This window comes from Phragmites australis, chromosome 17 (genome assembly GCF_958298935.1).
Source record: "Phragmites australis chromosome 17, lpPhrAust1.1, whole genome shotgun sequence".
NCBI classification, from domain to species: Eukaryota; Viridiplantae; Streptophyta; class Magnoliopsida; order Poales; family Poaceae; genus Phragmites; species Phragmites australis.
In genome coordinates this window covers 11,096,048-11,167,371 of record NC_084937.1, presented here as the reverse complement: position 1 = coordinate 11,167,371, position 71,324 = coordinate 11,096,048, and the positions used below count along the sequence as shown (strand labels likewise).

General features: G+C 43.8%; 5 protein-coding genes across 18 annotated transcripts; 4 read left to right on the top strand and 1 right to left on the bottom strand.

Moving 5' to 3' along the window:
* The first annotated feature begins 21,959 nt into the window (after positions 1–21,959).
* On the top strand, positions 21,960–25,877 carry LOC133896698 (protein ENDOSPERM DEFECTIVE 1-like). Its single transcript, XM_062337291.1, has 6 exons — positions 21,960–23,031; positions 23,136–23,255; positions 24,001–24,117; positions 24,228–24,317; positions 25,237–25,344; positions 25,470–25,877. The coding sequence occupies exons 1-6, from the start codon at positions 22,042–22,044 to the stop codon at positions 25,530–25,532; spliced, it is 1,488 nt and encodes a 495-aa protein (XP_062193275.1). The 5' UTR covers positions 21,960–22,041; the 3' UTR covers positions 25,533–25,877.
* A 10,624-nt stretch (positions 25,878–36,501) lies between these two features.
* LOC133897836 (la protein 1-like) lies at positions 36,502–39,927 on the top strand. Of its 14 annotated transcripts, none has more exons than XM_062338664.1 (5): positions 36,502–36,782; positions 36,900–37,272; positions 37,937–38,077; positions 39,058–39,144; positions 39,440–39,927. In XM_062338664.1, the coding sequence occupies exons 2-5, from the start codon at positions 37,170–37,172 to the stop codon at positions 39,493–39,495; spliced, it is 387 nt and encodes a 128-aa protein (XP_062194648.1). In that variant the 5' UTR covers positions 36,502–36,782; positions 36,900–37,169; the 3' UTR covers positions 39,496–39,927. The 14 variants fall into 14 exon arrangements, 2 of the variants coding, with proteins under 2 accessions (XP_062194648.1, XP_062194647.1); XM_062338663.1 differs by having other exon boundaries at positions 36,502–36,787; XR_009905980.1 differs by adding an exon at positions 37,479–37,569 and having other exon boundaries at positions 36,504–37,387; positions 37,937–39,144; positions 39,440–39,521; positions 39,615–39,927.
* A 6,436-nt stretch (positions 39,928–46,363) lies between these two features.
* Positions 46,364–47,587, top strand: LOC133896863 (uncharacterized). Its single transcript, XM_062337506.1, has 4 exons — positions 46,364–46,496; positions 46,720–47,021; positions 47,121–47,304; positions 47,387–47,587. The coding sequence occupies exons 2-4, from the start codon at positions 46,777–46,779 to the stop codon at positions 47,585–47,587; spliced, it is 630 nt and encodes a 209-aa protein (XP_062193490.1). The 5' UTR covers positions 46,364–46,496; positions 46,720–46,776.
* Positions 47,588–47,675: 88 nt separating this feature from the next.
* LOC133896586 (uncharacterized) lies at positions 47,676–48,173 on the top strand. Its single transcript, XM_062337185.1, has 2 exons — positions 47,676–47,947; positions 48,027–48,173. The coding sequence occupies exons 1-2, from the start codon at positions 47,756–47,758 to the stop codon at positions 48,144–48,146; spliced, it is 312 nt and encodes a 103-aa protein (XP_062193169.1). The 5' UTR covers positions 47,676–47,755; the 3' UTR covers positions 48,147–48,173.
* A 2,689-nt stretch (positions 48,174–50,862) lies between these two features.
* On the bottom strand, positions 50,863–52,858 carry LOC133896862 (protein FAR1-RELATED SEQUENCE 5-like). The gene is made up of 5 exons (XM_062337504.1): positions 52,655–52,858; positions 51,828–52,339; positions 51,351–51,739; positions 51,000–51,264; positions 50,863–50,869 (listed from the first exon to the last, which is right to left on the bottom strand). Exons 1-5 carry the CDS (start codon positions 52,856–52,858, stop codon positions 50,863–50,865), a joined length of 1,377 nt encoding a protein of 458 aa, XP_062193488.1.
* Positions 52,859–71,324: the final 18,466 nt, after the last annotated feature.

Here is a 71,324-nt window from a genome sequence, read left to right as displayed (position 1 = left end):
TACTTTTGAAAGATTTAATTTAGATGCTAAGAAGTGTGCTGAATTTATTCTTATGTGTCATGAAACAACTAAAAAGAATATAGAGAGAATGACTGAAAAGTATAGGATTGCTGGAAGTAAGGTAGGAAGGAAATAAAATTTGAACTGGGTGATTTAGTGTGGTTGCATTTGAGGAAGGATAGGTTTCCAGAACTATGAAAATCAAAGTTGATGTCTAGAGCTGATGGACCATTTAAGATAATTGAGATAATCAATGACAATGTATACAAATTGGCCCTACCTGTAGATTTTGGGGTTAGTCCCACATTTAACATTTCAAATTTGAAGCCCTACTTGGGAGAAGAAGACGAGCTTGAGTCGAGGATGACTCCAATTCAAGAGGGGGAGGATGATGATCCCATGGCTCCTTCAGATATGATCAATACCACCAATAATCCTCAAATCATACAAGGTCCAATTACAAGAGCATGTGCACGACAATTAGACCATCAGGTGAACTCGTTTCTCACTGTTCTGTTTCCTTGGATGGATTACTACTAAATTATTATGATATTTTATTGCTTAGGAATGTGGGAGAAGCACTACTACCTTACCCAGATGTCACCCCTAGAAAGCTAAGTCTACTCGGACTTGAGGCTGAGCTCTAGTCGAAGTCGTGGTCATTGTCGAGTCTCAAGATAGCACGTCAGTAAAATGGGCATAACTCTCTCATACGAAGTCCGTTTCAGGCATTCTTGGACTTGATGGAAAGCTTATGTTGAGCCATTTCCAATGGATCTATGCTTGACCAAATATTCCTTATAGTTTAGTCAAAGTCAAAGGAATAAGGTGCTACATCACTGTTCTAGATCCTATCGGGTTTTGTAATCGTATCGAGCTCGGAGTCCAAGTTGTGCATGCCTCTTTCCATGGCTGCACAACTCTAGGTTGACCCCCTCATGCCCCCTTATAAATATACGGTAGCTGTCATAGTTTAGGCTCTGGTTTAGCTTAGATTATTCTATTTTAGATAGTTTCACCGTTTATCGATTTGTTGAACTCCAAACTCGAGTACTTCATTGGTAATTAGCAATATTCAGATTGCATCTACCTGTTATTGCTTGTGTTCTTGATTCTCTTGTAGGAAAAGCCTTATTGGTGAGATCAACCGCGTCTTGGCACGATTTATAACCACGGAGTAGTGGTGTAGTGGTTGTGAGTGTTCTCGATCTATTCTGGTCAGAGCCTTTGGATCATCAACATCAAAACTCCACCAATCGACTTATGAAATTACCTTCGAAAGATCGGGCAAACGAGCATCACCAAAGCAATAGACAGGTCAAAAGGGCAAATAGGATGATACTGCAAGGGAACAAAACCCAGGTCTTCGATCAGCTTGAGAGCTATTCAAGATGCTAGGTGGATGAGCTCCCCACAATACTTTGGTAGTTGCAAATGACCCCCAGTTGGGCCATGGTCAAAACTCCTTTTTTTCTTGGTCTTTGGTGTAGAAGCAATACTCCCCTCCTAAATCGTCGTTTAGTCTCCACGAGTGATGACCTACACGGATGATAACCAGGTGGCACGACGAGAGGATGACATAAACCTGATCGAAGAGTTCCGCGAGCATGATCTAATTCGAGCAGCCCGATATCAGCAAAGCCTCAGACGCTATCACAACCACAAGGTGCAGGAGTGGACACTGGTCATAGGCAACCACTTTCTTAGACAAATCCAAAATAAGCTGGTCGATATAAGCTCTCCCCCAAGTGGTAAGAGCCATACAAGGTGGTTGATGTTACCCGACTTGGTGTGGTCAAGTTAGCCAAGGAGGACAGCCGTGAATTGCATAACTCCTAAAACATAGCCCAGTTATGCAAGTTCTAGGTGTAGGGCTTCTCGAAGACAAGCCTATTTCTCAATTTTGTAGGATCTTCCAGACGAGCGTGGAACATGACTCGTAAGTTTTTCCGATTCAAAAACCAAACTCTCTATTTTGTAGGATTTTTAGGAAAGGAACAGTCTCCCACTAGCTTGTAAGTTTTTCGATTCAAAGGCTTGACCACCTGGTTGGCAGCTTTTTGCCACCCAGGCAGTTGAGGGCTAGAGTAGTTTAGATTATATAGTCCTTTTTCCTATTTTTTCATGCTACCAGTTACTTTGCCTATTTGCTCATATGGTGAGTATCAAATCGTTTGAGTGGGGATTCAAGTTGCTACTCGCGCATTTTCAAGGATATGGGCGGCAGGGGGTAACAACCATGAAGCCACAAGCCCTAACTCGGGTCAAGCGCTGGTCGCTACTGAAGGGCTTGTCATGCTAAGGGTTGCTCTAGGTGCCATGAACCTAACTAGCAAGTGGTACGAAAAGCCTTGGTTCCCCCCTAAATGTAACAAGCATTCAAAACCTACTCGCCACATGAACACAAGGAAATTTTACATAAAAGCATGTCCTTGCTTTACAAAATAACCACTCGGGTAATGCTCGGGTGGTGTTTCTAACAGTTTTTATTCAGTATCCCTAGGATTTGAAGACAGACCTCTTTGGGTCAAGCTGGACAGATTAAAGCAGAGACTGAGCCACAAAAAGAAATGACCCTGTAAGGTTGTGAAGCTCCTCTATGGTCTTTCGGACACTGGCGAATCCTTCAAAGATTGCCGGAACAAGGTCCAGGTCGGGGAAGTGCTCGCTGCCACAAGCGAAGGCAAGGCACGCATCATGTATTGCAGTCTTAAACAAATGGTCATTAATGTTCCTATGCAGCCTCTACTCAAGTGCACCCGCCTCCTCAGAGGTCGCCAAGAACCAGTCAACATGACTAGTTATGGTGTCTTTAGGAGTGGGGTGGATCTAAATGCCGGTGTCTCAGAGCAGTGAGTCAAAGGAGTTGAAGGCCAGACTGAGACAATCATATAAACATGCCCACCACTGGTCATCCTCCCTCATCACTCGCTCCAATTCTCCCTTCACCGCCAATAGCTCCTCCCGACAAGATGGTCACGGAAATAGGTCGCAAACCACGCAGGAGTCAACTAGTCGAGTCTCACTTGGATAGCCTAGGACTACACGTGGCTTAATGGTGGTAGGTCCAATGCACCATGAAGATCACTTTACAACATCTCTTGCTCGACCACAAACCTAAGCTCACACTCGGCCACTGCTTCCAAACTACGCTGGCCGTTGGCATTGTCAACAGACGTGGTTGGGGGCTCGGAGCGAGCAAGAGGACTGGTCAATTCTGGGACTCTACAATCATAGCTGTGGCACAAGCTTGTTAAAGAAATTAAAAGCTTCATTCATGCATAATACAAGGCTAAATTATAGTTTGAGGAATACTCTTCTTCTTCTACGGCCTCCTTGATGGTCTCCACCTGGAAGATAGGCTCTACGAAATCCATCAACACTTGACACTCCACCTCTAGCCTCTCCATGGCTACGGGACCGACAGTCAAGACCCACTCCCAGATGGTCACAAGGTTGAGGTTGAGGTCACAACAGTGGTAGCACTTGAGAATGTACGTCATCATAGCTTTCGACACCATCGTCACGTCCTCTGAGGTCCTTGCCACCAGGATAACCAGGAGCTAGGCAAACTTCCCTATTAGGACATGGATGGTGTAGGCCTATCCCTGAGTGGCCCTTTCATCCTTCGAGTCAGTGGTGTCCAACCTGACACTCCTCAGGGGTTGCCGGATTGCCTTAAAGGATTCCTCAAGAATGTTGTAGGTCTTTTGCTCATCTTCCTTGAGCTGAGAATGTTCAGTAGTGAGCGTGGCATTTTCCTATTGAAGCTTGGCATTTTCCCATTGAAGTAAGAACCTCACCTCCTTCTCTTAGGCCACCAGCCTCTTCAGCTCGACACACCTATTATCCGTTGCCTCCTTCTCGGTGATCAGTCTTTGGATGGAGGCGGGGAGGCTAGTAACAAAGCAAAGTAGGTCGGAGGCTGAAGCAGGCTCCACAATCGGCTCTGTAGACACGAAGTTCACAACCAATGCTCCCGGTGTTGGAGCAACTGGAGGCTGGGGGCTAGAAAATCTTGCTAAGGCACTAGGGGAGGAGTTATGACTGGGGCCTGTGGTAGGGTTAAGTACCTGTAGCGACAACAGACCACGGAGTCAAAAAGAAAAAGAAAACTTCCAATGCATTTACACCTAACCGCATTGGCGGAGGGGTGAGCATGAGCATCATCCTCATGAAGCCACCTCTGACTAGTGTCCCACTGGCGCATTTGGACACTTCTGTGAAAGCCAAGTCCTCTGCCGTTCTCTACCTCATTGGCGTGGAGCCTTGGCCAATAGCAGCCTGATCGATCCTAGCCTGGTCGGGGCGATGCTGGTTATAGCGAGTATGGTCAGTGCATGCCTAGTCGGTGTAGGTCTGGCTGGTGTGAGCCTGGTTAGGGCGACACTGGTCAGAGCAAGTCTAGTCGGTGCGGACCTAGTTGGAGCAGGTTTGGTTAGTGCTGGCCTGATCGAAGTGAGTTTGGTCGGGGAAGAGTTGGTCAACCTTCTGCTGACTGGCACCACTCGCAGAGCCTCCACCAGTGGTTGATATCTGGCTCCGAGCAGTTTGATCGTCACCACAACTAGATTGACTGTCGATCGGAGTGGTGTTGGGCGATGGAGGAGTCAGACGGACACCGGAGTTGATTTCCCGGACAACCCTCATGACCCCGTCGATCACCGGGCCCAGGACATGGACCTCAGAAAGACCCTATAGTGACGTGAACCATAACACCCTCACACAGGAGAAGGCTTGGTGGTGAAAATTCTGAGAAAATACTAAACATACCAGTATGATCCGAGCCCTCTCCGACGAAGGGAGATCACACAATAGAGGAGCACTGCGATCAGAGGGCCATTTTTCCTAGGGGCCGCCTCCATTAGGAGTTTGACCCATGAGTCAATGGCATCGTTAGGGAGATTTGGACAGTAAGGATACTTAAGATGTCACACGGTCAACAACAAGAGCCAAGGAAACGGCGGTAGGGTAACCACGTGGAAGATACAGGTACTTGGGAGCTAGAGGATCGAATCTTAGACCTATTTGTAAACTATGAGTATTGTTCCATTTTTGCGTATCTTAGACATCTTGCATGATCATAGTTTCGTCGCCTTGCTAATTGAGAAGTTCCCCATGGAACACACTTAGAAAAATCTCTATCGGAGGAAGAGACCCCTCCTGGTGGTCTAACCGTGCCCCTGCAAGAGGTGTGCAATATTGTTTTGGTCTCTGTTCAATTGGGCGATCTGACTGTCAATATCACGGTCTGACTGTGAGAGCCCACAAAGCCAAAATGCTCTCTATCCAAATACTAGTATAACCACCATGACTGCAGTCCAACCGCCGTTGTGCCACGGTCTGATCGAGTTTAACCACAGTCTAACCGCTAGCACATAGAGTTCATTTGGTTAACTATTTTTCTCATGAAATCAGTTCCACTTCGAATCAATCTCTTAGGACATCTCCTTATCAAATTTGTGACAATTTCTCGCTTTGTGACGATGTTTGACCCATCGCCCTCTCCCTTGAGTTTACCGAATCTAGGGACGAGATTCTTTAAAGGGGGGATGTTTGTCACACTCCAAATTGTGCACATTCATTTTACATAAATTTTATAATAATTTGGATGAATGTTGTGCAAATATGAATTAGTATGAATTCAAATTGAATTAAAAAGAGAAAACAAATGAAATGATAAAAATACAATTAACTGGAACATTACAAAGAAACTAACTTTTTGACCAGATAACCTAGGGCTGAATATAATTTTAGAAATTAGTACATCACATGATAGGAATATTAGTGAATTTGCCCAAATTTTTAGGAATTGTTTTGTGGCTGTGAAAATTACTAGAATTTCTAAAAGTAGCCCTATTTGAAGAATTTTAATCTAAAATTTACATGGGATATTGAGATGAATCCTTTTTAAATGGATTCATCATGAATTATAGGACCTACAGAAAAAATTATGAATTTTGGAGCAAGGCAACCCCATTGTCCGAATAGAGAAAGAAAGAAGGACAAAAATTGGAATCTGATGATTACTGTCCATCAGACATGTTAGCTCCCTCCCCCCTCACCATTTGTATAGGCTTTTTTCTGTCTTTTCACTGAAAAAAAAAACAAAAGCTATCCATGTAGCTGGCTTTTGGCCTCAATTTATGGTGGCTTTTAGCTGGCTGAGGAAGCAGCTGTGGCTAAAATAAACTAGAAGATGAGAATTAGACTGAGATGAGGTTTCATGGCTTTTGGTGTGATAAGAAGCTAAAAGCTTATTTTAAATCCCAACAACCAAAATTCAATAACTATAACCACTTACTCAGATAGCCAGAAGCTCTAAAATCACATCATATCCAAATAGGGCTCCATGGCAACCATGGAAGCCAGCTTCTTGCACACGCCGTTCAAATTGGCCCCCAGCCCTGATGTGTTGCTACTACACTCCCGAGCCTCCAAGATCCCCATTCCTCCAAATGTTTTACACATGCACGGTGGTATGCACGAGATCCAAGCAAAACACAACGCCTCTCATGGCCTCTCTCTGCTCTGCAGACTGCAGCTGCTATCGCTAGCTGTTACTTGGCAGCGACAGTAGTTTCCTGTTTCCTCTACTCCTTTCTCATCAGCTGTGCCAAGCAGCAGGGCTATTGCTCCTCCCTAGCCCAAGCAGCAGCTCCTCTCTCAGTTTCTTTCTCCTTCACTGCGCTCTCTCCAATCTTGGTTCCCCACTGAGTGCATGCCACTAAGTAGCAGCAGCCAAGCTCCCACACCACAGCAAGCCCCACTGCAGCTCCAGCCCACCCAGAGGTTGGAGGACCTCAGCAAGGGCCTCCTCCTCTGGTTCCCCGCCCAAGTTAGCCAGATTCATTCACCAATCGAGCTCTCCACCATCCTCTTCCCACGAACCGAGTCTCGTCAGATGTAATCTTGCCAGTATTGTTCGGCCAATATAAACACGCAGACCGTGGCCTCTATGGAGGTAGATACGTTTATACAGGTTAGACACTTTTTCATTGTAACAGAGCCACCCCTCTGAAACGCATCTAATGGCGGCCGAAACTTCTTCATCTACTCTCGCCGGCTTATCTGCCTTCGCTAGTGTTGCTTTGCCGGTGCTGCTCGAACATCCGATCACAGAAAAGCTTGCAAAGAAAAACTGCTCGCTATGGAAGGCCCAGGTTCTCCCGGTTGTTCATGGAGCACAGATTAGAGGGGTTCCTGGATGGTACCGAAGAGGCTCCCCACAAGGAGATGGAGATCAAGAAGGGCGACAGCTTCATCAAATGCAACACCCTAAATTTTAATTTTTTGTAATAGTTTAAAATTTTGCTAGAATTAAATAGGAGTCGTAGATTTTTTTTCTAATCGAAAGGAAATTATTTTCTAAATTTAAATTTGCCATAGGTTAAATTTGTGTTGATGCATTCATACCGCATTAGTTGTAATAGGTTTTATGTGTGGAAGAATGTTTGCAAAAATTCGCTAGAAGGCGCTTATTTGGAAACGCTTTGCGAAAATGGTTCAAAATTCAAAAGAAAAACATTTCCTAAATTCTTAAACCGATGCCTTAATGGCCATTGCCGCTGCCAGTCGTTTCTCCACATGCCCCAGTCGCTACACTCGCCCTCACACCCATATAAGCTGCCATCCACCTCCATGGTGAAGTTCCTCACGTTTTCTACCCTCTCACACCCTCTTTTCCCTCTCGGTTTTCTGTCGTCATCCGCTCCTTCTTGGTCTCCGGTGAGATTACGCCACCACCGCTTTTCTTCACAGTTGTGCCATCTCCGGCCTATTTGATCCGTTCTCTGGCTCTGCAGGACCCTCTAGAGTCAAACCCGGGGCATGTCATCATCATTCGACCACCAGAACCTATCCCCGACATCGCACCGTCCACCACCGCTATCATTCCTGTTGCCCAGCTTCCACTCCCTCACTCCGTCATCATTCCCTCTCGGGGAGAGCTCGCCGCCCTCCCCTCTCTCTTTTCTGCCACTCGTCGGAGCTCCCTGACAGCCAGAGCACCGTTCCGACCGTTCTCCGGCCGCCCATCGTCGTGCATAGCCCGCCGATGCCTCTGGTCCTCAGTGGACTCATGGACCGACCCCTCCCTTGATTCACAGACGCGTGGACTTGGTCCATGCGATTTTTCTTTAATAAAAATAATTCAAATTTGTTTTATGATGCCAGCATGCACAATAAATAGAATTTTCAGTATGAAATCAATTCGGTTTATTCTCGGAAATCAAGTAAAATTTGCATATTAGCCCTTGAAACTTCAAAAGCTCAATACTTTTTGCTCGTAGCTCCAATTTGGGTGATTGTCACGCTCAAATTCTAGTAGCGTCATGTAGAATCTTTTTATAGGGTTTTTACCTAGTTTTAATACTGTTTAGTGTATTGTTCTTAGTAGTTTCTCTTGTGTGCTTTCTTGGTGTGTCGTTAAGGAGGTGATTGGTTCGGAATTCTACAAGATCAAGTTTTTGAAGACTTCGAGCAACCTTCCGCTAAAGGCAAGTGTCCATGAACATTTTGCCCCTATTCTAGGAATCATGTGTAGCTATTTTATTCCTTCTATGCATGCTTGTCTAAATTGGAATCCTATGTTAGGGTTTACTAGCTTTGTATGATCATTCCATGTCACCGTTGTTTAACTATGGGTTAAATGGATAGTATATGCCAGTGCAGTCATAGTTGGGGAAAATGTTAATCTTGACTAATGCCTATGCAACATAAATCGGGAGTGGTAATCTTTTGTAAAAACGTAGTATAGGGATCCTAACAGGATGGTTGGTTTGAGGTGGTGCTATACATCAGGATTAAATTTGTTCCTGTGTGGGGTCCTAAGGACCGGTTCTTGAACATGTAACCAAGTGAATCCACACAACCACGAGGCCTATATGGATATGGCCTGGCCAACTAATTAGCCATCTCTCTAACTCTGTGGGCACAGTTGGATGGTTGAGTGGCACAAGAGGGGGCTTCTGCAATGATGTAATCGTCTATTAGCGGTGAAACCTCAGTGGGTGCCTGCAAGTTGGTGGGAGCTTTGTAAAGGCCTTGTAGTGAGACCCCGAATCCACACCCGAAAAGTGTGAAGCAGCACGGGAATCACGACTCATGGGGAAAGCTGTGGAAACTCTACAGGGTATCAATCTATTCGATCAGCCGTGCTCATAGACAAGAGCGGACTTGGATTTCTTCAGGATTAGGTGGTATCAGGATTGGTATGATCGGTTGCATAGCCGGGTAATGGAATTACCTAGTGAGTCATGGTGTTCAAGGCTTTCTTCGAACCAGGCCTAGGCTTTCCGTCGGCACCACTGCTCGAGGAGGTGCTCCACCACAACTATGTGGAGCTCCCGCAGCTCCATGGCAATGCCATCGCCCGCCTGGCCACCATCGAGTGGGCCATGCGGGCAGAGGGGTGCGAAGGGAGGGCGGACTTGTTCACGGCCCTCCACTTCGCCAGCTGTCAGCCAAAGATAGTCAAGGGCAAGGGGACGAAGAGGCCCCTAAGCTTCGGCAGCATTAATTTCCAGATACGGTTGCAGTACCGTGATGCCTTCCCGGCAAAGGTTATTAAAGGTCAGTGGTATAATGGCTGGTTACAGTGGTGGTTCTACTACAACATTGGCCTCGCATGCCCCCTTCGCTCCACCAACCAAGATATCGTGTATGTCCCAGAGCCGAAGATGGGCATCACAGATGACCAGTTCGCTTCGCAGTTGGCCCTTATCCGGAGGGTGGCTGAAAGGATGAGAATGCATGATCTCATGGAGGAGTTCACCATGTTGCGCATTGTAACACCCAATTTTAAAGGAACAAAACCGGGCACAACACATGTATGCCAGGATCAAGTTTCCATACATGTGCTACATGATCAGTGTATCATCATAGTGCCATTATTACAACGGTACTAACTTATTACCAAAAGGACCCGAGGGTCTAAAGAAAACATAGCGGAACAAAAGAGATCTTCAGCACCAGTGGGACTTCCAACAGCCATAGGCATCGACTAGGGGCACACCAGCCTAGAACAACAACTTCGGGTCGAAGTCGTCCTCTTCGAAGGTAGCAGCTTCATTGACAGCTTTTGATCAGCAAAGGGGAAATGCAAGAGAAGGGACTACGGGTGTGAGTACAAAAATGTACTCTGCAAGTGAAGGGAAAACATGCTATGGGGCTCAAATCAAGGAAATGATAGACACAGGTTAACTGCACTAAGCAACTATGACCTATGACTTCAACAACAGGCAACCTATTTACAAGGTGAGAAGACTCAACTAAAACAAAAGGATTGACTCATCGGATTCCATCTGACTACCAAGACTCACCAGGTAATTCCATTACTCGACTACCCGACCAACCATACCAAAACCTGATCCTATCTAATCTTGAAGAAGTCCAAGTTCGCTCTTGTCCGTGAGCACGGCTGATCGACCAAATATATACTCTGTACAGTCTGCACACTTTCCCCACGAGTCGTGATTCCCGTGTTGCTTCACACTTCTGGGGTATGGAGTCGGGGTCTCACTACAAGGCCTTTACAAAGCTCCACCAACTTGTAGGCACCTACTGAGATTTCACCGCTAACAGATGATTACATCGCTATAGAAGCCCCCTCTTATGCCACTTAACCGTTTGACGGTGCCCACAGAGTTAGAGGGGTGGCTAATTATTTCGCCAGGCCGTACCCATATAGGCCTCATGGTTGTGCGGATTCACTTGATACATGTTCAAGAACTGGTCCTTAGGACCCCACACAGGAACAATCACACACATGCTATAAAGCATCATCTCAAACCAACCAACCTGTAGGATCCCTACACCATGTTGCTACAAGATTGCCATTACCCAATTTTCTTGTTGCATAGTTCATTAGTCAACATTAACATTTCCCCAACTTATGACTGCACTGAAAACTACCCATTTTAACCCACGATCCGTTAACGACTACAAGGAAATTGCCATACAAAACTAGTAAACCCTAAAGTGGCATTTCATTTAGACAAGCATGCACTTGAAGGACAAAACTACACATGAAATCCTAAAACAGGGGCAAAATGTTCAAGGACACTTGCATTTAGTGGAGGGTTGCTCAAAGTCTTCAAAAGCTTGCTCTTGAAGATTCCCCAACTACGCACCTTCTAGACGACAGACTGGAAAAGCATACAAAAGAAACTTCTAAGGACAGTACACCAAATAGAACTAAATCTAGGTAAAAACCCTATAAAAGATTCTATATGTCGCTACAAACGTTTGAGCATGAAAAATTACCTAAATCAGAGCTACGAGCAAAAAGTATTAAGCTTTTAAAGTTCCAGGGGCTTTTCTACAAATTTTACTGGATTTCTGAGAATAAACCAAATTGATTTTATACTTAAAACTCTATTTATGATGTCATAAATCAAAACAGAATTATTTTTCCATTGAAAACTCATGGAATAGGTTTATGGGCCCATGGACCACGGCCTGGAGGCCGGTCCACGGTGGACCGAGTCGAAGGGGTATGCGCCCGTTTTAATCTGGGCGGTCCATCTGAGATCAACGGCCAGGGTTCAAAGGAGGCTCAGACCAGTGGCATGAACGCGGGCGACGGTCGGCTGACAACGGCGTGGGGCCAAGACTTTATCGGAGTTGCGTGAGAGTGCGCAACCAACCATGGAACTCAATGGGAGGGCTCGCAAAAAAGAGAGAAGCGCATGGGGAAGCTCACCATGGGCTTCACGATGGCGGAGGGGGTCTGAAGTTGGCCGGTGATGGAGAGGGGTGGGCGGCGGGCTTGGATCTCGGTGAGGGCATCGCTCCGGGGGTCTGGTGACGTCGAGAAGCAACCGGGAAGTCCACTGGTGTCCCTGCGAAGCCGAAGAGGGAAGAGAACAAGTCAAAGATGGCTCGAACGCGGAGAATTGTGGCAGCGGGGTGCTCTCACTAGTGATCAAGAAGATGATGGCATCGAGGTTGATTTCAAGCAAAAAATGAGGGGGAAGCGGGTGAAATGGGTGCAGAACGTCGCAAGGAAGGAGATGGGCGGCTTATATACTCGAGAGAGGGAGAGGATCGGACGGATTTGAGGGGATTTGGCTGGTGGCCTAAATGGAAATAACTCGGTGGTTTCCATCGCTAAGGGGGAGAAATGAAGGGGGGAAATGGCCGGGCACTTGATTGGGGAGGTGGGGATCGCGGCCACGGGATTTAATTGGCGATTTAAGGTGCGGGGCGGCTCGGATGGGACCCACATGATGGTGAGGCGGGGCGGGGAGAGGAGCGGCTCGAGCTGAGGCTGCCGGCTCGACCTAGCCGGCCGGTGCAGGGGAGAAAGAAAGGAGCAGCCTGCTCGGGGCACGGCCGAGCACGCGGAGAAAGAGGGCGGCCCACTCGGGAGGAGAAGAAAGAGAGGGGTGGAAGAATAAGTGGGCCGGAGGGAGATTCGGCCCATGAGAAATTTCCAATTTTGAATTTGCTTTTCTTTTTAGATTTTGAACAAATTTCAAAAGGAGTTTTAAACGAGCAAAAACTAGCGAATTTTTGCAAACTTTTTCCACGCATAAAACACTTTTCAAAAATTAAATTTAGACGGCATGAATGCATCAAACATATATAGCCTATGGCCAAATTAAATTTAGAAATTAATTTCTCTCTATTGAACAAAATTGCAACTCCTATTTAAATTCTAGGAAAATTTTAAACTATTTCAAAAATTTGAAATTTAGGGTGTTACAAACCTACCCACCTTAGGTTGAATCTCGCCCTTGAGATTCGGAAGGATTGGAGAAAAGATGAGGAAACTCTGCTTTCATATCATCTTCTCTTTCCCATGTTGCTTACTCTTCTGAATGATGCTTTCACTACACTTTGCACATTCGGACTCACCTATTCTAGGTAACCCATTCTGATATGTCAAGAACCTTAACTGGATATTCAGAGTACGAGAGATCTTCTCGCACATCTAGTTCTTCTACTGGTAGTTGCTCTTCGGGAACTCTCAGACACTTTTTCAGCTGTGACATATGGAAAACACCGTGTACTCCTGAGAGTTGAGGTGGTAACTCAAGCTGGTAAGCTACTTTTCTTTGTCTTCCCAATATCTTGTATGGACCAATAAACCTAGGTTAAAGCTTTCCTTTGACCTTGAATCTGCGAAAACCTCTAATTGGTGACACCTTGAGATACACGAAGTCTCCTACTTCAAAAGTTAGTTCTCGACGTCGATTATCTGCATAACTCTTTTGTCTTGATTGAGCAGTCTTCAGATTATCTCTGATCTCTTGCACTTGTCTTTCTGCTTCTCTCAGAACTTCTAAACCAAAAACTTGGCTTGCTCCGGTCTGGTTCCAGAACAACGGGGTTCTACACTTCCTTCCATATAAGGCTTCAAAAGGAGATATCTTGAGGCTAGCTTGATAACTGTTATTATACGAGAATTCTGTATACGGCAGATTTTTGTCCCAACTATTACCACTCCTTAATGCACATGCTCTCAACATGTCTTCAAGGATTTGATTTACTCTTTCTGTCTGTCCATCAGTTTTTGGGTAATACACTGAGCTAAAATTCAACCTTGTATCCACAGATTCATGTAGGCGTTGCCAGAATCGTGAGGTAAACTGACTACCACAATCAGATACAATTATCTTGGGTACTCCATGCAGACACACAATCCTGGACATATATAACTCAGATAGTTTTGGACCTCAATAGGATTCTTTAACTAGAATGAAGTGAGCTACTTTTGTCAACCGATCAACTATGATCCATATGGAATCATACCCTGACTGAGTTTGAGGTAGACCTACTATGAAGTCCATGCTGATTTCTTCCCACTTTCATTTAGGTACCATCAAGGGCTGTAGCAGACCTGCTGGTCTCTGATGCTCGATTTGACTCGCTGACAGATATCACACAAAGACACATATTCTGTTACTGCATGTTCCATTCCGTACCACCAATACTAATCTTTAAGATCCCGATACATCTTGGTACTCCCTGGGTGAATGGAATATGCCGAATCATGAGCTTCTTTTAAAATTATGTCCCGAATGGCCTTTATGTCCAGAACGCATATCCTGTGCTTGTACCACACTGTACCTTGCTCATCTTTAGTGAAATCTGGGGCTTTGCCAACTTTGAGGAGCTGCTTGATTTCCAATATCTTTTCATCCTCAAGCTGACCCTTCCTTATATCTTGTTCGAGCATCGAGTCAATTTCCATTACCCAGAACCAGCGTATGGCCACCCCATCCAAGGCAAGAAGAAAGCATTTAGCCATAGTGGCCGGACCGCCCCCGTTAGCTTCTATGGCGAGGGTGTAGGACCGGACGAACTCGCCAGGGTCTGAATCGCCCCTAAACTTAAGTAGCTTTGGGGTCCGAAAGCCCTCCAAGAAGGGTGTCCTCTATAGGTCAGCCTACAGGGGAGAGTCGTAGTCTTGCAGGGGATCCTCGCGACATCGGTTTCGGGGCTCCAGAGGCCGAACGTGCAGGGGCCTGGCATCGAAGGGTTCATTGGCCCATAGAGCTTGGGTCAGAACAGTGCCGGTCGTCATGGGGGCAGCAGCGGTCGTGCAGGTAGCTTGATGCTTGACCTGCAGGGCTATTTGTAATTCCTCCATACGAGTCAGGAGTGCCGCTGGGCGTGATTGACGCTCGGATGGAATGGTGTTTTTGGTGGTGGTGTTGGTCGCGGCCCCTAGGGGTGCAACGGGGACCCTGCCTTGCTACTTCTATTGTTGCTGGGTCTCCGGGGTAGGGAGCTCCTCGGTGCCGACCGCAACTGTGGTCATGGCTGGGTCGGCGGTGGTTGTAAGGCCCTCGCTCCCCCTGGTTGGGTGGTCGGCGGTGGCGTGGCCTGCGCCTGGTCGCCTGGACTGTCGTACAGGTGTGACCGGGGGGTCGGTTGCCGTCACCACGGCCTTGGTGGTCTTCTTCTTGGGTGGCATCCTACATCTCTTAGCACATCTGTGTTTGAGCTCCCCACGAACGGTGTGCTGTTGTAGCAAGAGATCTTCTTACCCCCAGCAAGTACGGCGAGGGTTTCTTCTAAGGAGGAGACTCAAGCTTGGTGATGAAGTTTGACAGAAAGGAACACCACAAATGTATTGATAGTAAAAATATAGACTGGGCTAGGACGAGGATCACAGGGAGACTCGTGATTGTGCTCCGCCATGCTGTGTTGAGCGTGTCTTTCTACTCAGACGACCGTGGCCCCTTATTTATAAGGTTGGGTGTAGCTTAGCGTACAAGTTACCTCTATGTGCAAAATATCCAGGATCAAGCCGAGTTACATGGTCTTATCCTAGATAACTACATTTTACCCTACATAGGAGATAAATATCTACCATGGTAACTATTGGGGTGCCTGTACCCAGAGTGTTGGGAAATGGGTAGGCTACACTAGCGCAAATCAAAATTTATCTACCATATTCAACCAGGAAACCATGCGAGTAGAGGATCATGGATCGTTACCACTCGACATGCAGTGCAGCGAAAGAAGAGTTGCAGTAGACCAATCCAACATCTGCACGTCAATGCTGTCGAGGCAGCTCTCCAACTAGCTATAAGCAAGTCTGTCACGCTCCTCGACCAGATCCGAGTAGTCCTCGACTAGCTCCGAGCAGCCTGCGACTAGCTCCGAGTGGTCACTATGTGATCCTCGACCACGTAGAAGAAGCAGTGACCATGATGGAGAGGCCTCGATCATGTCCCCGATCATTAAGAGGAAGTAGTCGATCACCTTATCGACCACAGAGCATGTATAGCGCAGCGATCTTCACGCCGAGAAGATTAGCGCCGCAATAGCAGCAGCGCCTCTATGGTATCCACATGTACAGGGATGGAACGTCGTACGCTGGTGTGCCAGCACCACGCACCCATCTAGGGATTCGCAGGGAGTTTGGGAAGAGGTGGCGTCCAGGGTTTTTTGTGGTGGGATCAACTCTTGCGCCCATGGCTCCTCCTCCTCTTATATAGAGTACGCTAATGGACCTTTAATTACATTAAAACCCATTATGACTCTAAACCCTAGTGGACCTTTAATCGTATTAAATCCCACATGCAGATCCAATCCACATATGTGATCGTCTCTAGGGCATATCACCTACAAACTCCCACTTGCACTAGAGTCGATTCATGCAAGTTTTAAATTCCATCCCCTTAAGTGTGTGACTCGTTAGGTTCATGTGTAAATAGCAGCTACCCAGATTTCCGAATTGCAAGTCAATAGCGGTACCTAGCAGCACATATTGACTCCCGAGCACACATAAAGATCATATCAACTGAACCTTGATATACTCATGCACCATCCCTTTGCCACACGATACCAGTCAAGCTCAAGGCGAGATTCGTGCCACCCTTGTGATAGCTTGACCATTCACTCGATTAAGTAGTGGATTCATCATGATTAAGTCTTTAATCATATTGGCATGGCCCTACACTTTCACAATCCAACTACCTCGAGGAGCCCAGAGATATCTCTCCCATTAAGTAGGAGGGGAAAATTCCATGTTAACCGCTCACACCCCATGACATGCTTTATAACATATCCGAAAGCAACATTTATAACTACCCTGTTACAGAGCAGCGTTTGGAAGCCTCTAAGTGTGTTACTACATATTCTGGGAATCAATGATGATCTCAGGTCTAAGGATTCTATAGGTACACCATTCGAGACTACTGATGGCACTTCACTTAACTATCCCAGCAATGTCTTAAGGTGGGTCTGTCCACATTATTGATTTGATATCTCTGTATCTATGATCCATGAAACATGATCATCAATCAATAGACGTGCTAGTTTATGAATCATCATTGTTCCTCATGATGATATGAAACCAGGGACCATTTAGAATGACATCAAACAATGAGTATCATGAGCAAGTCACGCACTTGCTGATCAATGTCTATAATGGTCATTCAAGGAACAGAGTAACAAATTACTCAAGAAAACACAAACATAGAAGTGATACAATATTGAACCTTTCTTGGAATCCTACATATTGAACCTTTTCAATATACCTTGTCAATGTGCGTTCTTCGGCTTAATCTCATTAGCCTTTTTCCGGGCATCATATTCAGGACATCATGCTCATCAGGTGTCACACTAAGTCTCGCAAGAGCCAACACAATATGACATTGGAATGAAACCATTCTTGAAATCATGCATGTTGAACCACTTCAATACCTTGTCAATATATGTACATAGGCCTCCTTTGATCTATCAATATAGATCTTTATGCCCTATTCCCACAATTTCATCTTGAAACCATTTCTCAATGAAGATTTGAGAAACTTAATGCATAGGATTGTTATTCCCGATCAATAATATGTCATACATATTTATGATATCAGGAAAAAATGTGCTCCCACTAGCCTTGTTGTAAACACAAGGTTCTTACTCACTCTTGATAGAGTCAAACTCTTTTGACCACCTCATCAAAGTGAAAATTTCAACTCTGATATGCTTGCCTCAATCCACAGATGGACTATCAAAGCTTGCATAGCTTCCTAGAAATTTTAGGATCATCAAAACCAGTTGGTTGTATCACACACAAGCCTTAACTTAGGTTTCCATAAAGGAAAGCCATTTTGATGTCCATTTGTCATATCACAATATGTAGCAATCACTAGGATGATCCCGGTAGACTTTTAGCTGCGATGGGTAATATGTTTCATCATAATCAACACTTTGAATTACCATGAAACTTCTCACCACCAATCGCACATGGATTCTAATTCGGATCTCAAGCCATCTCTCAGGCTCATCATTGTCCAACAACAATATGTCATGGCGCACATGAACCTTTCAAGTCCGTGACATGCCCTTTACGACTACCATGGGCTAGTGTCTCAAAAATGGGTTCTTACAACATTTTGTAAAACCTATTGAGGTTCAATAGGACCTAAAACACTTTCCGAAGTTCCCCGAATTGCTTCGAGTTGCATCGTGCTCCCACTAAATTTCTTCAGTAGAAACTCTTTTCTAGAAGAACACCATTTCAAGTGACAAACACTTTGCCTTCTTCCTGAGGATACCCCACAAGAAGCTTATTAGACGTCATACGTTTTACATAGGCCTAACAACCCCATATTTTAAGAAAAGACAACACGGGACACTTTCCGGTCCATATATCATATGACGTCTCGTCCATAGACATAGGTGGAAATCCTTCAACGTGAAAACAATAATTTCTAGAGCGTACCCCAGAAAGATAATGGAAGATCAGGTTGGCTCATCACACACCGAAATAATGCCCAACAAAGTACGGTTCGTCCATTTAGACACCCATTTCATGGCATATCATGCGGAGTCAACTGTGAAACACTTCCACGTTGCTTTAGATGACCATCATATCATGGCTCAAGTATTCAACACAACGATCCAATCATTGAATGTAATTATCTTGCTCGTATGATCTTATATCTCATTCTGAAACTCCTTGAACTTTTCTAAGGACTTAGATTTGTACCGAGAACCACTTTTAGCCAAATAAAAATGGGCAATCAATGTTATAGACTCATACGTCCTCAAAATCCATTCACCAATGGATCATGATTAGACCAAGTTGCTAGAAAGCTAAACAACATTTGTCCATAATCCTCTACTTCCAAAACAGATTTTATGGTCATAGTCAAGTTAAGATCGAAGCTACAGTGCCAATCGGCCAACAACCATTTGCTATATTGCCGATGCACATGTCAACTTCACCTCTTGCCAAAAACTCTAGTTTGATTCTAGTATCAACTATCCAAGAGTTATAAGAGAAAATGGCAAGATCCAAGTTTATATCATTGGTATTTATGGCTAGACATCACACTTCCTTTTCTCGAGATCTTCCAAGTATTCCCGGTTTCCCTTTGAACTATCATGACATGTTCACAGCCCTTTTAGTGCTATACTTGGCATCCAATGCCCCACTTTCTACACTTGTAAACAAGTGAGGCTTTCAAGATCAAGTATCTTTCGACTAACCTCAGTTGTCCACAATGCAATATACCATTCAATCATATTGAAGTCATATTCAATGTGAGACAATGGTCATAAAGTGAGCATCACAATGTTTCTCATAAACTCCGTGAGTTACAAGATAGCACCTTTGATCTAGTTCATCAGGACAAGAACCTCTAGAACACATCCTTTGCATCATTGAGTGAGAACAATTCCCAATTCAATTTCATATCAATCATCACAATTTAATCAAAAATTTTAAGGGGAACTACTTCTAAAATCTACAACAAAATATATGCAATGCTTCAACACTATGTTTGTGTGTATCCTCCGATAAATAATTTATCAGAAGATACTCTCACTGTATGTTTTAAAATCGTTTCCCTCAAACACAATACAATGGGACAAGATCCATATTCAACTAAGTTCTAGTGAGCTTTGGCATCACTGCTAGAAACCTAGGTGACATAGGTAAGCAACACATTGCTAATCACATCTTTATGTGACTCTTGTTGTTGGGTGGCATCGAATGCCCCGGCGCCAAACACCATGCCCCAAGGCCAAAATCATTTTGATAGCTTGTTAAGTAAATCAATACTATGCATGTAGATGTCCGACATCCACTCTAATTGGTATAAATGATGGCACCCTGCTTTAGGAGACCTACCACACAATGATCAAAACCTATGTAGGTGCAGCTATTAGAAGAGCATCAATTACTCTTAATTTTTCAGAGGAAAGCTATTCTATCATGGTAATCATATCCACCGCATATAAAACATGAAAGAATAGAATGACAGGAACATAAAAACATCACAGGCAATCATATTAATTGTGACATAGTATGGTCCCTTCACATGGTGATCTCCATCACCACGGTTCCTATCCTTCGGGTCATCATGCTTCGAGTCTCCATGAATATGTGCTAGTCTACTACACCTAATAGCACTAGACAATTTACATGAGATAAAGGAGCATCACAAGTTAGCACGCAGGCCCTTATACAATAACATGACAGCCTTGGGATGCAATTAACCATGACACTCTGGCCATGAAAATTACACACAAGCATCACATACATAACAAGGCCATATCAGTCACAACATTCTCCACAAAAATGAGTTCAGCGTAGAATAGAATTCTAATGTCACGACGTGAACATGTTATCCTTAAAAGCCCTAGGCTCGGACATCACGGGGTCCCGCTATGAAAATCTCATCGGATCGATCATATCAATCCGATGATATCAAGCTGATTTTGAGTCATTCACAATGCCTCAATTTCCACTAGATCAATCACATTGATCATCGCGTGAGGTTTTCAAGAAACAACGACAACACACACAACCTCGATCTGTTGTTCTTCCAACCATGAAGTTGCACGCGCTGTTAGCCTCGATGGTGATTCCAGTCGGTAGGGGCAAGTCGCACATGCGGCTAGATGGGAGATCAAGCTAATCTTTTGGTCATATGGTTTCATCGATTCGCACCTCATCTAATCCCATTAACACTGAATCGTGCATCAACCGACCCATCACATGAACCGATCACACGTACAAAATAGATCCAATCTATTTCTACCACATATCTCTTATATGTGATCGATCCAGATCAAAAACTACACAGGATGGCTCTGATACCATTGTTGGGAAATGGGTTGGCTACGCTAGCGCAAATCAAAATTTGTCTACCACGTTCAACCAGAGAACCATGCAAGTAGAAGATCATAGATCGTTACCACTCGATGTGCAGTGCAGCGGGGAAGAAGAGTTAGAGCAGACCAATCCGACATCGTGCGTGTCAATGTAGTCGAGGCAACTCTTCGACTAGCTATAAGCAAGTCTATCACGCTCCTTGACTAGATCCGAGTAGTCCTCGACCAGCTCCGAGTGGTCGTCGTGTGATCCTCGACCACGTAGAGGAAGCAGCGACCACGATGGAGAGGTCTCAATCAAGTCCCCGATCACGTCCACGATCACGAAGAGGAAGTAGTTGATCACCTTATCAACCACAGAGCATGTACAACACTGCGATCTTCACGCTGAGAAGATTAGCACCGCAATAGTAGCAATGTCTCTACAATATCAATACATACATGGATGGAACGCCGTACGCCAGTGTGCTAGCACCGCGCGCCCGTCTAGGGATTCGCAGGGAGTTCGGGAAGAGGTGGTAGCCAGGGTTTTTTTTTGTGGGATCAACTCTTGCGCCCATGGCTCTTCCTCCTCTTATATAGAGTACGCTAATAGACTTTTAATTACATTAAAGCTCATTATGACTCTAAAGCCTAATAGACTTTTAATCATATTAAATCTCACATGCAGATCCAATCCGCATATGTGATCGCATCTAGGGCATATCACCTACACAGAGGGATGAGCTGGTCGCCAATTACGCCTGGCGCTGTGATGTCAGGGGTGTCAGGACGGTGTCCACTAGCCTAGTTAATTAATGCCGGTCACTTCCTTGCAGGCAAAGTATGACCGGCGTTCGTCTCTTAATAGATCTTTCTTGGGACCCGATGGCCTACCCTGTAGCATTTGGGAAACCTACCCAAGCCTCGGAGACGGGGGCTCCAGGGGGAGGCATGACTCTGAGAGATGGAGGCTTCGGGAGATATGGCTCCGGAAGATAGAGGCTTCAGGAGGCATGACTCTAAGAGATGAAGTCTTTGAAAGGTATGGCTCCGAAAAATAGTTACTCCGAAGTCTGAAAGTTAGAAAGCGACCTTCGTGAGACATGACTCCGAAAGGTAGTTACTCCAAAATGTGAAAGTCAAAAAGTGACCTTCAGAAGACGTGGACCTATAAGCATAGACCAGCGAAACCATAGAAACGTTGGGTCCTTAACAACAACCCCAACAATAATTAATCTAGAAAATTCGAAAATGAGAGGAGCCGGCAACACAAAAAACAAACCGGACGGGCCCGCATGTCAGTGGTCTCAAACCGCCTTCCGTGCGTGCCGTTGCCCTCTTCTTGGCGGCCGTATTAATGCCTCCTCCTTTCCTCGAACTAGCCGTTGCGGCCGTCTCCCCTTGAAATCCATCCCACTTCTCCTCAACGGCTAATTCCGTTCCATCTCCTCCTCCGCTCCGATCCGATCCCCATCCATGGCCGCCGCCGCCCCGCCCTCTCCGCGCCCGGACATGCCGCCGCCTCCCGTTCCGCCGGCCACGGGGCGCCGGCCGCGGCCCCGCGCGCGCGAAGTCAGCTCCCGGTACCTCTCCACGCCCGTCCCCTCCACCCCGCGCCTCTCCACCGCCTCCTCCTCCTCCACGCGGTCCCGCTCCCCGACCCCGTCCCCGCGCGCCCGCACCCAGCGAGCCGGCACGCCCTTCGCCAACGAGAACCACCCCCCTCCACCTCCGCCTCCCACCGGCACGGTCGCGCGCAGGCGGGCCGTGCAGAAGCTGTTCAACGAAATGGGGACCAATAACCCGCGCGCGTCGTTCAGCTCTAACTCCTCCGCCGTCTCCGCCTCCGACTCCGTCCCCGCCGCGACTCCACGTCCGCTCCCGCGCTCGTCCAGCGGGCCGGCGGCGTCCACCGTGCGGAGGGGATACCCCCGCCTTCCGACGCCCGCGCGCGCCGGCTCTTGCCCTACCGCCACCCCCGCCTCCGCTGTGGTGGACTCCGACGCCGCATCGTGCTGCTCGTCGTCCGACACGGCGTCCACGGTGACCGACTTCTCCGTGGCCGACGGGCTTGGAGTGGTCCCCGCCGCGCCGTGCGAGAGCCCGCCGCTGCTCGGCCAGGCGTCCTGCCGCAGCGGGCGCCTGTCGTCGGAGCTACGGGCGTCGGTGCCGGAATCGGGCGGGTCCGCGCGGGCATCCAACCCGCTGTGCTACCGCTCGCTCAACTCGGCCCTATCGATCTCAACGGCGGCGGCGGGGAAGGCATCGGCAGCAGCAAGGCCACCGCAGCCGCAAGGGGCGAAGGCAGTAGAGTTGAAGAAGGCGGCGGTCGTGGGGGGCAGGAAGATCGTGGGGAAGCAGGAGGACGTGCACCAACTGCGCCTGCTGGACAACTGGTACTTCCAGTACAGGTTCCTGAACGCCCGGGCGGAGGCAGCGGCTAAGGCCATGACTGCCGCTGCGGAGGTAAGAGTTTGTTAGTGCGTCAGCGGTGACTTTCTCGTTGTGGTTGATGAAGTGTGAATTAAGATGCTGATGATTTGTTGTTTTTGGTTTTATTGGGTGTGAAGAAATCCCTCTGCGGGCTCGCCGGGGGGATCGCGGGACTGCAGGAATCTGTCGCCGAGAAGAGGGCGGAGGTGGAAAGGATTAGGAGAGAGCAGAGATTATGCTCAGTAGTTACTGCTCAGGTAAGGCAAAATTGGTCTACTTTTGCATTCTGAAAATTTCGAATTATTGTTGTATGCAATAATTGGTGCTAAGCAAAATGTGTGACTACAGAATCGGGTGTATCACATGAATGAATTTATTCTTTGATTCACGTGAGGGGGCTTGGAGTTGGACACACTTGTATTGCGGTTTGATAGAGGGCTTGGAGTTGTACACTTGTATTGTGGAGGACACCACACAGCATCACTAAGGAAGTGAAATATGGAGTATCTCACTAAATCAGCTGAATTTTGAGGCGAAAATGCTTCTATTTAAACTATTAGCAGGGCCCCAATTTCCTCAATTCAGTTGGTATACCTTCGGTTCCTCAATTTTGGGATATATATATTAAGAAACATAATTTATGTTGTACCTTCCATTTTGCTTCTCTGTATAGAATGTATGGATGAAGCTCTTCAAAGTCGTGTATATATGATTACTGTGTGAGGTTGCTTGTATGAAAGTGGGTATCATGCTTTGACTTCGATTGTTATACTGAGATGTATAGTACAAGTGATATATAGTCATTGTAAATTTTGCACATGTACCCACATTTCCGCTGTTTGATTCTGAAAGAGCTATGTTGCATGGTTGTCACTATGCAAACATTTGCTCCTTGGTCATTCTTCTTTTGTTGTCTTCCCTTCAAATTGCAGCCTTCTAGTGAAGAACCACTAACAATTAACTAACTTGATTTTTTTAAAATTGCTTTTGTGAAACTATCAGATTCTGTACTTGGATCAATGGGGTGAAATTGAGAGGGACCATTCAAGTTGTCTTAGAGGGGCAACAACAGCGCTGCATGATGTGTCACTGCGACTACCGATCATTGGGAATATTAGGGTAAGTTTTCAATTTAATTCAGTTCCATGCATGAGTTGCGTCAATCCTGCATTATGCATAATGCAGATCAAGTATCATGTTATAAAAGTATTTCTGAAAATGTTTTGCAGGCAAACTGTGGGGAGATCGCAGAAGTTCTTAACTCAGCAGTGCAACTGATTGAACCACTGTCACCTTGTGTCAGAAATTTCCTCCCAAAGGTGAGACCGTAGGATGATTGTGAAATGCATATCCATCAAACAACTGTCATGCCTAGCTATATAATTAAGATGCTTTTGAATTTTGCTTAATAACTCTCATTTTTAAATGTATCCACTAATTCAGTACGGTGTAGGAGAGCAAGTGAACCTTTTCAAATAATTTATTTTAATGATCATAAAATGACTAATAAAAAAATAGCAGGTGAGATTATCAAACTTTACCACCATGTAATTTCCAAGTCCGAGGTTCCAATTCTAAGAACGATGTGGGAAAGAATAGAAAAGACCAAATTTAATTCATAAACATTATAATTTCTTCTTATTGTTTATACTAATATTGATGAAGTTTGTGTTTGAAGATTTTCAAGATAGTAGATTGATAATGGTACATTTGAATACTGCATGCTCATTTGTTGAACAATTGAAAAGTTCAAAAGAGATGCATTGTACATCCCAACAGGGACATGCATCAAAACATTGATGACCCCTTGGCATATGTAATTATAAGAAATATTCATTTATCACAATCAGTTCTACCATGTCTACTGCCTCTTCCAGTGTTCACAACCTGGCTGATTTGTTCTCCATGGAAAGCCAGAACTTCTTGGTAGCTGAAGTATTCTCCACAAATTTGAGTAAACCTATGAATTGATAATAAATGGGGATTTGAGAAAGCAGAAGAAATAAGATTTGCAGGAAGAAAGAAACAGAAAGCTCCCTAACTATAGGCGTTATTCCAGAATCAATTTCAGTCTTGATTGCTAATTTCAAATAAAATAACCTTGATCTTTGTTAGTGCGACAGAAAGCTCCCTAACTACAGGAAGGAAATAGTTATCTGGAAACTTTGCTAATAGGACAAGCCTTGGGGTCATTCTTTTGTTATATTTATGCAACATATTTTTGATCTTTTCTTGTAGGTTGAAAACATTGATGACGTGGCCTCCAACCTCTCCCAAGTTGTCGCCACTGAAAGAGCGTTGATAGAAGAGTGTGGAAATCTCCTGTACCAAGCACAGAACCTCCAGGTATGGGTCTAAATTGACACTTGTAACTTTAGTAAGCATACATTCACTGTCCTTGTCTGGCATGTTATCCCTGACTTTGCCAAAAAAATATCCGACTGATGCATTGACAATTTCCAATGGCATAGATGAGAGAGTACAGTTTGAGGACTCAACTGGTGCAGCTGAAACAAGGAACTAACACAAAATAGAAGGAAGAGGAGAAATAAAAACACGATGCCAAATCTTTTGTTCGCTGAATGGAACTAACTATGCTCCACCATTGGGAATCTTCCAAAGTAAAAACGCAGGAGTATCACATATGTTTCCAAGTACATATCACATATGTTTTCTGTAGTTAGTTTCTGTTGTCGTGGAAGCATTTTGTTGTCTAGCAATGGCGATAAAACGTGGAAGCATTGAAATTTTACAGATCAAAATTTGTTGATTCGTTGATAGTACGTGCCTTGCTTACATTCTGCTGTATTTTGTTTGCTTCTGGAAAATAGATCCTAATATGTTTGTTTGAAAATAGACGTTACGCAGACGCAATGTTCGTGCACTACTGTACAATAAATATGCTTTTCATGATTCGGATGTGCCTCTTGCTCCCAAGCCTCCACATCTAGCACTAGCAGTGCTCATGCCTTTTTCCCCTCCAGTTTTTAAATATATGAAATCTTGGTAGTGAAACTACTGTACAATAAATAACATACGCGGAACCGAGTCTAGATGGAATCCACGATGAAGTGAGTCCAATTTGTTGATTAAAAGAATTCCTACTACTTCTGCAAAAGAGGAAAGGATAAACAATAGGGTTTCATTATGCTTTACTTGAATCCCAAATCAGAATGTCAGAAAGGGAGACTGACGATCAAAGTTCCCAATGAAGTATCACTCTCAATAGCGAAAATGCGCCGTAAAATTAGTACGTGAAGCTTAGGCATCATTATCAAGTCCATTGTCACGAAACTGTAATATCTACATGCTTTATGTTGTTCGGAAGAAAAGAAGAATGGTTAGTGGATTTGTGATATCATTACAGACTAATCAAGAGAGAAAATACATACTTGGAACGCAGAATGCCAACTGTTTAAGGCCAGATTGTATCCCAAAAAAGGGCCATAGATTGTATTATGTCACTCCGTGAAAATTCACCAACATGCTAATGTATATTGTCGAAGATTAAAAGGAACAACGGAGTATCGACTATTCAAGACCACTAGATTATAGCAACTAGTAAGACACACAGTTACTACAAAATCAATAAAAGAAACAATAGGGAAAGAGAAATCATCACAAATTTAGCATAAGCCAAATACATTAGGGACAACAGCTCCTCCTCTCTATAAGAAACATCAAGAAAAAAAACCGCACCTCTTGAAAACATAAACATATTTTTAAAACAAGAATGTTAATCTTATCCCAACATATTCTCACTCTGTTTTAAGTTATTGCCCTTTTTCATTGTCGTGCTCTATTAGGGTTCGTTTGACATAGTTCTAAATTCTTCAAGAAACATTTCCAATTCAATTTATCTCAAAAAATATTTCTATCATAAATTTCTACTACATAAAATATAAATTGATGGTACAGCTATCCACCTTGCTTCCAACTCCACCTAGTAAAAAAACCGTAAAAACTGTTGTTCGCTCCTCCCCTCCCACCCCTCGAACAAAACCGGCAAAAAACCGAAAAACTACGGTGTACTGATCAGCCAGAAAAAGCCACGCGCAAACAAACCCCACCCACCACTGGATCCGGATCCCTAACGTCGATGTCACGGTGACTTCGTCGCTAACACTTGGATCCGGCTCAAGTGTCAATGATGACACACTAGGTCAGGATCCTCATCCCCCACCACCCCCGACGATCCACCAAGAACCCGCCCCTCCACCGCCTCCTGATCCCATCGCTGATGTAGACCTCTGCAGTGGCCTCCGCGCAGCCCACCCTAGCCAACACGCCCTACTCGCACCTCGCCTCCGCACCGTCCTCTAGCCTCTTCGCCAGGCCACCGCACCCCACACGCCGCCGCCGCCTCCCGCACCGGTGACTTGCCGGAACCGTAGCCCTAGACACGTTCCTGCCGCCCTACCTCTCCCAGAGGATCCCCGATCCCCACCCGATGAAGCCTTTCTGCTTTCTTTTCTCCAGTCTTCGGTGCCTTCACTTCGTCGCCAGCGCGGCGATAGCAGCTTCATGTCGAGCTCGCTCCGCCTTGGGGGTGGCCGGTGCTTCGGTCGACCCCCCACCCATGCACCACCCGCCTGTTAGGAATTTGGACCGTAACGGTCCATCTGAGGATGTACGTGAGCTATCCAACGGCTCAAGATGACTCCACGCTTGCTTTGCCGCCTAATTCATGTGCCTGATGTTATCAGACGCTAAACCATGTTGTTTAGTTCTAATTAAACTTCATTTGTTGTAATCATGTTTAAGCCTTGGACCATAAAAGGCTGGTGGAGATTCTATAAGGGATAAGGATGAACAATCTAGACAATAGTTCTGTAGAGTAAAGTAGCTGTAGTTGTTGTTCCTCTTGGATCATCTTTTGGATCTTCCGGTCTAGTTTATCAATACAGCTACCAGAATTTCCACCTCAAAATTCTTCTGTTTCGATTTGTGTTCTAGTTCGTTCTTGCACCTCCTGTCAAAGGTACCAGAGCCCATCGATTCTCAGCAAAGTGAGCGGTGAAATCGATTGCAGAGAAGGTTTCAAGGTTCATCCTTGTGTAAAATCCCTAATCTGTTGTCGATTTGGATCCGTGGTGGCGACGGCGTGGATCGAGATTCAAACGAGGGTTGCAAGGCAAGTCCTTGTGTAAAATCTCCAGAGCCGATCTCTCGATCTTGGCGACAGTAGACTTATCTGTGGGTGCGATTGGGGAGGAAGGATCTCTGAACCAATTCCACAGATGGCGAGGGCAGCAGATGGTGGTGACGACGATGACAACACCTTTGCCACAGTGGTAGAGGTCGATGGATTGAGGAAGATTTTAGATCTGTTCATGAAGAAGCAAGAGGAGCACAACCACGCCATGCAGATGAACTTTGAGCAGATCATGGGATATTTGAATCGTGTGGCAGGGCACCCAAGAGCTCTCACACCATCTGATAGAGGATCTCATGTTCATGGTCCATCCCAAAAAAATTACCCACCTAACCCATCTCAAAAGTACCTAAACCTCCAAATGTTGATGCTGGTCCATCTAGATTTCAGAAGGAATTTACTACAAATCAGAACCTTGTGCTTACATATCATGCCTAAAATACTAGAGAAATCAACCACACTCAACAAAATTGGTCTGCTATGAGATTGAACACTGGAAAAGACAATAGAATAGTAGCTTTCCAGGAAAATAGCAATTGGGCAGTATATGATGATGATACACCACCTGATCCATCATAATTTGACAATTATTTAGAAGCAGATTATCCCTTTGAGTACAATAGGCCTCAACATGTTCAATATCCCCATGATTACCACCAACATATGTAATAGCAGCATAGGATAGTCACAAAAGGCCCAAAATTGTCATTTCTTGAATTTGAAGGAGAAGACCCAGATGGTTGGATTAGGAAAGCAGAGAAATATTTTCAAATGGTGGGTGTACCTAATGAAGATAGAGTCAAAATTGTTGTAATGTATGTAAAGGGCGGAGCTGAGTTCTGGTGGAGGGGAACCGGCTGTAATTCTCACACTTTGCCGTGGCATCATTTCTATAGAATGGTGGGGGGATAGATTCAATGAAATATCTGCATATGAAGTAATTGGCCAATTTCATCATTTAAAGCAAACTGGTTCTGTGTCAGCATACATAGACAAGTTTGAAGAAATTATGGGCTTGGTGAGAAGAAATAGCCCTTCTCTAGATGATGACTATTATATTTGCAGTTTTGTCTCGGGTCTGAAGGATTATATCCAGAACCACCTCCAATTCCATAGACCTCAGAATCTGAGTGAAGCTTATTGGATGGCAAAAAAGACTTGAACAAGCATCACCATTCAGCAAAAAGTTTCTAACAGTCAATGCACCCTCAAAACCTATCAAGACTTGGCCAAAGGAGAAAGAACAAAATGACACAAGCATTCCCAATATACAAGAATTGGGAGCAGCAGACAAGTGCTTCAAGTGCAGGGAACCTTGGGTCTGGTCATGCAAAAGTTTGTAAAGGGAAGCAACTTTACTTAGTCATACTAATGGAAAATGAAGATGGCAAAGAAGAGGTAGTAGTAGTAGAAGATACTCCTAAAACTGAAAGCACAGAAGAGATAACAACCTTACAGATATCTATGCATGCTCTCCAAGGAACAAGCTCAGCAGCTACTACATTCGCATGGAAAGTGAAATTGGGTACTAGAACTGCTATAGCATTAATAGACACTGGTAGTGATGCTTCCTTCATCAACGCAAAGTTAGTAGTCAAGGCCCATTGCAAAATTGTAAATGTCACTAAGGTGAAAATAGCAGCTACTAATGGAACTGATCTGTCCAGTGATATTGCCTGCTTGGGCTGCAAATATTCATGATTTTGTCTAATATTTTAGACTACTAGAAGTACAAGAATATGACATAATTTTAGGGGCAGATTGGATTTATACTCACAGTCCAATTGGATTTAATCTTCAGACAAGGGTATTCTCAATCACAAAGTATGAAAGGAAACTAGTTACTTTCATAGATGAAACACTGCCAGATAATAAACACTTGGTGGGAGCACAGAAATTATATAAGATGTTAAAGAAAAGGTCAGTGGGAGCAGTGGTGATCTTGAACAATGCTGAATCTAACACAGGGGAATCTACCTCAACTATTCCTCCAGAACTATCGTCAGTATTAGAACAATATGCAGATGTGTTTGCTGAATCCAAGTAGTTACCACCACCAAGAGAAATTGACCATACTATCCCACTCCTACCTGAGGCAAAAATTGTCAATCAAAGACCATACAGATTACCTCATCATCAAACGGATGCTATGGAACAACTGATTGCACAACTCTTAAAGTCAAAAATGATAAGACCGAGCATGAGTCCTTATTCTTCACCTGTGATTCTAGTTAAGAAAAAAGATGGCACTTGGAGAATGTGTGTTGATTATAGACAGCTCAACTCCAACACGGTAAAGAACAAGTATCCTATTCCAATCATAGAAGATATGTTGGATGAACTATTTGGAGCAAAGATATTTTCAAAGATCGATTTAAGATCTGGTTACCACCAGATAAGAATGAAAGAAGAGGACATATATAAGACTGTTTTCAGCACACATATGGGACATTATGAATTTGTAGTAATGCCATTTGGTCTCACAAATGCTCCAGCGACATTTCAAGACTTAATGAATAATATGTTGTCTGGAATTTTGAGGAAATTTGCACTTGTCTTCTTTGATGATATCCTCATATATAGTGCAACTATGGAGGATCATAAAATGCACTTGGAGATAGTATTTGGCATACTGAGACAGCACAATCTCTATGCAAAGCTTAGTAAATGCACTTTTAGCCAGACTCAAGTGGAATATTTGGGCCATGTCATAAGTATGGAAGGAGTGGCAACTGATCTAGTCTAGGTAGATGCAATCAAGAGCTGGCCAACACCTAGAAATATTTCAAAATTAGGGGGATTTTTGGGACTTGCTGGATACTACAGAAGATTCATAAAAGGGTATGGCATCATTTGCAGACCATTGTTTTATTCTTTGAAGAAGAATTCCTTTGAATGGGGTCAAAATCAAGAACTAGCTTTCTAGCAGCTGAAAACAATCATGACTACTGCTCCAGTAGTAGCACTACCAAATTTCAGCAAACCCTTCATTTTGGAGGCAGATGCAAGTGGTCATGGCATAGGAGCAGTTTTAATGTAAGACAACAGACCAATTTCTTACTTGAATAAAACATTAGGACCAATGTCAGCTGCACTGTCAACATATGAGAAGGAAGCAATAGCAACATTGGAAGCATTGAAGAAATGAAAACATTATTTTGCAAGCTCTTCATTGCTTATTAGAACTAACCAACAAAATCTAAAGTACATACAAGATCAAAGACTGGTGAGAGGAATACAACACAAAATTCTGATTAAGCTGCTCAGTTATGACTACAAGGTTGAATATAAAAAAGGAAGAGAAAATAAAGCTACTGACACCATCTCTAGAACAATACACACACACAACAGCTGATGGCATTAACAGAAGCTGTTCCAGTTTGGGTCGATGAAGTACTGGAAACTTATGAAGAAGATGACAAGTGTATTGATCGCATTGCTAGGCTCAACATTGATCCAACGTCAGTCCCTCATTACAAACTGCAAAATGGCATTTTGAGATATGAAGATAAGTTAGTGGTTGGTAATACTAGGAATCTCAAAAAGAAACTCTTGAACTCATTTCATAATTCAGATTTGTGGGGGGGGGGGGGGACATTCAGGAGAAAGAGCAACTTACCAACGACTGAAATTGGTATTCTATTGGCCTCACATGAACCAAGAAGTAAAGCAGTATGTTAAAGAATGTGCAGTATGCCAGAAAAACAAATCTGAAAATAAACCATATCCAGGACTACTGCAATCCCTACCTGTACCTGAAATGGCATGGACACACATCTCTATGGATTTCATTGAAGGCCTACCAAAATCTCAGGGTAAGGATGTAATCATGGTGGTTGTTGACAGGTTTACAAAGTTTGCTCATTTCATTACACTGAATCATCCATATACTGTTTAAGATATAGTAACTCTATTCATTGACAATGTGTTCAAATTACATGGATTACCCACAGTTATTGTCTCTGATAGAGATAGAATTTTTCTAGTGACTTGTGGCAACAATTGTTCAAGGCGTTAGGAGTTAAACTCAGATTTAGCACATCTTATCATCTTGAAACTGATGGCCAGACAGAATGGATAAATCAATGTTTAGAAAATTACTTAAGATGTATGTGCTTTGCAAGCCCAAACAGATGGACCAATTGGATTTCTTTGGCAGAATGGTGGTACAACACATCTTATCATACTTCACTCCACATGACACCTTTTCAAGCACTATATGGGTTTCCTCCACCAATGGTAGCTGAAGTTGTATTGCCTGACTGCCCAAATGATAATACAAGAGCTATTCTGCAAAACAGACAATTGGCAACTCAAGTAATCAGGGATAACCTTCAGAAGGCACAGATGAGAATAAAAACCAAGCTGCTAAAAACAGACAAGTAAGAGAATTTTCAGTTGGTGATATGGTATACTTGAAGTTACGCCATATTGACACACTTCATTAAGAATTCATAGATCACTAAAGCTGCACTCAAAGTTTTATGGACCATTCAGAGTTTTGGAAAGAATAAGTAAGGTCACCTACAAGCTCAGTCACGTCCCGAAATCTGTAACTGCATGTTTAATCCTAAACACGTGCCATTTGAGTCATATTCGAATTTGGATCGCTTTCGATCGCCTGATTGGAATTTGAGCTGCAGTTATGTGATCAGATGCCCCTAAGGAATTAAATCGTGACACAAAAAATTTCGGGATTTTTGGAGTACAATAACAGCTCAATTTGGATTAATGAAGTGAGCGGAAAGAAAATAGGAGAGAGAATTGAATTAGAAGAAAAATCGGACTTTTTCTCTAACTTGTGGGGCCCACATGAGGAAAATATCTCTCTCTCACTCAAAAGGGCAGCCCACCCTCTCTCTCACTCCTCCCCCACTCCCCAGGTGCTCCTCTCTCTCTCTCTCCAACCGGCCACACCACAGAGGAGCCCCCACTCTCACTCTCCCACCTCTCTCTCTCTAGCTCTCCCTTTTCCCCTTGGTTCCCGCCACTACAAGCAAAGCCGAGATGCGTATGTGGTACCCACGCGACCACACACTCGAGAGCTACTCATCCGTCCAATTCGTTTTTGTTTTCTTGAAGGATTCGAGCCGGTTTTGATCATTTTAGGTGTTCTAGGTTGAAACACTTGGAGCACCGGAGTTCTTCTTTGTCCTGAGCGTTTTGCTTCTTCCCGAAGGTCACAAAGTGCGGCAAAAGCATCCTTGGTGAGTCTCCTAGGCTTCCCATAGCATGAACTTGCATTTGGATGGTATTTGGGTTTTGGATCGCTTTTTGAGAAATCAAACGTTCTTAAGGTTTAGAAGGAAAGAGAGGATTTTAGATGAGATTTGATTTAGGAATTGAGTTGCTAGGTGGTTAAGTGAGTTCTAGACTCTCTAAACTCTCCCAAACGTATCCCCTTTGGGTTGAAGAAGATCGCAAATTGATTTGGCAAAATTTTGCCCCAAATAGGGGAAGTTCTGGAAAGTCTGGAACCTCCGGACAACTTTTTGGAGGTTCTGCAGTGCGGAGTATCCGCGAAAATGTACGGATAGTCCGGAAAAATGCGGAGGTTCGACATAAAAGTGCGGAGGGTCTGTAGTTACTGTTCATCAGCGCGTAGAGGCTTGTAAAATTTATAATTAATTCATCCGAACTCCAAACGACGTGAGATCAGTTGTGTTAGCTTCATATGAGTATGAACTACGTGTTAAAAGTGTTGGAACTCCATAAAATACTTTTGATAATTGATGAGTTACTTAAATGTGTTTCCACTTGTTTAAATCACTGATAATCAATACCATCTCCGAAAATTGTGAAACCACTTGGACAATTCATATTTTGCGCATCTTATGGCATGCATTATTGCATTTCATCCATACTCATGGCATTGCATGAGTTATTTTTTTTTAGAGAACGCCGATCCGACGATCCCGAAGGCCGAGTTCGATCCCGACACATCCCACCTTTCTGATCCAAGGCAGCAAGACAAGCAACTAACATATTTCACCCCTATCAAATTTGGAAGTCTCAATTGATGAATATGCTTATGTATGTATGCATGTGTCGGGTACCCTTGGGTAGAACCTATGCCGATTGCATCTTTCCACCTTGGTCAAATGTTCAAGTAATTTTCTTGTAGCCTAGATATGGTGTTATGTCTAGGTTCGAGTACGATATACATGCTTAGCAATGCTTAGGTCTTTTGATAGAAGTCGAACGACGGTGTTTTCCGTTGTTCGCGAGTATAGGGATTACTATTGATTACAAATACATGCTGATGGTGAGTGGTGAGTATGAGACGAGATGTGGGCGGTGTTAGGGGTGTCGTCTGCCTCGATGGAAAGTCCAGGGGGCAGGTGAGGAAACCCAAGCACCATAGACCGCTTGCATTGTTTACGACCGATCGTCGGGGTTGTTGGCTTTAGCACTTACCTTACTCACCACATGCCGATCTAATGGTAAGGCGAGCCGAATACCTTTGCAGCTGTGGCTTTGTGGGCATGAATATCGACGGTGTGAGCGGGCGGGCTTGTAAGCGATACTAGTTTGCTCCGGGAGTAGTTCTAGTATCGTCGCGCCGAGCGATGCATGCCCCACACGGTTGGAGCTCATTGGGAAAGGTTGTCACGAGTATCCTCTTGTGTGCACTTTGGCTGGTGGCACAAGCCGAATGGTCCTCGTGTCGTGTGGGTCCAGAGTATTCCCCTTTAGGGTGTATAAACAGTTTGAACTGTCGCGCTCTCGGTCATGAGCATGCTATTGTTTCATCTACACCTGGTCGTAGAGTTCTCGTTGTGATTAGTGGATGATGGCAGGAGGTTGATGGTTGGGCATGTGTAAAGATGTCCAAATGGGCGGCCCGGTCCGGCACGGCACGGGCCCAGTCAGGCACGGCCCGTTTTGGGCACGGCCCGTTACAGCCCGTTAGCTAAACGGGCCGTGCCGTGCCGGCCCACGTGCCGTGGTTGCAGCCCAGGCACGGCCCATTTAAGATCGGGCCGTGCCGTGCCGGCCCGTGGCACGATAGGCCCATTAGTATTTTCCTGGCCTGGCGGCCCGTTAACACGTGAAAATCCCGAAAAACATCAAAAAACCACCGAATGCAGGGATCGAACTCAAGACCTCGTACATGGGAAGCAATGACTCTACCACCCTGTTAAGAATCTCTTTATGTATTAGGGATAAATAAATTATATAAAACCTTAAAAAATAGAAAAACTTAAATAGGCCGTGCCGTGCCGGCCCGGCGTGCCGCGGCTCCGGCCCAGGCACGGCCCGCCTAACCGTGCCGTGCCGGCACGGCCCATTTACTTTCGTGCCGTGCCGTGCCTGGGCCGGGCCAATTTTTCCGTGCCGCGGGCTGGCCCGTTAGGCCCGGCCCAGTTGGCCATCTTTAGGCATGTGATTATGGTCTGGGTATGGTGGTATACTTGTTGTTACATTTACATATGCTCAGTTGTTGGTTATGGCAAGGTAGTTTCATATAAGTTGGTTAAGTTAGTTGCTCACACATATGTCTAGGATGCTTACCGCTTAATTAACTTAACCATGTTTAAGTCTTGTTACCAGCTTAAATGCATGATCCTTGGAGCCGGGAATATGTATACCCATATTGTGTAAGACTTGCGAGTACCTTCGTACTCAAGGTGCTGCCCTTAAGTTGATGCAAGTTCGCAGGTCGGTGAGGAAGAGGCGGTGTTCGGCTACTTTGTGCCTGCCGATCAGGGTGGCGGGCAGGAGTAGCACACTCTACTCCGAACTCAGTGTTTTGGTATGGAGTCTAAGGGCATGTGGCTCCATATCCTTTTGTTGTATAGTTTTCTTCCGCTGTGTAGTTGTTGTTTTCTTTTTGTTGTAAATTGTGGAAAAAGTTGCATGTTTAAAGATTTGTAATATAATGTTAATTACTTGCTCTTTTGTTAAGTTTTGTTTTGATGTATATGTTAGAAAGGCATGTGTTCCGATCTTGGGCACAAAACACGTGCCGAGACTACCGAGATGGCATTCTGATTAATCGTCGAGGTTGTGATTATAAAAAATAATCCGTCTAATAATTAATTTAAATACCGTTTGGACGATTCCTCACAAACTCCTTCTTCCATCATATTGTCAATTACATCCAGTATTCCATGTTAGTTAGCTAAAAAGCATCTAGGCCCAACAGCACTACCAGTCTGGTCTATCACTCATTAATAGCAAAGGCAACATCAAGGTAGCACCAGTTTCAATCCTGGACCGAAGAATGATTCCACGAAACAATGAACCAGTAATTCAGTGGCTCATTCATTGGATGAATCTTCCAGAATCAGAGGCAACTTGAGAGGATACAAATTTTATCAGGAAGGTCTTCCCGAGCTTCCATCCTTGAGGATAAGGATGCTAAAGGGGGGCGGGGGGCAATTATCAGGAATTCAGATCGTAACGGTCCATCTGAGGACGTCCGTGAGCTATCCAACGGCTCAAGATGACTCCACGCTTGCTTTGCCGCTAATTCCCGCGCCTGTTGTTATCAGATGCTAAACCGTGTTGTTTAGTTCTAATTAAACTTCATTTGCTGTAATCGTGTTTAAGCCTTGAACCATAAAAGGCCGGTGGAGATTCTGTAAGGGAGAAGGATGAACAATCGAGACAGTAGTTCCATAGAGTAAAGTAACTGTAGTTGTAGTTCCTCTTGAATCATCTTTTAATCTTCCAGTCCAGTTTATCGATATTGCTATCAGAATTTTCACTCAAAATTCTTCTGTTTCGATTTGTGTTCTAGTTCATTCTTGCACCTCCTGTCACCGCCGTGGGTCAAGGAGCTCGCCAACCCGCCCTCTTGCGGGATCTCCAACCTCCGCTTCTCCAACCACAGCTACAACCTCCTCGTCTCCTCATGGGACAAGGCCAGCGACGGCATACACGCTCCCCTTCCCTCCCGTCTCCCCCTTCCTCTGTTCGTTAAACCCTAGCTCTTTGATCCGGCTGATCTGATCTGGTTTGGACGCTCGTGCTCGGCTGCAGACGGTGCGGCTCTACGATGCCGACGTGAATGTGCTCAAGGGGGAGTTCGTCCACCCAGGGGCCGTCCTCGACTGCTACGTGCACGACGACTCCTCGGGGTTCAGCGCCAGCACTGGCCACACCATGCGGAGGTGATGGTTCTTATGATTTTGACAAGCTTCTGTCTTATTCCTCATCTTGCCTTGCATAGGATTTGGGGACTGGCTAGGAGATGTGAGGTGATATGAGCTTTCTGTTTCCCATCTGGTGAGACTTGTGAAAAAGGATTGTGGTGTTGTAGATGGTTTGAGAAGAGTACAATTTGTTGGTGTTAAAATGTCTTTTGCTGGTGTTATAGACGTCAAGCTTGAAACTGTGCTGGAGGAGACGGTGCTTGCGGTTAACCGACGTGCTGCGCCGTTCCTCGGATCTCTGTGTCTCCGAGGATGGTATGCAAGATGTTTCCCCTTTTCGTTCATAAATGTTCTTACATGATATGCGAAATTGTGTAATGGTCTCCAGTCAAAGTTACTTTTGATGCTGTAGAACCTTACATTCTAAAGAACATGGCAATGCTCTGTTTTTATTTTCAGTTATGTTCAGATTTACAATTGCCATGTTCTGAATTCTGATGTTTTTAGACTAAACCTCACATTATGGACTATAGTTAAATGTTCATGTATTAGTATGGACATTTGCTGCGTGGTTCAAATGAAATGAAAATTAAAATGGATCATTTTAGTTAGAATCATAGTACGAGACCAATATCTTTGAGTTTATTTATGTAACTAATGTTCAATCTCATATTTAACTCAGGGAAGAAAGTTGGTAGGGCTAATGAGTTGCTGAAGCCAGATGAGGTTATAGAGCAAGTGGACTCTAGGACAATTGCTGCATCACCGCTTTTTTACAATGTAAAACTGGAAGATGTCGATCTTTTTTTCTCAATCTGGCAAGGTATGTTATCTATCTGTTAGCACTGAATATTGCATTTAAAAGAAAAAATGAAGCAAATATCACAGGTAGTCAGCAGAATTTTTATGCAAATAGAAAACTGATACATAGGATAGGCAAGATTTTCCATTGCTAGATGCTTTGAGGTTCAGTATTGAAGAGTGACTCTCTTGAGCTGCAAATGTTCTGTCATAACTCAAATCCTTGAAGCTATGGATGAGAGATCAATGGATACGATAAGTTGGTGAATTAGGCAATTACCATTACAATACTAGTATTGCATTAATTTTGCAATGTAAATAGTTAATATCTATAACGCTATGTTGCATGTGTACTGTTTGCATCGCATGTAAATAGTGTGAGGCTACCACAACATGTTTCTGACAAAAGAAGCTTCTGTGGCACTGCTTTAGTTTAATTTTCAGAAGAAGATGAAGCAAAAGGTTGTGCAATTTAGGAACCGTTGCAACGCACGGGCATTGTACTAGCTCAAGTTATTGTTAGCTTAGATGAGAAGGACCAAAATACATATGATTTTCATAAGGATGCATGTAGGGGTGTTAGATTGAGGATCCATTGCAACACACGGCATTATACTATAAGATGTAAAAGGGATGTAATTGTGATTTATTTTTAAAGAGTTCATAACCTTGGGCTGTTGGCATATCTGTTTCCAGAGGAATAGGTGCCTCCAAATAAACATTGATGAAAAGGAATGCTGGCAGCAGATATGGATTTGCTCAAGGGCTTCATAGAAATTTCTTGCCTCGCCTTCTGGCTTGGCTGCAATACAATTAGAAACCGAACTCTATTCTTCATAGATACATGTTTATACAATCGTGATGTGGCCTTATAGAATCTTAATATATGTTGGTGTTGTAGACCTTCATATTATGTATAATATTCAGTAACATCCTCCTGTACTGTTCTAAAAAAAACATTTACCTTTTATCCTGTTGATTTACCTTCATGTTTCTGTCCAGATTTTGGAGTAACTTGCAGGCTGCCGGGATTTGCTTGTTGGCTGTTGATGAAGCACATTGCATATCAGAATGAGGCCATGATTTCAAGTTGTTTTTTCTTCTGTTGCATGATGCATTTTGTCATTTGAGTTTCATAAGTAATCTATGTATACAATTTGAAAATCCTGTATGTACTGATGAAAAAAGATTTGACTATGTAACAAAGGGATAGCCTGTATTTGTTTAAATATCCAGATTTTGAGCTGATGCCATTGCACCTTTATGGCGTGGTTGTCCAAATAGTCCCCCTCTCCCATCCTTTTCTATCAAGTTTGTGGGAACTGATCTGCATTTTAGCCCCATCTCCAATCCATTCCCACAATTCAAACTCTCTTGTATGCAGGATCAAGTACAAGCAGTTGCATTCAATTGCGTGAAATCATGGCCCCATTGTTCTAGTACCACTTTAAGTCTAATTTTGCAAGGTGCGTGGAGATTATTTCTAATTCCTTGACTTCACAATCCTCACGTTGTGGTTGGATCATTTGGTCGTCCTAACCTTTTCTAGGGTGTAATAGTGGTATTAGAAATATCTTTGAATTGGAGGGCAGTGGGCCCGCCGGTGGCTAGGACGACGGAAGTGGAGCTATGAGGAGTCGGGACGCAGCGGCATATTCGGAACAAAGAGCTGCTAGATAAGGCAGATAAGGTAGTGCGTTATGGTGGATAAGGCAGCACATTATCAGAGAAAATGAGGAACATAGGCATCGTAGAGCATTATTGTATGAATTAAGTATTACTTTAGCACTGTTACTTTATGAATTAAGTATTATTTTAGCACGAGTATTGTACTAATCAATTTCTCGAAAGAGAGGATGATGGTTGAACCAATGTACCTTTGTCTGTTGTCTGTGTGTTGAATTTTTGCGCAATAAAATCTAAAATATAATGCAATAATAAGATCCATTAATTAGGTAACGATATATTAGAAACATCATCCAAAATAAGAAACACGACTGGAATCAGGGAGAAGAGATGGTTGGGCTGTGCTGTTGGGGGGATTTTTGGGCAATGGCACAACAATGTAAGTCATTAAGTACAAGTGGGGTAGGAAAGGGGAGAACTGTCTCGTGGGGAACGGCTTCACGCCCGTTTCTTTATCGTAGTTAAAAAATGTGAATTGTTTCTGGCGTTTTTGTTTCGAAACGCTCGTTGGTTGAGTTGTTTGACATCGATTCTTTCATAAACTAGTTAGAGAATCCCTGCCAAATAGCACTTTAGTTTCTCAATTATTAGCAACGAGCATGGCATGACGGCAGGCCAAGGTTGCGGTGCTGAACCATCACAACATATGCCTACGATATCGGAACTTGGTCAAGGCTAGCGACAACACGGTGAGTTTGAGTACAATAGGCGAAGAAGTGGCGTGCATTGAGGCAGAGCTTAGCTAGATTTTATGGCCGACTCCAAGCCCAACAAGAAGGGCTCGATGCATTGATATGTGTGGATTTCTTTATTTGTAGCAAGACCACATACACTTAGCTACTATATCAAAAATAGATCTCACATCAACAATAGCGTATGAACAATTTAATGACAAGTATAGAAAATTACACATTGCACCCTTGAACTTGCAAGTTTGTTAACTTGCCCCCCTCAACTTCCAAGATGGATCCTACTGGGATCATGATCGCAACACAATGAACCGTACTCATAACGTAAGTGTAATAATTGTTTCTCTCTTGTTATTACATTAGGTGAGTGAAGGTATTTATAGACACACCTCAACCACTCATGTCATCATTATATTTTTACCCCTTATTCATAGGAATATTCCTTCTAACAATAGGGAATATCTTAGAATATTCGTAGGGTATTACAGTCATTGCCCATCTACATTGCCCCATGCAACCAAGTCCTAACACAACCAAGTCCTAACACGTGTCCTAGAGGGACCCACATTGAACCCTTTGTCGGGGCCACTAGCGATCTCCCTCTAGCCATTTTCTCGTCGAATTCTAACTAACTCGTGGGCTTCTTTTTGGGTGAGCCTTCGCTTTGTTGCCAAAGGTCCTCATGCCACCTCCCTTTGGCCTTAGAGTTTTGCTACACCCTTCATCCTTCGGGCCTCATCGCGCCTCTTCGCCCTTTGGGACACATCATGCCCCCTCGTCTCCAGCCTAAAGTCCCTTGGGCCTCGCTACACCTTCCCGAGACTAATTCCTGCAGAGCATAAAGGGAAACATCCATGCATTGACATTAGCCTCACTATTTTGGTTTTGGGATTTACCATTATGGCCGAAGTCAACGAACGGGGACCCACGCGATACCATTCCTCCAACACTGGCCCCTTCGTAGTTTTGGTCCCTGACTTTGGGTAGCCAAAGTAGTGGGGTGGTACCCTTCTCTCACTCCCCCCCCCCCCACCTTCGACCAACCGAAGTCAATTCCAAAAACGGAGAAGTTAACTTGTGTTTTAGAAGAAAAGACATGCACATGCACATGCGCGCGTGCGCGCGCGCGCGCGCGCACACACACACACACACACACACACATATATATATATATATATATATATATATATATTCTCTATTCTACTCCCTGCTCTAAAAATAGCTATTCAACGCACCGGTCGCACCGCTCCCCCCCCCCCCGACCCAGACCAGCCCCGAACCACCCCGAGCCCCGCCCCCACCCCCCCCCCCCCCGACCCAGACCAAACTCGCGAAACCCCGCCAACCAACCCGCAATCGTAATCCAGCAATTATTACGACCATAAAATTTTATGTTATACGACCGTTTATGTATTATATCATTACCGTAATCATTTAATCTTTATAACCATAACCATATAGCAACCAGATCAAAACAACTGCAACCGTGTTCCATTCATATTTCAACCGTATATTTCTTTCTTATTTAATGATTCGACGTGGCAATTAACTGTATCGATTCCCAACCGTAATTTTATATTATATATGGTCGTATACGTTTAACATACCATTGACAGTCATGTTAACGCCGAACCCGCACATAACCGTACTGAACTAGATAATATAACCATATATATTTTATTCTTTCACAGTCCCCCTTGCGGCACATAACCGTACCCATTCGTATTTACTCATTTGTTTTAACCGTATATACGTTATTTATTCACGACAGGACAATTTACAAAAAAATGTTGCCCCACCCCCACCTGCCCCCCGACCCAGACCAATCTCGCGAAACCCCGCCAACCAACCCGCAATCGTAATCCAGCAATTATTACGACCATAAAATTTTATGTTATACGACCGTTTATGTATCATATCCTTACCATAATTATTTAATCTTTATAACTGTAACCATATAACAACCAGATCAAAACAACCGCAACCGTGTTCCATTCATATTTCAACCGTATATTTCTTTCTTATTTAACGATTCGACGTGGCAATTAACTGTATCGATTCCCAACCGTAATTTTATATTATATATGGTCGTATACGTCTAACATACCTTTGACAGTCATGTTGACGCCGAACCCGCACATAACCGTACTGAACTAGATAATATAACCATATATATTTAATTCTTTCACGGTCCCCCTTGCGGCACATAACCTTACCCATTCGTATTTACTCATTTGTTTTAACCGTATATACGTTATTTATTCACGACAGGACAATTTACAAAAAAATGTTGCCCTGTCGGTTTTGTCATTCATGTTTTAACATTAAAACTTTTACTCAATCATGTTTAGAGCGTTAAAACACGATTGTTCAATTTTTCTTTTTTATTATTTTTTTTGGGTTGTTATTGTTTCCCGAATATTTTGGAAACCGCGCCATCTGCTTAGTGCGGTTTGGGGTGGTTTACCATTTACCACATTACGGTTATCATTTTTATTTTCTCCTCATTGCGCAATCTTCGTTCGTAGTTCCTAGGGTTCCGGCGGAAATTCCTCAATTCATCATACGTTCTAGCCGCCTAGATCACCTTCCGCCGCCTTCTTCCTCCTCCTCCGCCACCTCGTAGAGGGTGAGTTCGTGATCTTGCTCCGCCGCATCGCTTCTCCTCCGTCGAGCGGCGCCATGGACTCTACCACTGGGCATCCGATTGATAATCAATCAAAGGTAAAATCTATTCTCGGGTTCTACTCAGTTTTTAGTTGTATGGTTTTGTTGTCTTATAAATTTTGCTGATTTGTTCAACCCCTGACAACGATTTTATATCAGATTAGGTAGTTTTACCCCACCTCATTATTGTTTATCATCCAGTTTTCGTTCTCAGAAGTCATACTTTAGTATATTAGATGCAATGTGGAGCATTCCATCCGGAATATGTATAAATTTGTACATTTTCATAGGGTATTGTTTTAATACCCACCTGCTACAGTTTGACATCATTGTCATTTTTTATCTGTAGATGCGTCGCATTGATCACATACCGGAGCGCACAACCCGTGTCGCATTCATGAACAGCCAGGTTTATTATGACATGAATGTTGTTGGTCATCAAGCCCATGAAGAAAAATGTCCAAATTCTGAGGAAGCTGGTCCAGGTCCTGACCAATCTAGCACGGCCCACAATACTGAACAGGAACAATCAACAGATGATGGCGACTTTGTTAACCCATTGCCAAGAAAGAGAAGAGCTATTGGTAAGGCTTCGTTATCACGCAAACGTCACGCTGAGGACGCCGAAGCATCCCCAGTAATCCCTCCGAAGAAGAGGCTGGCTTCTGCGACTCGACATTCACCACGTTCACCCCGTCCTGAGACACAGACCATCAGGGTAAAAAAATTATTGTCAAAACATTCTGTTAATTACATCCTTAATCTGACCATACAATTACTATTACATTTTTCAATGGACTTATTCGATATGTTCTCGTGCATACCTTAGGGTAAAGATGGTAAAAAGGGTAAGCTCATGTCTCGATGCAATCCAAAAGATGTCTTGGAAGCCATCAGGTCACTTTCTGATGATCAAGTGGCAGAAATCCGTCGTCTTGGATGGGGCAAATTTCTGGAAATCAAAATTGATGCTGTCGAGAGTCGCGAGCTTTACTGTTTTCTTATGGATCATATTGATATAGTTCACATGAATCTTATTTTATCTCATGATAAAATACTCCCAATTTCTGCCCAGTCAATTCACATTGTTCTTGGTTTACCAATTGGCGGTGGAGAGCTCACCTTTACCAAGACCAAGGAGATTACAAATGCAAAAAAAGATCTGTTTGATATGCTTGGTGAGAAATTGTCGATCGAAAGGCTCAAGCTTGAAGTTTCCAAGGGCCTTGCGGATGAGTTGTCATTGAGGTGTTTCTTCATGATCGTGTTTAATAGGCTTTTGTTCCCGACATCATCATATGATGTTTCGAACAACGATGTCAGACTTACTATGGATATGAGCAAGATTGGTGAAGTTGATTGGTGCAAGCTTGTTGTTGAGGACATTAGAGCAGCAGCTTCTCAATGGCAACGTCGTGATTGTAAGGTCATTAACCCGACCATATCCGGTTGTTCCCCATATCTATTGGCGAGGCACTGAACCCTTTAGAAGTAATAAAATCCTAGTTCAAATTTCGGCATAACATTTATTTTAATATTTCCTTTGGTTTCTTTTAATTTGTTTGCTGTTCCTTTGCGTAACAGATATATTATTTGGATAATCTCAATCACGAGCTGAACAAAGGCGATAGGATTTCAATCCCTCGTGCAGCATTATTTGACAAACACAAGGTTGAGCACCTTACAATGCATGATAGATTCACCGACAGACATGGAAAATTGGTCTATGGTGGTACTCAGGTACTATTTATCTAGTTTAATTCTAATTTCCGCAACATGGATGTTGTTATATGGTTAAGAATCTAGAACCATAATTTTATTGTCAATGCACCCGTATATATTTTTAATATGGTTTTATGGATGCTGTTGATATGGTTAGATGGTTGTTTTGAATATGGTTAAGAAAATGGTACCATATTTTAACTGTATATTCAACCGTAATTCTTCATACATGTTGTGGCTGTATTAGAGAAAAACACGTTTACAATACTGATTTTAATATGGTTACATTCATATTATTAATATGGTTACAGCATCCTCCATCTGTTTGACCTCACAGCTACATTATATTTTTATTTTTCTTAACAGTTCATGAGTCAGGTGGGATCGTGCTACCAATCGCATCATCCAGCTATCTTCGCTGGTCCTAGCCACTGCAGCACATCAGAGAAGTCTACGGAAGTTCCGCTTCTGAATGATCTACTCTCTGGTGCCAGAACTATTCTTACTGGCCGCAGAGCGAAAGAATTTTCCACGATGGTTTCAGAAGTTGACTCCTACATCAGCGCCAAGTTGGCAATTGTATATGATGCTAAGCAGAAAATACACGAGAATATGTGTGTTATTGATGATGCTCAGCAGGCAATAGTGTCCCGTCAGCGTCAATTAGCCGAAGAATTTCGTCGACTCTTAGAAGGCCGGGACCTCAATCATACTTTTCTTATTTTACATTGAACACTTCCCTATTTTTTATTCATAACATTTGCATTTTCATATATTTTGTCACAGATGGCCAAACTGTTACAAAACCAGCACATACTGCTGAGGGGCAGCAACATGCACAAACTGAAGGCAATTTTGAAACTGTAAATCCCAACCTCTCTAAAGAGGCTGACATAGGTATGTAGAATAACCCCACACACCTTCACACAATGTATTTTGTATGTGTGCTAACCGTATAATAAATACCTTATTCATCCAAAATCCTATTTGTGATGTTTTGCAATTGTGTAGCATCCGGAGACCATGTGGGAGATGTTAATGTTACTGATGATGAGCAGCAGCGTTCGCCACCACCAGGTGCTAACACGTCTCCGGGAGGAAATGATTCCTCGCCTCATGTCATCCCCAATCTACATGCATCTACATCTCCACCACATGAGTCTGGTCGATCGGAAGCTAATGTCAATGAGGATACTTTTGACCCTAATGGCGCCTTCAGTTTTCTTAATGATCCAACCCCTCCCCAGATAGAATCAAATATGGCTGACGATTCTACTCCTCGTCAAAGTTGCTATCTCATTTTCCAGCTCATGTATTTTCCCCTCCACATTTTTGAATTTACGGTTATAACACATGCGCACCAAATATGCAGCTTCCGACCGTACGGGGCTCCTTTCAATTGTTCTGAACCAGGAGGTACTTGCTAATACCTTGGCAAATCCCACAAAGGAAGGCTCTGCTGAAGGTGTCAATCATTTCTATCTTCTTTGTCTATTATTTTTTTTGTATTACAACAGTTACCACTACTCGACTGTACCGTATAACAATTTCGTTTTTTTAGGCAAGGACGGCAATACAGATGATGCTGTCGATGCTGTTGACAAGATTATCTCAAAACTACATATCGACGGAAACTTCAATGCATACTTGAATGACGAGGCAGTCCAAGCATCTACGGTAATATAGGATTATCTGTGACCATAAATTTTTTTGAAACTAACCGTAATTTAGAACAACAGAACAAGAAATGTTTTTCCAATCCCATGTGTTAACCGTATATACATTCATCACGCAACCGTACCTTTTCGTAGATGTATGGAAACACCAATTATAATCTTCTGGACACATATGCATTACCTAATTTACATTTTTTTTCCCTTGGTTTCGCTATGGACTATAGGAGGCACCAACACAGCATGTTTTTGCAAAACCGGAAAGAATACATGATCTAGAGGCAATGTTCCGGGAAAAGCATCCAAATCAAAAGTTTAAGGTGAACCCATTGCCACCACCGGCAAACAAGGCGAAAACGTCCGAATTGTCGACCGACAATGTGCTGCCTCGTCATTACAAGAGAGCGAATCGGAAACCTCCAATGTACTCGTCGCCATTCAAGGCAGGAAAGAGCAGGACTGTCCCTGTAGTTGATCATGCAATGCAACTACGAGACCTTTTATGCTCCCCAGGTTCACCATTAAAAAGGTAACATATAATCCAATTCAAATATTTACAAAATTATAATAAATATTTGATTCATATGTATGTATCATTCATGCTGGGCTCTATTTTTCTACTCTACAGCCATTACTTGATTCAATTCCTCCCATTTGCATGGACGGGTTCAGATATTGCTGACTCATTCTCAGATGGGCGAATGACCGATATATTCTTTATGGAGTATTTTGTTAAATGCTTGGCGGAAGACGATAAGTTGCACCGGGCAGAATCATACGGTTACAGGATTTTTATGCCGCCCAGAGTTTGTGTGCGTACATTATGTCATTTGTCATCTTTGCTAACCAATTGTTATCTACTTTTTTCCTAATAGAATGTTTATTCCCATGTAGTGTGCACTCAATCCAGAGGAACTCAACAAAGGCAATGATAGAGTCTTTGACCCTACCGCGCTAGACAACATGGTTAGGGAGAACCTTCCTCCCACCGATTGGTCCAAGGCAAAACTGGTGAGTTTAATGGACATAATAGATGTTGATTTCTTCATGTCAATGCAAGGCAATCTAAACAGTAAAACATTTATACTGACATGATTAACATGATCAACCGTATAGGTCTTCCTCTCGATGTGCCACCGCGAGCACATCTCTGTCTATTGCATAAACTTCCAGCACACTCGCATTGATGTACTTGACTCCCTTGACTACAAATCCATCGGAACAGAATGGGAACAACATCACGACAAAGAATTTTGTGATACCATGATGCAGCGTTTGAGTGATTCTTTTCAGAGGATTTCTAAGAAAGATTTCAAGGTTTTTGCAAACATGAGGCGCGTCCCCTTTACTGAAGCTCCCGTAATGGTTAACAGGAATGACTGCGCCTTCTTCTCTATGAAGTTCATAGAGTTCTTTGACGGAGAGGAGTCTTCACTTCGCACTTCAATTGCGCCCGTTAGTATTTTTCCTTTTTGTTAACATTGGTTTCATAGTAATACATTGGTTTCTCAATATTTCTATATTTTTGATGCAGGAGAAGTCTGGTGAGCTCCGATCCGAGATGCTCCATTACTTGTTGTTTCACACTCTGAACGATATAAAAGATATGCCTCCTGAGATCGAGCGGTTCCGGCTATCTGGAGTTCCGTTTTAGTTCGAACACATAATCCTTATTTGTAAATAACTCAAGTTACAATGTTAAGTTGTTGAATGGCATAGCCGATGACCTTAGCTGTAAACCACTTTTGTGTTTATATCATTATGTGTTTTTGGCCCGGAATTTGCATACAAGATTCTTCGTTCTACTCTTACTGTTCAATTATATCTCATATGTGCTAACTGTATTCACCAAACCGTATAATCTGATAGAGTCAAGTTTTAGGCTTAAAATCCTATTCACAATACCATATAAGAGTTACTACTTCGGTAATGTACTATTTTTCCTGGTTCAAGCTTTGAACGTATAACTACATTCTTGTTCCCGTTATATATCGGTTTAGCTACCGTAAAATACAATTTACACTCCGATTTGATTGCCCTATATAAGAAATCAACGCATTTTCATGGCTCAAGTTTTGACCGTATAACCCTATCATCAAACTCGTTATTTACCAGTTTCCGTAACCGTAAAACCTATATTAATCTCTTATTTTCTGGTGCCAGCGTTACGCGTATAAAATTTATATTTGTCAACCGTCAAACATACAGTTCATCAACCGTAAAACAAAATTCTGCACCCTTATGTGATTTGATAATGTATATAAAATGACACAATTGAAGCATACAGTTAGGACCTCGACCGTATCGACCTTTAAATAAAATAATCACTTCATTTTTCAAAGTGCATAAAGGAAACAGTCACAGCAGTATAGAAGATAAGTGCTGGTTCAATTTGTGACCGTAAAAATCTTCTTTCATACCCGTAAACTCCCGACTTCACGACCGTATAACAAATTTTACACTTCCATGTCATTGCCCTGTTATCTATATAAATTCGACGATTGAAGCATTCATTTAACTCCACGTTTATTATTGTACCTTCGCGTTCACGTTCCAAAGTGCATTAATGCAACAGTTACAACAGTAAATTCAATATTTCCATAACCATTAAAATGCAATCAAGCTAACAGTATATTAATTCATTCTGAATCTTCATCCGTTGTAGTTGCATTTTCCTCATCCCCAACTGAATATTCTTCTTCAGAATAGTTCTCAGAAACTCTACGCACGTGCAGATCTTCATCCAGCGACCGGCAAACCTTATTTTTATTGCCTGCCACCGTTGACTTCCCGCTACCCTTTGGCCTCCCCCTCTTTCTCGGACCTTGATTCAGCTTGGCAATCCTGTCCTTGTTCTTTGGGTTTTCTGGACAGGTTCCTCTATTATGTCCATTTGCGATTCCACAAAGCTTGCAAGCTCAGTTACATTTCTTAGGCCCTCTTGCGCCTAGTGTTCGCTTCTCTCCCTCATCCACCCTACGTCCCTTGGTTTTGGCCTTTGGAGGGGGTGCACGGTTGACCATATTGATTATATGTCGTGCTCTTGACTCCATAATTCCATTTACGGTTGTAGTGTGAATGTTTTCATCATGATTTTCTTCTGTGCACATGCCATCTGTCGCCTGGCTGCTATATGTTTGCTCCCAACCCTGTCTTGAGGTAATTGTACTTGTTTCTCCTTGTGAATGTCCAATGTCTGCTGGTAGGTTCTCAATATGTCCTCTTAGAATTTTCAGATCTTTCATTGCCTTGTCGTATGCCGGTCTTGACATGCTTCCTGCACGAACAATTGCCATTGCAACCACTAGCAGCGTTGTTTGCCGGTATTTCTGTGTTGTCCCATCCGGTCCAACCAATCTCTCATCATGTCGGTCAAATGGAAGTTCCATCCTTGCATTCCTGGTGTACCTCCTAAGAATATAGCTCCCTGGTATACTCTCCACCTGTGCTTGCATGAATGCTCGAATCAGATGTTCGCAGAACAAACCTGTGTAAGAGATATCATGTTCAATTATATATCCATAAAACATGGATGTTTGCAATATTGTTAAGAATGCAGAACCATAATTTTATATATCAATGCACCCGTATATCATTTAATATGGTTTTATAGATGCTGTTGATATGGTTACATGGATGTTTTGAATATTGTTAAGAATATGGAACCATATTTTAACTGTATATGCAACCATAATTCCTATAACATCGTTACATGGTTGATTTTAGTATGGTTACATTGTTATTATTAATATGGTTATGAACATGGAAACAGGTCAATTGTTGGTTCACTTTTTGACCGTATATAACTAATATATTAACTATAAAATATCATTTACTCAACCATACAACTCCACTTGTATGTTTGCACCAGCTAAAATAGAATAAGCACTTCACGTGTCAAAGTGCATAAAGGTACCAATCACAACAGTAAAAGATATCTTGTTCAATTATATTTCCAAAACTGTTGTTACCTGTGTGTTCCCATGTCCTACATTCGCACGTGAACTTCTGACATTCAATATCGGCACACACCTTGAATTGATGTTGACCCCATGATATTTTGTTTGTTCTTCTAGTGTGTGATACCAGGTAGTGGTTTTTTCTCCCCACAGGATCATCGTCAATTCAGTACCTTGTTGCTGAAGTCACTGTCCTCTGTACCTGCTCGAAAACTCTTCTTGTATACACCCGTCGTAGCTGATCAACAAATCCCCAGCCACTCTCATCTGTTCTGCACTGCATTTATCAATATCAAATGTTAGAATGCATATGGTCTAACCGTAAAATTATTTGCACTATGCGAAACACACTCACCATGCCACCATATTCCTCTGCGGCCTCGGCCGCTCTCCGCCTTTGGATAACCTTCATTATTTGCTTGGCAAATTTATGGAGCACAGTTGTGTGGTTCACAAAGTTGTTTTTAACCATCATGTTAGTGCTCTCGCTCCGTTGTGTAGATGTCATCCTTCCACAATATTTATGCTTGAAGAATGCCTTTACCCACCTTTCCCTTATATTGTACAGGCTTCTTAATGTCGGGTCATCTTGCAGTTTGAATCTTGACAACATCTCTGCCCACGCACTCTCAAACTCAGTTGGTGTCAGTGGATGGTTGATGGTTGAATTGAACACATCTTTCAGTTCTTTGTGCAGCTCGTACAGCTCATTGAGTTTAGTCTGCACTTTATTTACCACATGCCATCTGCACAGCCTATGTACTATACCCGGGAACATCTCAGGTATTGCCACCTTCATTGATGGGTCTTCATCTGAATTTTTACCCAAAAACATATAATACGGTCAATAAATGAACAAAAGATTGCGTGCAATATTTAATTGCTTGCTGGATTCTTACCTGTTAGGATGCATCTTGGTGTTTTCCCTCCCATGCACCTCTTGAATGTCCCAAACAACCATCTGAAGGCATCAATTGTTTCGTGTCGTAGAAGTGCGCACCCAAATATAGCGTTCTGGTTGTGATGGTTCGATCCAACAAACATTGCAAGAGGCATCTCATATGCGTTTGTCTTATACGTTGTGTCAAAGGTCATTGCATCATTGGCACCAAAGTCCGCATAGTCCCCCTGCATGCTTGCATGGCTCCAAAACATGTTCTTGATGTATCCATCTTTATCACAATCAACGTCCCAGTAAAACTGTGGATTTTGTTCGTGACAGTAACGGAAAAATTCAATCAATTTCCCTATGTCATCTGCATTCTCCTCCCGCGTCTTACCTGCTTTCCTGCATCCAAACAGTATTATGTAACACAATACAGCCGTATATATTTATAGTATGTTACCATAATCGTCACATTAAAATGTTTTATTACCTGTTTCCTATGTCACGTGCTGTTAGTGGGACGTTCTGCTCTCCCCCATGCATCTCGCTCAGCATATTTATCGTACAGTTGATTGGCACATTGCTTGTATTTAGTTCGTCCACAAGCTCCATCACCGTCTCATCCTTATGCTTGTGACACTCCATCTGGTTTGTTACTGTTGGTGTTTTCGCTAACGGATGGTTGTGTAACAGCCTAATATTCTCCACCATCACCTTGCCATCATACTCTCTGTCCTCATTCTCCACTTCCTTCAGCTTCATGTATGATTTGCACCCTGTTTTTTTAGAGAACTTGTTCCGCTTCCTTGTTTCCCCTGGCTTGAAGTACTGCCACTTCCCTGCCAATGAGCATGATATTTCCCTAATTGTTTTCTTAGTCCTGTCCCACCTTATTCCAAATCCAGCCTCCTTTGCATACCGTTTGTAGAACTCATACGCATCCTCCTCTGCTGGAAAGAACATTCCCACCTTTGGTATAATGGATTCATCCACATTGTCTCCCTAAAGTATCAATTAGTAACAACAATGTCATTGTAACAATTTATTCAATATAGCATAACCATTGTCATCATCAAAAGATGATATATGGTTGGGAAACATATGTTTTACTGTCACTTGAAGGCTTTGAATATGGTTATCAGTATGAAATAATCAGCTCTCTTCATGTTATATTTTACGGTTAGTCAAATTATGTTTTATAGTTCACTGTATGTTTGGAAAATGGTTATGTCTGTGTATATGGATTTACATTGATGTATAGAAATATACAACAATACGACTTTGGCAATCGAAATGCAGTAAACCCAATGAACTTACGTGAGTAAATGTTAGACCCTCCTCAGGTGTTGCCATCTCTTCCGGCGCCAGTGTTGATGGAGGTGTCCTTGTATCCGATGCATGAGAAGGTATCGACATCCGAGCTGTCAGGTCGATCGTCCTCTCGGGAGTTGGTTGAGACGCAGTCGTGGTTCGAGCACAGAAGTCGCTGCGGTCATCATCAGATCGCACAAACTGCTGCATCGTTATGGGTGAAGGGCACGTGGGTATATTGCTTTGCATAGAGATCGTCTCTCTCTGCCGCTGCTTACGCACAGCGCTGTGTTCATGGTGTCGTCCCATGGCATACACTCGGATGAACCTCCAACCCTAATCCTTTTCCGCAATCCCCCGATTAATTCTCCATTTGATTTGGCCTTTTTTTCCTGAGGCCTTTCTATTTTCATGTAACCTCCCCCCATTGGCCCAACCGTCATCCCGTGAATGGCGCCCATTTTGTTTCCCCCTCATAACGCCCTCCGTAAATAACAACATCAGCGTACCGTATTAAATTAATTATAGTTATGGTCACAAACTAAATTGAATGGAGCCCTTTTAAATGGCTACGACTCCAAAAAAGATTTAATCATAATTGATTTATAGTTACATGGATACTTTGAATATGTTTATGTGTACGAAAGATCACTCGTTACCATAAAATTAAATTTTACGCTTCATAACTATATGATTTACGGCTCTCTGTATGATTCATATATGGTTCATAAATGTATATTTTACTACTGGCCAATCTAAGTTATACGGTTCCCTGATTGTTTTGTGTACGATTAAAAATCTGGAAATCAACTCGTTCTCAACAAAAATTATTTTATGGTTATACGGTTCCTTGACCAAAGGACATCTTCATACGGTTGCGGAAGCAAATTTACGGCTGCGATCGAAAGTTTTACGGCTAAAAATTATGCTCGAAACGGATCACAAACTAAATTGAATGGAGCCCTTTTAAATGGCTACGACTCCGAAAAAAGATTTAATCATAATTGATTTATGGTTACATGGATACTTTGAATATGTTTATGTGTACGAAAGATCACTCGTTACCATAAAATTAAATTTTACGCTTCATAACAATATGATTTACGGCTCTCTGTATGATTCATATATGGTTCATAAATGTATATTTTACTACTGGCCAATCTAAGTTATACGGTTCCCTGATTGTTTTGTGTACGATTAAAAATCTGGAAATCAACGCGTTCTCAACAAAAATTATTTTATGGTTATACGGTTCCCTGACCAAAGGACATCTTCATATGGTTGCGGAAGCAAATTTACGGCTGCGATCGAAAGTTTTATGGCTGAGATCTTTTTCCCGATCGAAACGGACCAAATATGCTCTTCATACGGTTACGGAAGCAAAATATACGGCTGCGGTCGAAAGTTTTACGGCTTCGAGCGGATTTCCCGAGCGAATCCACGATCGGGGCGCGGGGTATCCTGGGGCGCTAAATAGCTATTCAACGCGCAGCGCTAAGAATAGCAGCGCCCTATATATATATATATATATATATATATATATATATATATATATATATATATATATATATATATATATATATATATTAAACAAGGGAGTAACCCTCCACTATCATGCGATGAAAACAAAATACATCCTTCGCACGATAACATTAGCCCTTCGGTTTCCTGTTACCAGTGTCCAAAATATACCCTCAACGCGACCTATACAAAATATCTATGTGTTCTGCAAATGATAAATTCTTCTCCTTCTCTCGTGAGGCGCCCTAACTTTAGACTTGGCACATACCAAGTGCCTGATGCTCATTGATGCATTATGGGGACCGCCTAAATAATGGCTGGGATTCGCTACGATGTCCTACTACCATACGTGGTATTGGACCCCACTGTGGCCATCAAGCCAGTTGAGGAAGTGGATGCAGCCCTTACGATGTCCTACTACTATACGTGAGGTCTCTATCTCCTGCTAGGACATACCACGTGTCATCCTAGCTCTGCAATAAGATTTTCCCGTGGAGCTCTGGGGTCTGATGCTAGCCTACATGACCTGCGAGGGTTCAACGCCCGTCATTGAGCATGTTCTGGTCTTTGGAGCTATGTGGTGCATGCGAGGGCGGGGTCCAACGGATATTGTCGGGTGGTGGAACCCACAACTTGTCGCTTCAGAGGAGTACATGGCCCCCTACTTGGATGACTTGCGCAGTTTCTCACCCTTCAGTCCATATGTTTGCCCAAAGGTCCTTCATTGGCTTTGATACTCAACCGTATGCACTACTGACCCACCACCATGATGCTTCCTTGAAGCGTTCTCCAATTGTGAGGTAGCAGTTGCGGTATGAAGAAGCCCTTCGGGTTCTGGTAGCGAGAACACTCCAGGAGCTGGGGTAACATGAAGGCTTCTCCAGTAAGTGGGTTCGTAACCTTGACTGAGCTGTTATCGCGGGTGAACCCTATGTGGTAGCTTCCCTCAAAAATCATGATCCTCGTTCTACACCCTCAAACGACGAGACGTGCATAGTGAGAATCCTCTCCTCCGTCAGCGAATAGAAAGAGACTTCACCTGACTCATGAACTTCATCGGTCTGGAGGACCCATGGGACAAATTGCGAATGCTCTTTGTGACAAATGTTCATGTGCCATCCAGAGCAAACCGCCTTGAAGGACACAAAATCCTTTGGCTCATCGAAGCAGTCGATGATGGCTCGAAGGGCTGGCCATGGGAGTTCTACCCACTCCAATACTAGCTTCATCAAGACTTGGCTAGTTTTTGACATCACTGACAAAAGGACAGAAGAGGAAACTGATTGAGCGTGAATTGTATGTGAGGGTTATGGTAGTGAGTTCTGTATTTATATGCGGCATATTAGGCTAGTTTTAGGAGGTGAATAGTCACACGATGCTTGGAGTTAAGTTGCAACGGATGCGATTCACCATGGAATCTCGAGTGTCTCAGTGCTCGCGTCGTACACCATTATGGTGTCGTGCTATGGCGTGGGTTATTTTGAGGTGTTACATGGTCCCACTTTCTGCTGCCACATGTCGCTCACACATCCCACGATTTCCTCATCATGCAGATGTGACATGGATGGTATGGGCCCTATGTGTCATGACACGCATCACGCCCTGATGTGTTGTACATGTGGTGACGTGCTACGACGTGCCTTGGATTTTCAGTGATGTGCCCTAGGTGCGGGGTATATATATATGGGTTACCCCTCCCCCCTCGTGGTAATTCTTTTCCTCATTCCCATCATCATCTTCTTCTTATGTTACTCATCTCCTTGTTGTTGTATGGACCCTTCGGGTGGGGTGTCGCTTGTTTCCCCAGGTACTTTGTTTTCTACCCTTCGGTGAGATGATGAAGCCCAAACTTTAATGTGTGAGCATCACGGCTCCATCTACACCATACTTCAGAGTCACCTGGTGCACCGAAGGACATATCATGTCCTAGGTGGAGAAGGGTTCGATTCACGATGTCAACACCAAAGGACATATCATTGCCTTCACCTAATGAGACAACACTAAAGGACATATCATTGCCTTTGCCTAATGAGACAACACCAAAGCCACACAAAGGCGAGGTCGTCGTCTTCCTCGAGTTCTTCTCTGCTGGCCTTCACTTCCCCTGGATGTCTATGATGGTCGGTGTGCTGAACCGGTACGAGCTGTAGATCTAGCAACTAACATCGAACACCATTGTTCTGCTTTCAGTCTTTGCGTGAGCCTGGCACTCGTAGGGCTAGAAACCTAGCTCTGCAGCATTCGTATTCTTGCACTACATGCATTACCAGCCTAAGAAGCTGATGTTGAATGGGGATGAGTTCGTCGTGTCATATGACAGTGTCACCTTTGTCCCTCTCAATGGGGTGCAAGCGACTGCAAAGGTCCAACAAAATCGATGGAGTAACTATTGGACTGATTTTTGGTTCTACCAAAGGGTTCCCCATGGTTCAAAGATGTCCTCGGATAAGCAAGAAATCTTGTTCTGAAGGAGGCCATCAATGGAAATAACATATGAGGTTGGTGCAAAGCTCTGGACTATGGCAACTATCTCGAAGCATCTCGGTGTTCACGACCTTGTCGAGTAGTACTGCACAGTTAGGGTTGTCTCGATATTCTTTGGTTGGAAATTTGATGTGTCACCTGTAGCATCTTTGGACACACTTCAGACTTCTAAAATTCATCTTGAAGGGTCACCGAGTAAGTGTCTTCAGGCATTCGATGTCCCCCTTTGTGGAGAAATGCTTTAGTTGATTACTCTTTATTTCAAGGAGCATTGAGGAGGTGGAAGCGGAAGCGAAGGTCCTCCTTGGGCTGTATACACAGTCAGAGCATGAGGAATTAGTGGCATGGGTGAAGGGTGGATGGTTCAACCGCATCATGGATGGCATACCCTTGCCCTTTCGAGGTTTCGCGAAGGAAAAAAATATTGGACGCGACCACCGACGATGCCTCCGCTTCTATTGATGTCGCTAAGGCCCCCAGTCATGGCTCTGGATCGCACGATGAGCTGGGACCAAAGAAGTGGAGGGTTTCCCCCATCATCGAGGGCCACGGTGATAATCGTAGTGGCCTATCTTCAAAACTGGCCAATGATGGTGATGCGGTGGCGACCTCATCCACCCTCGAAGCCCGTGCTAAGTGTCATATCACTGCGACACCTCTTACTTCTTTGTCTCCTCCATCGCATGAGAGCACCTGTGTGGTTCAAGATATCTACAAGGTCTTTGATTTGGACTTGGAGGGTGACGGGGAAAATGTTGCCGTGAACTCACCCCCCGCCATGGCCACTGAAGGCTCTACTGCGGACCCCGAAGGCTCCTCCGCGAGTCCTGAAGGGTCTTCTGATCATGGTGACGATGTCCATTTGGACGCGGGTGGAGAAGACACTTCGGGTATCTTCCTTGTAGTTTTGTTTTATCTTTCTTTTTTGCATGCCCTTATATTTTACTTGTCCATCAGAGAGCACCTCTCCACGTCATGCTTCTCCACCTAAACCGGGCTTGAGGAAAGGCAATTCATTGATGGAGACCCTGAGGATCCCTCAATAGAGCAGCAACACCTCCTCCTCCAAAGGTTTTGACTTCAATGACCTCTTTGCGAGGCCGTCTTCTAGGCAGGACCTTATCACGCTCAGCGAGTTGCTAGAGAAGACCTCGATCAAGATGATGGTGACATACTATGCCTTTGTTGACCTGATTGACCACCTTTTATGGCACAAATGAAGGTACGGCTTCGTGTGTTTTGTTATTAGTGATGTTTTGTCAGTAATAACATTTGTATGAATTTAGACAGGGCTTGGTTCTAGTATGGGGCACTCGGACAATTATCGAGCACATGGGGGTTCAGCTTAACGAAGCCAGTCTAAGCGTTATCATGCCGAGGAGGAAGTTAAGGGCCTCCAGTCCAAACTAGATGAAGAGCAATAGGCATGGCTTGCCTCATAGAGTGCCCTCGAGGAAGAGAAAAGGTAGAGCCCTTATGATGATGCCCTCTAAGGGGAGAAGAAATTATGATGCTCGATCTGGAGGCTGCTCCTGAAAAGGAGCAAGGGAAAGTGAACACCTTCATTGCTGCCCTTGACCTCGAGCATAAGAAGGCGGTGCGAGAGGAGTCTGTGATTGCCTTCGAGTGGGAAAAGGTGGCCCTCGGATGGGAGAAGGCAGTCCTAGAGGATGAGTTAGCTGACCTCACAAAGAATGCTTGTGCCACCTCCGTTGCATTGTCCCAGCTCTTTGGTGAGCTGGGCTTGGTTGATACTCCTCCCCTTCCAGCCGAAGATGACATCCAGGGTGCCCTCGAGTTGGTTGGTCACGTCACCTCTCTCTTCAAGACTAATGCATGCACCTTTAGTGACTTCTACACCGGGGTATCCATCAAGGCCACACTAGCTGCTTTGAGGATTACAGGCTGCTCTCATTTCAAGACTCTCGATGCACCAAACTATGAGCTCCCTATGAGAACCGCTTTGAATGCTACGGGGCATGGGGGGAAGGTGGTTGCTCGCACCTTCTTTAACAAGTATTAGTGCACCCGTGGCCAAGCTAAAGCCTTTGCCAGTGTCCGAAATGTTGGGACTAGTCCCTCGGTCTCAGCAGCGACCGAACCCGATGGGTCACGCGATGGAGACACGACAGAGGGAGGCAAAGATGAAGGTGTCAATATTGGTGGAACCCATGTGTGAATTTCTGATCTTGGCTCCACCAATATGTTTACTAGGTCATAGGCCTCTACTAGTCTTAGTTGTTCTTTTTGTAAGGCAAACTTTTGGTAATGAAACAACCTTCTATTGGCTTTATCTCTTAATCTCCCTCTTCACTTTTTCAGCGTTTCAAACGCACCACTGACCATTGTCCTCAACCTATTTTTAGGTGGGAGAATACCATGTCTTTGAGCCCCAGCCCGAAGTGTGTGGATGAAATGCCTTTGGTGATGGAATACGAAGGACTTTACATGCATTGCACGACATGGCGAACATTTTTACGTCAGTATCCCCACGAGGAGTTTGAAGACTATTACCATTGGTGAAGGGCCATTAAGGATGCTTCTGACACTGAGGCTCAAGAGTTTTGGAGAACCTTTGATTAATCATTTTTAGAGGCTAATGGCAGAGCTCCTCGTACCAAAGGAGGGGCCTACTAGGGAAGATGAGCCTATTGGATTCGAAGCTTATGGCTTCGTCATTGGAGTCCCTTTGCCCTGGGAGCTGGTCCGACCAGGAAATGGATTGGAGGTTCCATTTGATGCGAGGCAGGACCTCACCTTTCAATCAGTGCGTAGTCATAGGTACAATGAGATGTTCTTCGATGATTCTTCGGGATCTTTGGCTGGTCCCCCGGCCTTTTCATGATGTTGTACCATTATCATGCTAAATAATGCATTGGCAATGAGTTGGCAACTATGGTGGTGACCCTATGTTGTTGTGTGAGTTCTTAAGCCTTAGGTGCTTAGAGTCCTTGGGCACGGGTGGCATTGAGGAGTCGAGCCCATAGTTGAGCAGTGACCCTTCGATTATCATGGACGAGTCCTTCGGAGCCCTTAGATCCGGCTAGCTTTTTGGAGCAGTCAAGACCATACGTAGGTGATGACCCTCAGTTTATGATGGGCGAGTCCTTAGACATCAACCCATCAGATCTCTTAGGTTTGCCCGACTTTTTGGAGGAGTCGAGCCCATATGTGGGTGATGACCCTCTGTTTATGATGGGTGGGTCCTTAAACATTAGCCATTTGGATCCCTTAGGTCCAGCTAGCTTTTCGGAGGAGTTGAGGCCCATACGTGGGCGATGACCCTCCGTTTATGATGGGCAGGTCCTTAAACATTAGCCCTTTGGATTCCTTAGGTTCAGCTGGATTTTCAGTGGAGTCAAGCCCATACGTGGGTGACGATCCCCCATATATCATGGGCGGGTCCTTAGACATCAGCCCTTTGAATCTCTTAGGTATGGCCTTCTTTTCGGAGGAGTTGAGCCCATACGTAGCAAATGACCCTCCGTTTATCATGGGCAAGTCCTTAGACATCAAACCTTTGGATCCCTTAGATCCGGCCGGCTTTTTGGAGGAGTCAAGCCCATACGTAAGCGACAACCCTCCCTTTTTCATGGGCGAGTCCTTAGACATCAGCCCTTTGGATCCCTTAGGTTCAACCAGTTTTCGAAGGAGTTGAGCCTATACATGGGCGATGACCCTCCATTTATTATGGGCAAGTCCTTAGACATTAGCCTTAGGGGAGCCCTTAGACTAGTACCTTATTTTGTTACAGGTGAGCCCTTAGGCATCAACCCTCTAGAGCCCTCGGGCTCATCCGATTTTTGAGATGGTGAGTCCTTAGACGTTTGCCATAGGTGAGTCCTCGGATGATCACCCTTTATCACACAAAACAAAATATACACATTCTTCTTTGGGAAATTAATTTCAATTCCTCTAGGGATTATATAAGGAGGCTATCTCGTTAAACATCTTGCACCCCAAATTGGGGCTTCCCCTACAATGAAAAGATTACATCTCTAAAGATACTTACTTATATATTTGTGCAGGAAAGTAAAGGCCCTAGCTAACCCTACCTATCCTAGTGGGTGTACGAAGGTTGGCCCTTAGACCCAGTACTTACGGAGCGAATCCACATTCCACGCGTGAGTTAGCATTTCACCACCTAAAGTGGCTAGATGATATGAGCCTGGTCTCCAAGATTCCGTTACGATGAATGGGACATCCCATTTGGACTAAAGCTTACCCATTGTTTCGTGGTTCAGCTTGCGTCGAAGAACTAGGTCTTCGAGCCGGTAGGCTATGCTGGCAATCTTTCTATCGACCCAACGTCTGGTCTCCTCTTGGTATTTCACTAAGTTAGCGGCAGACACTAGGCGAGTTTCCTCTATGAGATCCTTCAACAATGCTTCATCACTGGTGTCGATTGACAAAACTTTTAAAGACTTAACTCGGGTCTCCTCTAGAGTCATCGCTTTGTCCCAGAACAACAAACAAAAAGGTGTGAAACCCGTGGGTCAAGTAAGCATTGTGCGGAGAGACCACAGAACCTTCAGTAGTTCCTCTACCCATTTGCCCTTAGGTAGCCCTACCAGCCGCTTAGCTATCACCGTTGAGATGCTGAAAGGATCGAATGGCCCAAGAGGGAGGGGTGAATTGGGTTCTAATTAAAAACTAATTTTAACGAATTCTAAAACAAGTAGCAACCTTAGCCTAAATGAAAGTAATGCGACTACACATTTAAGCTAGATGGAAGCAAAAGACAAGTAAGCAAGAACACAAAGTAAATGCGGAATTGAAAGCTTGCATGAATGTAAATGATCAAAGTAAATTGCAGGAACAAGAAGACACCAATTTTGGAACACTCCCCCTAATCCTCGTTGGAGCATCCACTAAGGATATAGCTCCCCATTGAGCCACCAAGACTCAAGTGCTCCCTCATGATTGCCTCTTCTCCATCTCTGGATTGGCGGGCATCAAACCAAGTACATAGCTCTTCTTGGGGCTCCCACAAGAACTCCAAGAGCTCACCGAGACACCTCCAATCACCAAAAACTAGCTAGATGTTGCCAACCACCAAGAGTAACAAGCCAATAGCTTCACTTGCTACTCTTTATGCACTAATGATGTCCTTAATCTTCAACTAAGAACTTTGGAATTCACTCAAGTGCACTCTCTTACTTCTTGATAACACACAGTGTATAGGCTCCTCTGGATTTGCAAGATGTATAAATGAGACCAAAGAAGGGGGTATTTATAGGCAAGAGGTCCAAATCTAGCCGTTGTCTAACTACCCACATTTTCTGTTAACACCAGATAATACGATGTACACCATCTAACAAACACTGGACTATCCAGTGTGTATAATTTTCAAAGCCCACACTGTGCCAGCTATCATTAGCAGTTACTGTTGACAAATGCTTTGGTGCTCCTGATGTATACACATCGGATCATCCGGTGAGTAGTATTTTCACTGCGCCGAAGCAAAGCTCCTGTAAAATGCTTCAGTGTTGCATCCCATTGAACATCGGACCATCCTGTGTACTCAACTCAGTCTTATGAGAATTGCTCAAGTTCTGTAGAAAGCTCCAGTGTTCTGATTACTTCTAGCACCGGACCATCTGATGTTGACTTGTTCTTTTTTAGCAAAAATGCTCCGATGAGAAGACCTTGAAGATATCTGGACCATCCGGTGAACTCAATAGGTTTCTAACTTGAACCAAGAATGCTCTAGTGAGTTCAACTTTCAGATTGCCAGATCATCTGGTGAGAACATTTTTATCTGAGCTCATCCAATACAAATTTTCTTGAGCTCTAACTTCTCAACATCTCAACAATGGGCTTCTTTGAGCTACCTAGTACTAGAAATTCACAAGTGTGCATCCAACCAAATCTAGACTTAACTAGATCAAGCTACTACTCTTAGCCTCTCTTTATAGTATGGTCACAAGACTATAAAAAGAGAGCTATACTACTCTAAATGTCCTTCATCTCCTTATGACACTTAGAACTTGAAGATCCTTAATCTGATGCTCATATCCTTTGATCGTCCACAGAATCAACTTAGGGACAAAGAATACCCAATCATCATTGTGAACTAAATTTTTTATACCCATCAAAACAAACTTGTTAGTCACAATGATATGGTTATCATTAATCACCGAAATACTTACCACTTAGCTAGGGGCCTAGATGCCACAGATGCCTCTGTTAGCCCTTTCGATCGCCCCATTGGACTACGGATGGCCTACTAACATGAAGCATATCTTAGTTCCCAAGCTGTCGCATAAATGTCTAAAGAGTCAAATTGAGTCCCATTTATCGAGGGTCAGTTCTCGGGGGACCCCGAATTGGCAAACAATTTATTACCAGAAGAAGCGTTAAATGTTCTTCAGCATGATTCAGGCCAACGGAGCGGCTTCGAGCCACTTAGATAAGTAATCTACCTCCACCATTGCATAGCGCAAGTCCCTCGATGCTCAAGGAAAGGGACCAATGATGTCGATTCCCCCATCGCGCTAGCATCCACACGGGGGCAATGGGTTGGAGGAATTCTGTCGAATGCGCATCTGCTTTCCTATCCACTGACATCCTGGACGTTAGAGGACTAGGGCCTTCGCATCTGAAGTCATTGTGGGCCAGTAGAAACCTTGTCGGAATGCCTTGGCCACAAAGGCCCTCAATCCTGAGTGAGATCCACACAATCCATGATGTATTTCTTTGAGGAGCTTCACGGCTTCGACACTCATTGGAGTAAGGGTGCACAAACTCCCCCCCCCCCCTTGTAGAGCACTCTGTCAATGATCCGATAATTCTGAGCTCGGTAGGAGATCCTCTTTTTTATTGTGTTGTGTTCGGGTTGCGCCTGTCCTTGCAGGTCTGCCATCAAGGGCTCCCGCCAGTCTTACTCTGCTATCACGGTGGCGCCAGGTGATACTTCATCATGTCATACTATTGGGGTCTTAAGGACCTCGAAGAATTCTTTAGATGGAAATGGAGTGCCCTAGGCCATGACCTTCGTGAGGGCATCTACCTCCTAGTTATCCCCTTCGGTATGGACTTCAGCATAAAACCTATGAAGTACTTCTGCATCTTAACTACCACTTGACAATATCTGGCTAGCTCTGGGTTCTTTGCTTGATAGGTCTTGTCTACCTAGCACGACACTAGCTGTGAGTTCATCTTCACTACTACATGCTTAGCTCCGAAGGCCCTTGCCTTCGAAGACCTAACAGAACGGCCTCATATTCTGAGATATTGCTGGTGGCCTTGAAACAAATCATGGCTACATATAACAGCTTCAACCCTCCTGGCGATGTGAGTACCACCGCTGCTCCAGCCCTCGAGAGTCCCCAAGCTCTGTCAGTGTGTATGGTCCATATTTGGTTAGGCTGCGGTTCTTCCAACTCCTTTGCTCTATGCATCCAATCGGCGACGAAGTCTATCAGCACCTATGATTTTATGGCCATGCATGCTATGAAGGTGATGCATAGTGGGGAGAGCTCAACAACCCACTTACTGATGTATCTAGTGGATTCACGGTTCGAGAAGACTCCCTTCAAGGGGTGCAAGGTCAGAACTATGATAGAGTGAGATGTGAAGTAGTGCTTTAGCTTCTGAGAGGCCATGACAACTGTATAGGCCATTTTCTCGACTTCAGAGTACCATTCCTTCGCACCGTTCAATGCCTCAGAGATGAAGTAGATCGGTACTTGCTGAAGGCCCCCTTCTTCCTTCTTCTCCTGGACCAAAATAGCACTTACTACCAAGGGTGATGTAGCTACTTATAGCAGCAAGCCACTTCCGAGCTCTGGGCTGGCCAGGGTGGTCAACTTCACCAAATAGCTTTTCAGGGTTTCGAAGGCCCCCTGCTGCACATCCATTCACCTAAAGCGGTCCAACCCTTGGAGGATCCGGAGGAACGTCATGCTCTTCTCCGCAAATCGGGTGATGAAATGATTCAGCAAAATCATTCTTCCCACCAAATGTTGTGTGTCTTTGATAGACCTCGGAGGCTTCACGTTGATGGTGGTTTGAATTTTCTCTGAGTTTGCTTCGATGCATCTGCTAGACACCAAACATCCTAGTTGCTAGCCTAAGCGAACACCAAAAACACACTTCTCTGGGTTTAGTCACATACCTACCTTTTGAAGATTGATAAATGTCTCCTCTAAGTCGGCACCATGGTCCCCTTCATGTTGACTTCGGACCACAATGTCGTCCACATATGCAGCCACATTGCGGTCCAGCTGGGTACAAAGCACTTTGCTTACTAGCTTGGGAAAGTGACCCTAGCATTACGTAGGCCAAAAGGCATCCGAACATAGCAATAGGTCCCCGAGGGTGTGATGAAGGTCGTCTTTGCCTCGTCCTCTTCCACCATCCAAACATGATGGTACCCAGAATAGGCATTAAGGAAGCTCATGAATTCTGATCCGGCAGTGGCATCAACTAATTGGTCTATTCTGGCCAATGGAAAATCATCCTTCGGGCATGCCTTGTTCAAGTCAGTGAAGTCCACGCACATGTGCCATTTGCCATTATGCTTCTTTACCAATATGGGGTTTGCCAGCCATTTCGGGTGCATAACCTTGTGAATCACCCCCGCTTCAAGAAAATTTTTGACCTCTTCCTTCACAACCTCCAAGCGATTAGCAGACATCTTCTGAAGCTTCTGTTTCCATGGCTTCACTCCTAGGGTCACATTTAAGTGGTGTTCTATTAGTTCTCTTCGCACTCCTAGGAGGTCCCGGGGTGACCATGCGAATATATCTTCGTTGGCCTAAAGGGTAGCCAACAACTTCATTTGTTGCTCTGGTGGCAATTATGTGCCTATATGAACTCACTTACCTTCGTCCTCCAAGCGCAATGGGATCCGCTTGATGTCACCTTAGAGCTTGGCCCTCAGTAGCGTGCTCTCTCGCTCCTTTGTGTACACCTCGGATAGCACCTTCCGCTGACCTAGCTCTATTCGGTGGGCTATACTCCGATCCCCCTAGACGGATATGACACCCTCCAGGCTGGGTATCTTCATGGATAGATAATTGTGATGCACAAACTTGGACATTATCCTTTGCCTGAAGATGGCATTGTACTGGTAAGGTACATCCAATACATCAAACATGATATCCTCTATTCGAACTCCTCTCCCCTCACCGAAGGACACTAGGAGTGAGATCCTTCTAAGAACTTCAATAGGCCAATCGTGTAGAGGGGTTCCAGCCGGCCACAGATGGCTCCTAGGAATTCCCATCTGATCGAAGACTTACGCAAACAAGATATCAATGGAACTCCCTCTGTCGATCAGCACCCTTCATATCTCCAATCCGAACACATCTGTGGAAATGACAAAGACATCAGTATGAGCATAGTCGTGAACTCGGAGGTCCTCCTGAGAAAAAGTAATCGACTGGTATGACTATTGGGGAGCTGGTTCCCACACGATTGGCCCTGCACATATACTCCATCCACTGCCTCTTAGACTCAAAATCATAGAAGGAACCCCCATAGATGGCCAATATCACGCTTTGAGCCCCCTCCACATTATGGACGGATCTCATCCCATTTGGAGGGGCTTCGATAGCCATCCTTCACAGCGGCGGCGGCAATTCAGGTGTCTACAACATATGTGAGGAAGGGGCTCTGGTGCATTGAAAGTACATCTAGGCCCCCTATGTGGGCTTTGGACAATTGATGACAAACGATTAAGGGACTAATGAGTTTAATAAGGTTTTGGACAAGTATTAGTCCCTTTGAAGAGGTAAAATGACATTGGTGTCCTTCAAAAAGAAAAGAGAAGTGACATATTTTTGAATTTATTTTATTTTTGAATATTAGTATAGGTTAGCAGTGCTATTAAGAGGGAAGCGTTTGAATTGACTTGAAGTTGTCTCAGTGCTTAAATAACTCTTCTAGATCAAAGATGAGAGACACATATCACCCTATGAACATCGAATGTTTTAAAAAATTGTCAGGACCCGAAGTCTCCGGGTTGGCCCGAATACTCCGGGTGACCAGAGTCTACAGACAATACTCCGGCAAGGGGTTCCTGGTCTATGGTTAGAGTTCAACCCGGAGTCTCCGGGTTGGCCCGAATACTCCGGGTAACCAGAATCTCCGAATGATACTCTGGCAAAGAGTCTTGGTTAGAGCCTATAAGTTTCACCCTGAGTCTCCGAGTTGATCCGGATACTCCGGGTCCTGTGTTCATTCGGACCCTCCGGGTTGGGTTTCGGACAGGCTCGTGGTTGTGCGATAAGTGCCAACTCGGAGTCTATGGGTTGACTTGAATACTCCGATTCAGTACAAAATGTACTACGGCTAGTTTTAGGGGGCTGGGTTTAAATACCCCCTCACCCCTCCTTCATTTGCTGCTGAACCAACTCGAGACAAAAGCATTCAAAGCTACTTTAAAAGCCCTCCCACTCCTATAGTGCATTAAATCTTATAAGGATTTGAGAGTTGGGATTGGAAAAGTGTGATGAGTGCTAGTGAGAAAATTCCATTGTTTGAGCACTTGAGGTCATCATCAAGCCATCAATTCGCATTCTTTACTCTTGGAGCTTGAAGCTCCTAGACAGCTAGGCGTCACCCGGTGAGAATCTAAGCTTGTGGAGTGTCTCTAGAAGTTTGTGAAGGTCATCCTCGCCTCCGCAAGGAAAGAGGAAAGTTGAGTAAGCCTCGAGCTCAATCTTCGTGGTTGCTCGGTGAGGATAAGGGTTGAGAGAGACTCGGCTCTTTGTGAGCACCTCAACAGAGACGTAGGATCATTTGATCCGAACTTTGGGAAACAAATTCGTGTCTCATTTGATTTCTTTGTTGTTCTAGTTGTTTTTGGGCGATCTTCCTCGATCTACGTGTTTGTGTGTTTTTAGCTGCAGGTGATTCTTTGAAAAGCCTTCATACATCCTTAGGAACCTGTGGTACCACGTGACATCAAATAGATTTACTGAGAATTTCATAGGCTTCATTTTTCTGTTTCATCCGGACTATCCAGGCAGAACCCGGATCCTCCGAATCCGGAGTATCCAGGTTGACCCGGATTATCCAGATAGTTTAATTCGCTGCAAAGTTTTAAATTTCAGGAAACACCTATTACCCCCTATAGGTGACATCTTGTACATTCAATTGGTATCAGAACCTAACCTCCTTAAAGGCGTCACTGCTTGGAGGATTGGAAGATGTCGGCATCCAGGGAAAATAGTTCGAAAGGTACGGGAAGTCCGAAGGATGACATTTCGACATCGGGCAACAGTAAAAGGAAGGGAGTAGCAATTGAGTTCAATTATGACAAATTAAATGCATCTAATTCCTATATATCCTTGCCATCCTGGCGTGGACCGTATTTTGATGGTACACATTATGCTGTTTGGAGACACAGAATGAAATTACATTTAATTTCTCTTCATCCAAGTATTTGGAAGATTGTTTGCACAGGTTGTGATTTGCCGAATGAAGATGAGAAGCTCACTCCTGAACAAGAGAAAAAAGGATCCACCGCAATGCACAAGCCGTAACTGTATTGCTTGGCGCCTTGAGCCCCGAGGAGTTCAATAAGGTGGATGGGCTTGAGGAGGCCAAAATAATATGGGACACACTCCAAGTCGCACATGAAGGCACCACAAGCGTGAGAGAGTCCAAGATAGAGTTGCTTGAGGGAAAATTGGGAAGATTTGTGATGGATGATGATGAAACCCCTTAAGCAATGTATGATAGCATGATGGTGTTGGTGAATAAAATTACAGGGCATGGAAGTGATGAGCTAGACGATCACAAGGTGGTGAGAAGATTGCTAAGAGCTTTCACTCCAAGAAACCCCACCTTGGTGACTCTTATCTGAGAAAGAAGAGATTACAAGATGCTCACACCAAGTGATGTGCTCAGAAGAATCCTTGCTCATGAGCTCATGGAGGAGGAAGCAAATGAAGTCAAGAATCTTGTCAAACAAAGCTCCACCTCCAAAAACAAGGAAGTAGCATTCAGGGCAAACAAGAGCAAGCAAGTTGAAGAATCAAGCTTGAGTTAAGATGAGAGCTTGGAAGGTGAACAAATAGCCTTCTTGGTAAGAAAGTTCAAGAAATTCATGAAGAAGGGTGGCTATAGCAAGTACAAGAGAGATATACCCAAAAAGAAGAACATCAAAGAGAACTTGGTATGAGTATGACGAAGTTGGCCACTTCATCACCGAGTGCCCTAACAAGAAGAAGAGCAAGAGCAAGGAATAAAAGAAGAACAAACCCTTCAAGAAGGACAAGTACAAGACCCACAAGAAAAAAATACTCGGGTTAAGCCCACATTGGCGAAGAGTGGGATTCCAACTCCGACTCCGGCTCTGATGATGAAGTAGTCGCCACCATCGCCATTCGCTCCTCTACACCGAAAAAGCCACTTTTTGGTGACATGAGCGATGACGACACTCCCAAGTGTCTCATGACTAAAGAACGCAAGATAAAATCACAATCCAAGCTCTTAGATAGTGATAGTGGTTGTGAAAGCATGCTTAAATGTCTTAGTAAAAATGCTATGTTTAAGATGAAAGAACTAATGGAAACAATAGAGAGTCAAGAGGAGATTCTTGAGAAGCAAGAGGACTTGCTCATCCTTGAAAAGGAGAGAAACCCTGAACTCGAGGAGCTCCTTGCTAAAGAGAGGGAGAAGGTTGAGGAGTTGACCAAACAATTTAGCTTCGCCAATGAATCCGTTACTAGTCTTGAGAGTATGAATGTTATACTTCAAGAGAATTTCAAATGTGTGAATGAATCTCATAAAACTCTTGAAGTGCAATTTGATGCTCTTAAGAATAGCACTCCCACCTCTAATGACGCAACCTTACTCTCTAGTGTTTCCACTAGTAATGGTTGCTCCCGTTATTACAATATTGATATAAATATTTGTGCTACTAATGTTTAATCTTTGCAAGTATTACAAAAGGAAAATGAGAGGGCCTTGGTTAATTATGGGTGCATCAAGACATACAAATCCAAAGATGCACTATACAAGACCATGAGACCAAAGATAACAAGCAAAAGAGAGGTTTTAGTTTCGAGGAGTGTCACAAGTTCCTCAAGGAAAATAGAAAACCACATGCTCACACAACACAAGTCACGCAACCCAAAGGCCATGCACCTCAAGCAACCTTTTATACATCTTATGTTTTGAAGAGGAACCACCGTGGCAAAGTGGTTGCTTTATATGTTGATGCCCGCACAAAGGATCGAGTTGTCAAAAGGAGTGTGTGGGTGCCAAAAGTGCTTGTGACTAATGTGAAAGGACCCAAACAAATTTGGGTACCTAAAGCAAAAGTTTAATTTATTTTGTAGGTATATTCCTCCGGTGGATCAAGTTGGGTGCTCGATAGTGGATGTACCAATCATATGACCCGAGAGAACAGCATGTTTTCCCCCTTTGAAGAAAATGGAGGACAACATGAAAATATTGTCTTTGGAGATGATGAAAAAGGAGAGGAAATCGGTCTAGGTAAAATTGCTATTTCCAATGATCATTCTATCTCAATTGTCTTGTTAATTAAATCTCTTAGCTACAATTTGTTGTTCGTATCACAACTTTATGAAATGGGCTACAATTGTCTCTTTACTAATAAGGGTGTGACGGTCTCTAGAAGGGGAGACTTCTCAATAGCTTTCACCGGTCAGTTGAAGGGTAGACTTTATCTCGTTAATTTTTCAACAGATAAAGTGAGGCCTAAGACTTGCTTGATTGCTAAGTCTAGCATGGGTTGGCTATGGCACCGCCGACTAGCCCATGTTAGCATGAGAAATTTATCTAAACTTCTAAAGGGAGAGCACATCTTAGGAGTAACAAATGTTTCTTTTAAGAAAGATAGAATTTGTAGTGCATGTCAAACGGGCAAGCAAGTTGGAGCTCCTCACACCGTCAAGAATGTGATGACAACCACAAGTCCACTGGAGCTTCTTCACATGGATTTGTTTGGATCGATCGCCTACATAAGTATTGGTGGTACCAAATATGGTTTGGTTATTGTTGATGACTATTCCCGTTTCACTTGGGTATTCTTTTTGCATCATAAAAGTGAAACACAAGCCATATTTAAGAAATTTGTTAGAAGGGCTCAAAATGAATTTGATTTGAAGACAGTTATGTTGAAATTGTGCATGATATGTGATATGACATTTGATGAATCTAACGGCTCCCAAGTGGAGCAAGTTGATCCTAATATTTTAGGTGATGAAAAAATTCCAAGCAAAGTAATCAAGAATAAGGAAATAGGTGAAGTCAAGCCTCAAGAGCCCCAAGAGTGACAAATGGCCAATAATGATCAAGTCCATCCATCTTCATTAACTCAAGTGGAGCCACCAACATTAAGTTAAGATCAAGATCTAGCATATGATGACTCCAACAAATTGCTTGGTAATGATGAAGTGGATGACATTCAACCCAAATCTTAAGTGCCACATCTAAGAGTCCATCAAAGTATCCAAAGAGATCATCCGGCTGACAACATCCTCGGTGATATATAAAAGGGGTACCCACTCGTTCTAGAATTGCAATTTTTTGTGAATATTACTTTTTTGTTTCCTCCTTGAAACCGTTGAAGGTGGAAGATGCACTTGGTGATCCGGATTGGGTGGTGGTCATGCAAGAAGAGCTAAATAATTTCAAAAGAAATGAAGTTTGATCATTGGTGGAAAGACCAAATCAAAACGTGATTGGC

Bases quoted from the DNA above. Each gene is read 5' to 3' on its own strand.
- LOC133896698 (XM_062337291.1), top strand. From the start codon at position 22,042: ATGGCCGCCGCCGCCCCGCCCTCTCCGCGCCCGGACATGCCGCCGCCT. The intron at 23,032-23,135 runs GTAAGAGTTTGT...TTGGGTGTGAAG, and splicing joins CCATGACTGCCGCTGCGGAG to AAATCCCTCTGCGGGCTCGC. The intron at 24,118-24,227 runs GTAAGTTTTCAA...AATGTTTTGCAG, and splicing joins CGATCATTGGGAATATTAGG to GCAAACTGTGGGGAGATCGC.
- LOC133897836 (XM_062338664.1), top strand. From the start codon at position 37,170: ATGTGCTCAAGGGGGAGTTCGTCCACCCAGGGGCCGTCCTCGACTGCT. The intron at 37,273-37,936 runs GTGATGGTTCTT...TATTTAACTCAG, and splicing joins ACTGGCCACACCATGCGGAG to GGAAGAAAGTTGGTAGGGCT. The intron at 38,078-39,057 runs GTATGTTATCTA...GTTTCTGTCCAG, and splicing joins TTTTTTCTCAATCTGGCAAG to ATTTTGGAGTAACTTGCAGG.
- LOC133896863 (XM_062337506.1), top strand. From the start codon at position 46,777: ATGTTCCGGGAAAAGCATCCAAATCAAAAGTTTAAGGTGAACCCATTG. The intron at 47,022-47,120 runs GTAACATATAAT...TCTACTCTACAG, and splicing joins CCAGGTTCACCATTAAAAAG to CCATTACTTGATTCAATTCC. The intron at 47,305-47,386 runs GTGCGTACATTA...ATTCCCATGTAG, and splicing joins TTATGCCGCCCAGAGTTTGT to TGTGCACTCAATCCAGAGGA.
- LOC133896586 (XM_062337185.1), top strand. From the start codon at position 47,756: ATGATGCAGCGTTTGAGTGATTCTTTTCAGAGGATTTCTAAGAAAGAT. The intron at 47,948-48,026 runs GTTAGTATTTTT...TTTTTGATGCAG, and splicing joins TTCGCACTTCAATTGCGCCC to GAGAAGTCTGGTGAGCTCCG.
- LOC133896862 (XM_062337504.1), bottom strand. From the start codon at position 52,858: ATGCAGCAGTTTGTGCGATCTGATGATGACCGCAGCGACTTCTGTGCT. The intron at 51,740-51,827 runs GTAATAAAACAT...GTTTGGATGCAG, and splicing joins GCACGTGACATAGGAAACAG to GAAAGCAGGTAAGACGCGGG. The intron at 51,265-51,350 runs GTAAGAATCCAG...GTAAAAATTCAG, and splicing joins ACCAAGATGCATCCTAACAG to ATGAAGACCCATCAATGAAG.